At 35.4% G+C, this 60,948-nt stretch overlaps 2 protein-coding genes across 3 annotated transcripts; one reads left to right on the top strand and one right to left on the bottom strand.

Annotated features, from left to right (window-relative positions):
- Positions 1 to 1,199: 1,199 nt before the first annotated feature.
- Positions 1,200 to 31,147, bottom strand: LOC127513623 (neuropeptide FF receptor 2). Its single transcript, XM_051895606.1, has 5 exons — positions 30,976 to 31,147; positions 22,716 to 23,074; positions 10,425 to 10,524; positions 8,144 to 9,050; positions 1,200 to 6,020 (listed from the first exon to the last, which is right to left on the bottom strand). The coding sequence occupies exons 2-5, from the start codon at positions 23,068 to 23,070 to the stop codon at positions 6,003 to 6,005; spliced, it is 1,380 nt and encodes a 459-aa protein (XP_051751566.1). The 5' UTR covers positions 23,071 to 23,074; positions 30,976 to 31,147; the 3' UTR covers positions 1,200 to 6,002.
- Positions 31,148 to 51,492: 20,345 nt separating this feature from the next.
- On the top strand, positions 51,493 to 59,066 carry glipr2 (GLI pathogenesis-related 2). Of its 2 annotated transcripts, none has more exons than XM_051894946.1 (13): positions 51,493 to 51,624; positions 52,896 to 52,922; positions 53,415 to 53,624; positions 54,010 to 54,087; positions 54,169 to 54,351; positions 54,611 to 54,727; positions 55,112 to 55,321; positions 55,516 to 55,593; positions 55,672 to 55,854; positions 56,055 to 56,177; positions 56,823 to 57,041; positions 57,127 to 57,204; positions 57,389 to 59,066. In XM_051894946.1, exons 2-13 carry the CDS (start codon positions 52,916 to 52,918, stop codon positions 57,547 to 57,549), a joined length of 1,647 nt encoding a protein of 548 aa, XP_051750906.1. In that variant the 5' UTR covers positions 51,493 to 51,624; positions 52,896 to 52,915; the 3' UTR covers positions 57,550 to 59,066. The 2 variants fall into 2 exon arrangements, with proteins under 2 accessions (XP_051750906.1, XP_051750905.1); XM_051894945.1 differs by having other exon boundaries at positions 55,109 to 55,321.
- Positions 59,067 to 60,948: the final 1,882 nt, after the last annotated feature.

Below are 60,948 nucleotides of genomic sequence, written 5' to 3'. Positions count from 1 at the left end.
AATTCTGAGTAGTAATGAGAAGCAAAAACATGAACAGTAGCAAGATTCTCTCTTTAAGAATCAGCAGAAGGTTAAGTCTCTCTCTCTTTCTAATTAATAGCACTTACAGTAATCCTCTAATGGAGAACTGGCATGTCTCTCCCTTATCTAAAGAGTTTTAGAGATAATCTAATAATGGAAGATTTGTAGCTCTTTTAAAGTCCTCCCTCAGGAAGCCCTTGTCATAAGTACTGAAGTGCCATCTCTCATTTTTGCTTGCTGCACGGCATTGTCATGGGAAGGCTTAGCATTTAACTCTTCTTCTCTCAAAAACCTCAGTCATGAACTTTGTGAACCTTATACATGAACAAATGTCCTTATTAACAGATATAGGGTGAATACAAAGTACGACATTTTTTTTGTCATTGAGATGAAAGACAAACTGTGTCCCACTTTATCTACCTTATAAGGTGAATCATTTGTTGCATTTCTTATTTGTAAGTTGCTTTGAATAAAAGTGTCTGCTGAATTAATAAATGCAAATGTGATGTAAATGTATAATATGTCATCCATAAACCCTGTGCTCTCAAATTTGGCTTGTCCGTGAAATACAAAAATCTACACCTCCTTGCTTGTGTGAAACAAACTACATGCCACCCACTACCAAAGCAAGAGGACAAAAGGTGGATGTGATGTCAACACAGACAGTTCAAATGAAGCATGTGATTTTGAAATGAATGACAGAATCTGTCTTGCTATTACAGATGGCCATTGGGGGCGTATTGCTTTCTCAGGGTTGTTGTGTTTCTCTAGGGAATCTGAGCAAGTTTTCCAACAATGTTCTGTGTCCTCTCAATGAATAAATTTTGTAAGGTATATGCATATAATTCCAATTCTCTCATTGTTGGTTATTCTCTTCTGGACTTGCCTCAGTTTTTTAACGCTGAATAGGTGCAATTCATGGTCTGTTTATTCGTTGATTTAAATCAGAAAGTTTAGACAGACAATGGCAATCAAGTTCATGTTAAAGGTTGGCACTGCAATCATTTGTATCCCGAACCCTACAAAAAGGAATAAAGGATGCTTGTGAATATTAGGGAAACATGTGAACATATCTTTGTACTGAAAAATCCAGCAAAATGCAGGTGTCGACATTCTGAAATCATGCCACACAAGTAAATTTTATTTCTCAACCAACACAATCAACACATTCAATAGACAAAATTGTATTTATTAGTCAGTTTTATTTAATATATAGGCTACTAAGGCAATACTTACAGTCACATATAGTCTACTATCTATAGTTAAACAGAGATGAGCAGTAATTTTTCTTGTAATGATGCATAAATCTATACAAATCTTCAAAGGTGGAGAAAAAAAACAAAACAAGTCCCTCATTCCATACAATATTTTTGCTGTTTTGAGTGTATAAATATGCAAATGAGTAGTGTTCAGTGAATTGTATAGACCATATTTGTACACACAAACTGTCACACAAGGGAGGACATCTGTTAAACAATTACAAAAATAATTATGCCCACTAAATATTCAAATATGACATCATGCGGTTTCATAGATTTGACATTTCATGTACAAAACACCATTCCAGTGTGCTCAAACATTGATTACATAGCACAAAGTTTACAATTTAATAACACCACCATATAACAGATATGCTTTCATTATCTGGGTTCTGCCCAGATTAAATGTTCACATTCACTGAAACATCTTGAAACAAACGTATATATAACATTGACCTTGTCAGAATGTTTCAAAGGTAAATTCCTACAGCATAGTACTTCTTCTGGAGGTCCCAAAGCCAACTGTCAATAGAAGGTATATCAAAACAATAAACACAGCAGTTTTAGAATAACTTATTACGGGTACAATTGACGCAAATATCTCTGTAGTGTAATTTCCATTATTTCTCCCATTTACTTATGAGTTATAGACTTGTCGTTCAAATTAGCAATGCTTTTAGAGTAACCTGGTGCTGGTATATCCTTAAAGTGATAATGAACTCAAAATTGATCATTTTTATTTTTGTGGAATATTACAGTGTTTTTTTCAATGAATGATGTATCCGTGCACATCACTGTTTTCTTTTTTAATTAACATGTCCTCGTAATCTTTAATCAATATAACTTCCCCTCGCAAAAACATTTCTTCACAATAGGAAAGAAAAGAGGATCGCAACTTCCATTTCATGCCAACTTTAGGTCTATCATTGCCACTTGATGAATGAAAGTAAGCTCCAAAGAGCTGAAACAGGAACATTTCCCATTCAATACAGAAGAAACAGAACTGGTTTCACACTATCAAAGTTGTGCAGATTTGTGCTCTTAAAGATGCTGTGTGCCACACTGTGTGCAGTCAGTGGGCACAAGCCCTTTTCCCCAAACACACAAACAGGGGAAGGTAGGGGACAAAAGGTTTCGTGCACAGTTGCTTTCCCCTGAATGTGTTGGCTGAAGGCACGATGGGAAAGGATTTGTTGACGACACAACTTACTGCTCATTTAAACATGGAACATGATGATTTGTTCTCATCTAAAATGTTTGATTTTCTAAACCTGATATCATGGTTTTATGTGTAAATTAATATTCTTAAACTCTTTGATTTCTGCATGGGATAGGTGATGGATGACATGATGTCTCCCCAGTGGTGCAACGTGATGAGTGACAGGCACCTGACCCAGAGATAGTGGGTTCGAGTCCTGTGTGGTAACTTTATTGGGGCAGTTGTGGCCTGATTTTTTGAGTCGGACTTGTAACCTGAAGGTCAGGGGTTCGAGTCTCAGTACCGGCAGGAAATGTAGGTGGGGGGATTGAATAAACAGCGCTCTCTTCTACTCTCATTACCCACAACTTGAGCAAGGCACCTAACCAGTAATTATTCACCGGGCGCCGCTGCAAAATTGGCTGTGTTCATGGTGTGTGTATGTGTCAATACTCACTGCTGTGTGTGTGCACTTGTATGGGTGAAATGCAGCGCACAAATCCCAGTATGGGACAACATACTTGCCCCATGTCATGTCACTAATCACTAATATTCATAAAAAATCTAAAACACGTCTTTATTAAACTAAAAATGGATGGAAAACACATCTTTGGTAGGAAAATTAACTAACCACCACTTTGGGTGTCTAGTTCTTCATATTTATTTTCATATAAAAGCAACAGAATTTAGATTACATCCAATTTATTAGCAAAAAAGCATATGAGTGTGAATCATGTGATATCTGCCTTTGAAGTAGGTCCACTACAAGAAGTGAGAAATGCAGCGCATCTCAATCGAGACTATTGTCACTTACATTTTGAAAATGCAGAAACATTTCCACCTTTTTCCTGATAAACACCGCCATGACAGATTCTAATTTCTACTCAACTGTTGTCCTATTCCAGTCTTCATATGAACCCATGTTAATACTACGAGCAATTGAATTAATTAAACAAAATAAGCTCAGTTTAATAGCTGCCACAATAGCAGTAATAAACAAAGAATTCCTGATTTGTGCACCAACAAACCTGAAAAGAATATTAGCTTCTGTCACCATATGAATTGCATGTCAATGACTGATGAGAGAAAATGAGCATGGCAGCACTTATGTAAGTAAGGTATATGAGTGCTTGTATAATGTGGACAAAAAGCCTGAACTTCACCGCGATTCTGAACTTTATGATATGTTATCAACATAAATTCGGGCCACTTCATGTCATCTATACCCACTCATTAAACTGTTGAGGCACTGCCAAAAGACAGTCATTGCGACACTGTAAAGTGTCAGCACTATGGAGCCATAAGCTTTTTTTAGTCATTTTAATATGTTACATTTTCTTCTAGGAAAATATGCTAATTTGACCAGAAACACTGGAGAAGGGAAATGTAGAAGTTTTCTGGAATAAGTCAGGCGAGGCTTCAGTGTTCAAAAAAAGGATGATAGAAGTGAAGGTTCTTGATGCTGCGGTGGATGATATACATAGTTTAGGAATCGTGTATAAATGCATTGCATACTTATCAACTCACTCCTTTGATGCTGTTTCCAGGTTCTAAAGAAGAATAAACTGAATGTCAGTGTACAACGTTGTGCGACTGCCAGCGCTAGAGACATTTAACAACTCTGAAATACAGAGAGATAAAATGAGATGTTTTTCTCCCTGTATAATTTTCCTGTCTGCAGTGTTCTGTGGAGTATGTCAAAATAATGTTGTTTATAGGCTACATTGTCCTATAGAATCTGTCTTGTTGAGATGAATATGTTTCAGTGGTAACATTAGCAGTGCCAACATCCAACAAATATACTGTCACATATGTCCACAAAAATAGGGCTTTAAAGACATGATTATGCTGTCACGACACACTGACATGACAAGTAGGCTAACACCCCAAAAGGCTTTTCACTTTTACAAAATTAATGTTGCTCATCATAATGACCATCAACCAGTAACACATTTCAACAAGGTCCTGCTTCTCTCTAACTCTTGTTCTCTGTCTGATGCACATTACGCAACAAGCAGTGGTGATATAATGATAATTATTTCTTTTTGTAATTATTATAATTAAGCATTAGATACCATAACATTTGTTATGTGTATGATTTGCTCTCAGAGACAAAATACACAGCATTTTTAGTCAAATAATAAAACAAAATGCAGCCTAACCTCAATTAGTGACTATTTCCTGAACAGATTGTTCATTGTTTACACATCATTGCAAAGCACAGTAAGATGCAAAATTGCAGCCAAGAGGATATATTACCAAGCTGAAAAGTTTCACGCCATGAAAAAAAATGTTCACAGAAGACTTTGTAGCAGCAATACATTGTGTGCCTCAAGTATATCACTTTGTACTCAACTGCAGGTTTACATTAGAAACACAGACAACAACATTTCCTTTTGGAGTGAGGCCTTTTTTTCCCCTACACATACAAAATAACCAGCGTAGATTCTCATCCGCCAAAAGAGAAACTGTGAAATATGTATAAATGTCAGATGCGATAGCCAGTGACAGTTTGGACACTTGCCATTCCCTCGGGGATGTTTCTTGACTCATTCCACATAAGATTGTTCAAGTTCTCATGGTTTCTGACCGCTAATGCCATATTTTTAAGGCACTGCTCTTGTTCAGCAGCTCATTTACATTGAGTTTTTGAGTCTGAAAAGATCCTCAGGCACTGTCCCCCATGTCAGGACACAAACTGTTGAGTGTTTTTGAAAATAACTGGCAAAATGCCCTTCCTGTTACAGTGAACTATTACAGATATACTAATACAGATTCATAGTTATGATGCTCAGACCTACTACATTCACCCTGTAAACACGCCAGCAAGAAACCTGCAAGTTTTGCTGCTGACATTCATTGAATGTTGGTTAATGACTGAACATATTGAGCAGGCAGTTTTAAAAAAGGTAGTCATTTTCAACTCAAAGAGGAGAAATTGAACAGGCCATTTTAACAAAATGCAGTAATTTTACCATCCAGGTATAGAGATGCAATAGAAATCCCTCTCAAATATCCCCTGTTCAGGTACTTCAGTCAGTTTGAGATGTGGCTTAGAATCAAGACATTTTCCACAGGAATATCCGTATTAGTTATGGCCTTGACATTTGGTGTAATTTTATCTGAACCTCAGGGTGTATTCCTCAGGTTAAACAGGGTGACAAAGCAAACATCCAGGAATGACACTGGGCATAATTTGGCATCCAGTAAGATGTCATTTCATTTCACATCTTATCAAGTCAAAGCTAGGTCCACAAAATGACCTTCTTTGTGTTTATCACACACAATGTCTGAATATTAAACCCTCCAGATCAGACTGCCTTTCTGGCATGATTATTGTCTTAAATTTAAAATTTCATGAGAGAAAAGGCAGAGCACATCTTGCCTACAAGATGAAAGAGATGAAAAGAGATGAAAGACGAACTCATGGTGTCCTCCCAGCAGTAAAACAGTCAGTGAGAAGGGAAAAATCATCTGAGTGCACAGTATCTTTGACCATGGGTTCCATGAAGATCATTAAGCACCTATAAATCATACATTACCTGTGAAGAAAAACAGACAAACAATGGTTACATTCATACCATTTATAAGACCCTGAATTTTCTCACTGAAACCTTCTGTAATAAAAATGGACCATACAGGGTCTATTAGAAAAAATCTGCTGATGCCAGAAGGAGATAGAGGGAGAAAATTGACAATTTAGAGAAGACCATCTGTAAAACTGCCTTGGTTGCCAATAAAAAAAAAAAGATGTTACTAGCATCTGTGCTGTCAGAAATAATGTGCAAGAATTGTACTTTTAGGGTTACAACAGCTTGTCACTGGGCAGTACCCTTAAAGGGACAACTTTGTACCTTATCTACCCCTTAAAGGTTCATTTTAGTAGAGGGGTAATATGTTCCCTTAAAGGGTTAGTTCACCCAAAAAAGAAAATTCTGTCATTTATTACTCACCCTCATGTCGTTCCACACCCGTAAGACCTTCGTTCATCTTCTGAACACAAATCAAGATTTGTTTTGATAAAATCCGATGACTCAGTGAGGCCTGCATTGACGGCAAGATAATTAACACCTTCAAAAAAATAAAATAACGACTTTATTCAACAATATCTAGTGATGGGCGATTTCAAAACACTGCTTCATGAAGCTTCAAAGCTTTACGAATCTTTTGTTTCGAATCAGTGGTTCGGAGTGTGTATCAAACTGTCAAAGTCACGAGAACCATTGAAATTTCGAAACGTTTATGATGTAACAAAGCCTCGTTTACTGAAATCACGTGACTTTGGAAGCTGATACACGCTACGAACCACTGATTCGAAACAAAAGATTCGTAAAGCTTCGAAGCTTCATGAAGTAGTGTTTTGAAATTGCCCATCACTAGATATTGTTGAATAAAGTCATTATTTCGTTTTTTTGGCGCACAAAAAGTATTTTCGTCGCTTCATAACATTAAGGTTGAACCACTGTAGTCACATAACCTGTTTTAAATATGTATTTAGTAACTTTCTGGGCATTTGAAAGTGTTAATTATCTCACTGGCAATGCAGACCTCACTGAGCCATCGGATTTTATCAAAAACATCTTAATTTGTGTTCCGAAAATGAACAAAGGCAAAAACTATAGAAAAACAAAGCCCAAGAGGTGTTTCAAAGATGGCTGCAGAGTGAAATGACTTGTGTTAAAGGGACTTTGACTAAAGTCTTACAGGTGTGGAATGACATGAGGGTGAGTAATTAATGACAGAAATTTCATTTTTGGTTGAACTTACCCTTTAAGGTACTATTATGAAATTGTGAGGCTAAATAAGGTTCAAATTTGTCCCTTTAAGGCTACTGCCACAGTGATGTTGTACAGTTTTTAACCCTAAAGGTACGTTGGACAGCTGTTGTACCCCTAAAGGTAAAATTTTTGCAAATTTTTTTTAGTGTGTGCTGTAATTGTAACTGCTCAAGGATATGCCAGTTTAACAGTGTGGAATTTCAGTATGAAACTAGGGAATTTGCCATGTACAAATCCTGTTGAATATGTCATTTTGTGAGATCAGTATTTCTCATTATTTAACTTAACTATCTAGAGAGAAGCCTTTCACCAAACTTTTACTATATTTAAATATTTTACATATAATATGTAATTCTGTATTTTATATACACTACCATTCAAAAGTTTGTGGTTGGTAAGATTTTTTTATGTTTTTAAAAGAAGTCTCTTACACCAAGGCTGCATTTATTTGATTAAAAATAACACAGTAAGAACAGTAATCTTTTTTTGAAATATTTTTACATTTTAAAATAACTGTTTCTATTTTATTATACTTTAAAATGGCCAAAAATTGATAGCAAAGCTTAATTTTCAGCAGCCATTACTCCAGTCTTCAGTGTCACATGATCCTTCAGAAATCATTCTAATATGTTGATTTGATGCTCAAGAAACATTTCTTATTATTATCAATGTTGAAGCCAATTGTGCTGCTTAATTTTTTTTTTCAGGATTCTTTGATGAATAAAAAAGTTCAAACAAAAAGACACACAATAAAAAAAAAATATATATAATTAGATAACAGCATAAATATAAAGGTATATAATTAAAAAATATATTTATTCTGTTACATTATATCATATTTGGAGTTTAAGGTTTCCAAAACAATATTCTCTAACACACACACACACCTTCTCCAGATCTTCCATGATCAGATCCTGTTCTTTCATGTTCTCCTTGCCTGAAGACTGGCTTCTTTCACCCTTCCCATTGCCCACAGACACCAGCCCTTGGATGAGCCCTTGTCCTTGTCTGGGACCCCCAGCCTCCAGTACAGACTCCTTGGTCATGGGCAAGGTGGCAGGTAATACAGCATTCCCCTGCAGCCGGTGAGAGTAGCTTCTCCTCTTCCCTAAAAGGGCTGAGCAGAGCTGAAGCTTAAAGGCCGCCTTGAAACCCTTACGGAAGTTCTCATTGAAAAACCCATAGACTATGGGATTGACGCTGCTGTTACAGAACGCCAGCCAGTGAGCCAGAGGATAAAAATAGATATTAATGACGCGATGCTGATGCTCACTCAAGCTTGCGTAGTCGCTCAGCATCATGAGAGCCCACAATGGCAACCATGACAGGATGAAGAGCAGGGCCACCACTAGCAACATTTTAATGACCCGCTTCTTTTTCCGAGACACCAGTTGACGACTTTCATATCTGCCATGCTTTCCAGAGCCAGAACCGGAGCCTGAGGTCCCAACTTGGCACACAGCGGCAGGCATTGATGTTTTGAAGAGCGTGATTCCAATCCGAGCATACATAATGACAATGAGAGTCAGAGGTGCCAAATAAATGTTAGCGAAGAGGACTGTGGTGTAAATCTTGCGCATCTCCTGGTTTGGCCAGTTTTCACGGCACCAGTAGAAGGGTTGCGTGGAGTTGCCATCGCTTAGCAAGATTGAGACCCTGTGCTCTTTGGTGACCTGTAGCATTACACCAGATGGACACATGATGGAGATGGCCAGAACCCAGATGATGACAATGATGAGGGTGGAGGTGGAGATAGTGAGCTTCTGTTTGAAGGGATAGACAATGCAGCGGAATCTGACACATTAATATAAAACAAGGAAGAGGAAGGACGTATTAAAAGGAGAAAAGAAAAGAGATGGATGACAGAAAACAGAGCAGAGGTGATCAAGACAGAAACAGAAAATAAGTGTTTCAAGAAAGTGCTTTAAGAATAATGTACAATAAATGAAAAATGTTAAGATAATCATTCCTACATTTATAATAAATCTATTCAATTTAAATTTTACCATTTTAAAATGATCTTTCAGAAGTTTGGGGTCTGTTTGATTTTTATTATATATATAAAAAACTTAAAGGTTTAGTACTTAAAGGATTAGTTCACTTTCAAATGAAAATTACCGCAAGCTTTACTCACTCTCAAGCCATCCTAGGTGTATATGACTTTATTCTTTCTGATGAGCACAGTTGGAAAAATATTAATAAATATCCTGACGCATCCAAGCTTTATAATGGCAGTGAGCGGGATCAACGAGTATGAGCTAAAGAAAGTGTCTCCATCCACATCCATCCATCATAAACATATTCCGCATGGCTCTGGGGGGTTAATAAAGGCCTTCTGAAGCGAAGCGATGTGTTTGTGTAAAAAAAAAAAAAGTTCAAAACGCTTATGCTACGTCATGAAACTTATGAAACAAGCATAACTGACGCGACGCCAGTTCTGTTTTTTTTTCGTAATTTGAATACGGATGGCGGTTTTGGCAGAAGCTAGATATTTTACTTCATAACATGTTAAATATGGATTTTTTTTTTTTTTTTACACAAACGCATCGCTTCGCTTCAGAAGGACTTTATTAACCCCCCGGAGCCGTATGGAGCACACGTTTATGATGGATGGATGTGGATGGAGACACTTTCTTCAGCTCATTCTTGTTGATCCTCGCTCACTGCCATTATAAAGCTCGGATGCGTCAGGATATTTATTAATATTTCTCCAGTTGTGTTCATCAGAAAGAAGAAAGTCACATACACCTCTGGCTTGAGGGTGAGTAAAGCTTGGGCTAATTTTCATTTAAAAGTGAACTAAAAAGAAAACAGTTATTTTATATTGCAATGATATTCCACAGTATTACTGTTTTTACAGTATTTTTGATCAAATAAATGCGTGACGTGTTTCAAAAACATTAAAAAATTCCCCAAACTTTTGAATGATAGTATATATACAGTAGTCAACATTTGAAGTGGATCAAAACCTTTCATCAAAGTTGTCCTAAAACCTTCTTCTTAGGACAACTTAGTTCTTAGGACAACCTTGATTAACTTTTTTGATCCACTTCAAATGTTGACTACTATATATATATATATATATATATATATATATATATAATACTTATCCTGTCAAAAAATTATTCATCAGAAAAATAAAATATTTTGACAACACTTTTTGCCCACCTGTCCACAGCAATGGCCACTAAAGTGAAGACCGAGGCGGATACCGATATTCCCTGCACCATCCCACTCAACTTGCACACCAAACTGCCAAAAGGCCAGCCTGAAGGAGAAAAGTGAAATATGAACAACAGAGCAGAAATGACATTGAATTACATAGCTTAAATACTTCTTAAGAAATCACTAATTTTTCATTTAAAGTGAGCTTTTCATTCTAATTTTTGAGGCTCCACTCCCAAATTGCGGCATCATTGTTCATCTTTCTAGATTTTCTAGAAAGTAAAAATCTTGGGGGCTACAACAAAACAACAGCTAGTTCTTATAAAATGTATTATTTATTTTATTTAATTTTATGTAACATTTTGCTGTCAATCCAAGACTGTCACTGCGGACATACTGTGTTTCTTACTTGTTTTCTTCCTCAGTTTACAATTAATGCAACTTGACAGACAGACTTCACAATCTGAACTTTCTGATCTCTCTTTTTCTCTCTTCCATTCAGTGTTCTCTCCTTATTTACTCTCTTTTTTTCACATACTGACACCACTTTAAACTGGCACTTTTTTGTGTGTGGTGAGTAGTGTTAGCTGAGGGGATTATAGAGAAGACTGAAGAAAAGAACAGAGCCCAATCACTCTGGGAAATGTTGTTTTTGTTCACCTCTTGCAAGAGTAAACCCAGAAGATCCTTTTAAGAGGCTGATTAAATTTGTAGATATTGTGCAGCAGCTGGTCGAGATGTGGGTGTGAATAATGATGTGATAGACAAGGAGCGTTTTAAAAGACAGATGGAGTTAGAAAAAATGGATCTGAAAAACAGAGGAAATAACAGAGAAAAAAATAATTGGGTAGAGATTGTGAGACAGTAAAAGAGGAAGTTATCGAATGAGTGTGGCAAAACAGAGAGTAACGAATGAAAGAATTAATTTGAGAAACAGGAGACAACAAATACATAAACAAAGAATGTCAGGGTTCATTTAAGATTAAAGGTTAATTTTCCTCATTCAAAGAACTGAAAACAGTCCAGATTTAAATGTATCCAACTGCAAATAAAGATGACTGTATTGCTAATTCTTACATCATTCCCGTATATACAAAAACCCTGAACACTGAGTCTATAGAGAATGAACAATGTGGTGGTCTAAGAATAGTAAAAACAGCTAAAAAGGAAGAAGCTCTTCATCTTATTCATGATAACGTGTCACTTCTAATTTTTATAAGGATCCTTCACAAAAGCTTGTGTGAAGGTCCTCGCTGTAGCCTGTGCGATGATGTACTAGATTAAATTAAATATGCAGCGGACACGCAAACCAGGATGTATGGTCGGTTTAGGAGTTAGTGTCTGTTGTAGCATAGGCAATCAGCACTGTGACTGACACAGTAATAAAATCTTTAGAATAAGCTGCAGGACGGAGTTTGCACTAAACTAAACTAAACTAGTTTGGGGAATAAAAAGCATAAGCCCACTACAAATTGGATTTAATTCAGTCCATCATCATGCTAGAGGCTGCAGTGAGGACAGTCTCAATTTATCCGACTCTTTTTTGCAGGTTACATCAAGTCAAGTGACTGACTTTATGAGTGAGTCAATGAATCATTTATTCAACTGATTCATTCAGCAGTGATACATTCAGCAACAAACCAAGTGACTTGCTGTGTCCAAAATTAAACATTTCCCTACAATAAATAGTTATGCGAAAAATAGTACGCCAACAGTATAGTATGTCCAAATACATAGTATTTGAAAAACAACTGGCGAAAAGTACCCGGATGACGTACTACTTCCGCCAAGATTCTGAAGTGTACATTCGATGGGCACTTTACTATCCCATGAGATGATTTATTAATAGCAGTGAATTATTTACTAATCCCATGAGAAGATTTATGAATGGCAGTGAAGCAACATAACTGACACTGGTAGGTCAGTAAAAATATAGTGGATGTAGCACATCCAAATTTCATTCATACTACCCATATTCATACTATACAGAACATACTTTTCAACGGTCATTAAGTAAATTCATGTAGTACATACTCAGACAGTATGCGATTTTGGATGCAGTGACAGTCTTTATGAGTGAGCCTCGTTCAGTTGACACTGACACTGAAGCTGCCTTCTGATCCAAAGGTTCCCTATGCAGTGTTCACTGCCTCTATTCTCTGAGCACAGGATATCTGTTCACTTCACAAAATGCATTCATTCGGAACACCCCAAGGGTGTTTCTAGCTTTACATTACAGGTCCCCCATCAAAAAGTGTCCCCATATTTTTATACTATTTTTTTTATATCGTTATGAATATATAGACATAAATTGTCTTTACCTATAGTGAGTCCTTCACAAACTGCACAAACTGCTTAATTGCGATAAATAGAAGAAAAAAAATGTCAGTTTTGTTTCCTATAATGAATTGTAGGTAGCCTAAATATTCACATCATCCAATGCTCTCTAAAAAAATGCAATGCTTTCTGTTATGACTTGGTTTAGAACTGATTTCGTTGGCAGAGCAAAAATAGACTAACAATACTCTGTAAAAAAAATTGTACGTTACTAAATATTAAGTTCTTGTTAATTGAACTGTTCTGTAAAAGCAGTATCACACTTGCGATCATGCTTGTTGGTGTGAATTTCACCACTTTTGTTTCACTCGCTGTTCAATTATAATAAATAATGTGAACGCAGAATGCCTACACCTAGGCGGTATAGACCAGTGGTTAAACCTGTTCCTGGTGTCTCTTCCAAACAAGCTGATGACCTGAGGTTTGTTTGATTGGCTCTAGGAACAGGGCTGAAATTTGTACTGTTCCAGCTCTCTGAAGTGCTTTGTCTGAAGTCTGCATGAACTTCATTAGATCCATTCGCCTGCAGCCAGAATAGTGTAATCTTGCAATGGTGAAATCCAAGCTAGTCTGTAAACTTGCTAAACAGCTAACTGTCAAAAAAAGATACGATTATTTAATAGATACGAAAAGATTATTTATAATTAACATTTTTAATTATTTGATAGGCCAAAATAATTAGTTTATTATTTGTTTCTTTTATTTCCATATCACTCGAACAGGCATAAAAGCATGATGACTAACAGTCCACAGCTATTCTTTTTGCAGTCGAGGGGCCATTCTGTCCAAGGGAGTTGTAGAGAAGTTATTTAAAGACATCTTTGTGTATGTGTTTTTTTTTTTCTGTTTTTTTTCCCCTTCTATTTACTTAGTAGTGTTGAACTGAGAGTGAAGGTCATTCCTTGGCAAGGAAAAAAATCTATTTACTTGCATCATGAACAAAAGATATGTATGCTGGCGGGGGGGACCTTACAAATATGCATTTGTCCTTGTCTGCTATTACTTGCGACCTCGAAGGCCAGGGTATCCTCTACTCTTAATAAAGCTAAGAAAGAAACAAGATATTTTGTCTGTCTTTGGAGGGTCTCTGTCTTTGCAATGGCCTGATGTGATTCATGATCCAACAAAAGATCTGTTTGAGGTCAGTCATGAAGCTATTTGAGGTGATTACAAACAACAAAATACAAGAAGGTTATTCCAAAGCTTGGGAGCAGCTACAGTACAGCAAAAGCACAGTCACCTCTTATAGTTTCAATCTGGATTTTGGGATAACTAATAATCTTTGGTTGGAAAACCTGAGAAATCTCACTGGATGGTGTTCCATGAAAAGCTTGGAGAAAACACTTTTGGAGAACTGGACTGTGCAAAGAGTCCCCTCTGATTTATTCAAGAGTCGTGGCTGTTGTTGTGCTACTTTGTGCAAGGAAGTGTGGGGGTTTAGAAATAGGCTGGCGTGAAAGACAGTCACCTCGATTGTGTGACCCTTTTCTGTTTTTAACAATGAAAATGCTCAATTCAAGCAAGTGGCTTGAAACATGTTTGCAACTGATTGTTCCAGATTAGTTTAATGGGCTGAATGTAAATGGATTGCCATATATGTAGAGTTAATAGTGTTTGTATCTCCACACATTAGCACCCTTCACACTCTGTCTGCGAGTATCAAAGTTCATCATCAATAAGAGTAACTATAATAGAAATGCACCCTATAGGATCAGGAGCTCTGTGTCTGTCCTTTAGTGCCAAAGTAAACCGCTTAGAGTGTCTTTAAGATGGGTCAGTGCTGACTCTTGATCATCACCCAATCTGTCTTTTTGCGTGAGCTTTCTCAAAGGTTTATATCACAGTTTCAATGTCTGGAATGAAACAAATCGAGAGAGGTGAAAAAGATGACATGACCACAACATTTTATTAAGTTATTGTATTAATATAATAAATCATAATAAATAAAAAATAAATCTAAAAGAATAGTTAATATTTAATTAATTTAGATCACTGAATTATAATATATTGATTTGCAGTTATTAAATGTTATTATTACATCATATGGTTATGCACTGTTATAGATTGCCAGTATACAGTTGCATGAATAGACAGAAAGCAAAATTTATAGTAAAAATAACAAGCAATAAAAAAAACAAGCAATGTTAAACTTTATGTACAGTAGCCTACTTTGCATTATGAACTGAAGATCAAGGAGTACACCTACTGTCACTATCATATGGATTCTGTGTTATGTAAATTTCTTATATACAATGCTGAATAAATTTAAAACATCTGCTTTGTACACAGCATGGACTAGACTGCAGCTTATTTCTACTGTACTCAAGTCAGCCTAAACAATTACGTACAGTACAACTGGAATTTACATGCAATTAAACTCCTTTGTGATGTTGGATTGCCAAATAAATATTTCATATAATCTTTATGTCAATTTGTTATTTGCAAATCATATAAATTACATACTGTGTTTTGGATTCAGAACAATGTTGGTAATGTCCGTAAAACTAGCATTTCACTGGCAATGGTTAGAGCACTGATCTGATGTGTTGCACTGCAGTCACCTTTTTGAGGTCAGCAGGTGCCATTTGCTGAGGACACAAATGGAAAGATTTCAAACCTGGACATATTAAACTTATATTTACAGTGATTAAGCGTGATGCCTTTTGGAATAGTGCCGTTAGGCTGCTGTCAGGGTCTGCTCATTCTGAACTGCACACAATGGTATTGTCACTGAGGTTCTTGGCTCCAGAAATGCCTTGGAGTGTTTGGTGGATTGCATTTACCAACACCCGAGCAGCAGAAAAAATACCAAAGTTGATGCTTGTATCTCCTCTGACCTGTGGTGATGTTTTGATGTGCTGTTGGGATCAGCAGTATATCCTGCTGTAAGGCCCCAATATACTTGGGAATCGAAGAATGAACTGGTGTGACATAATTTTGAACGAAATCATGCCCAGTTGGAGTTTGTTTCGGGAGTTCAGCTCACCAAAGCAATCTTTCCAGAAAAGTTCACTCCAGCTGTACTACTACTGGTCTGTGGCAATTACATAATAGGTAGGTTTAGCTCAGTCCGTCAAGGTCAGATGTGAGTAAAAACACATATTCACAAAAGACCTGCTTATAGTAAAAACTGAAGTGACGTCAGGATGTTCACTAACACTATATCACCACAAAGGTATTTCAAACTTCTTTTTACCCCTAAGTTAAAAACGAAAAAGAACTTTGCTGTGAGTATATCAAGGCCTTAAATACAAAGCTGAGAACACAGAGTCCAATTAAATTTATGGAACCTGTTGTTGGTGTAAGGCACATTGACAAAAAATAAGGAAATCTTCCTGCCATATGTCAACACGTATTCTTACTTAGCCTGGGTTTTGGAGGTGTGAGGTATGGAGTCAATTACATGGAGGTGTTATAGGTGGGGTCGTAAAAGCACCTCTGGTGAGGGTGAAATGTTGGTTGTACATAAAGATTTATGTGTTGTCATTACCAAGGAGTCTTAGAGTTTTCAGATACCCTGGAATAACTAAAAGTGGTTCTTTAGTAGCCCACCTGCTATAGCCTTGTTGGTGGAGACAGAACTGAGGGAGTTCAGTGTTTTAATGAGATTCGCCTCCCTGCCTGTTTGGTAAATAAGCAAAGATCAGCTGTCACCAGGTATCACATAGAAAGTTCCACGGATCGTGTTGCTATGTGACAGCTAAAGGCACCCAGGATAGGAAGCGTGTGCTTGGAACCGTAAGAGAATATTGCTAGTTGGTCAGAGTTCTGGTGACTGATTGTCACTGGGGATTCATACAGCAGCTCCCAAATCAATGACTATTAGTGTTTTGTTGTTAATTTCAGTGTCTGTTTGCAGTATCTTAGGTATTTTAACAATATAAACATGCACATTATCATATTTAAGTACAAGAAACCCATGATGCATCTACATTAGGATACATTTGAAAATGGCATTTTTTGTTTCAGAACTCTCTCTGTAAACGTTAATCAAAAATGGCATTTTGCAGGAATGTAGGGAGATTGCAGGAAGATTGTACAAAGTAATATTTATTTTTAACAACACAATAAAAGCAAATAGCAGAAACATGCCGGCCATAACCATAGATATCACTGGGTAAAATATGAGTCACATAACTAAACATTGTTTGTCATTGTTTTCGAATACCTCCATTTTCACAGTCCACACTATAACATGAAAACAGCATTTTCAAATTTTTTCACAGAGAGCATCTTCAAAAGCTCAGTTTTCGCAGGACAAAAACACTGTCTCAGTGCGGACGGAAGGCCAAAATTTAGAGAAAAAGATTCTACGCGAATCTACATGGCAACTACAATAGATAGCTAAACAAGACATAGATAAGGACAATTAGGGGATAAAAAGGGGGAAACGGGAAACAAAGCAAAACTACAAGTTAAGAGTCCACGTAACAAAACACAGACAAGCGATATGCCATAGAAGATAGGGACAAAACATGTTCTCTCAGAGCAAGTCTGGAAGACATTCAGCTCTGAATAATTTGTGCTTTGAACTCATAGTTCTTTTCAAGCATTTGAAGCTTTGTGATGTACATTTTTAATTGGTGAATGCATTGCATTTTTGGATATATGCACTTCATATGGGACGTTTCTCTTTGGCACATAAAGTTTAAGTTTTGAAATCGGCACATTTATCTGCTGGCTTTGTTGTCTGTTCTCATGGCTATCATTCTTACACTGATAATGCTGTGACAATTAACAACTTTCTGTTTTCCACTATCTGACAACCAGGCATCCTCACTGAATCACTTCATACTTGGCAGGCACAATAACAGCCATCATTTTAAGCTGTATTTAGCAAGAATTGCACTGTTGTTCATTTCAGCCAAGAACCACCCTTTCCAAGACTTTGACATTTCAATTGAACCATCTTATCCACACAAAACGCCAAGAACATTGGCGTCACACTGAACACTAACCTGTCATTTACACCCCTCTTTTTAATAACCACAGTCAGGACATACAGAATAATACTTGGGTGAGCTAAAAAAAAGTAGTAGCATTTCTTTCCTAGCAGGTCGTGTTCCAGATCGCATGCTTTGCCATCTGCTGATCGCAACAGTGTCATATGTGATGCTAATGCACTTTTCTCAGTCGCTCTGTAAAAAGAGCATCTGTTAATATATAAATGTAATAATAAATGTAACTGTCATGTATCTCCTCTTCTGCCATATGCAGGAGAAATGCTTTGAGTAAACACTGATATTCAGTGCAGTCATATAATTGTTGAATGAGGTCTGACAGAATGCTGACAGAATGAATGTACAGTATCTGCTAAAAATTACATTCAACAGTGTTATTAAATTATTAGTGTTAAAGATGAGTTTTAAAGAAGCGTTAGACTCTGCTCAACAGTGCATATGAACTTAACCCTTAATCGTCCCTTAATTGGACTAACGTTTTAGTCAGATAGACCCCAAACATTTACAGAGTGATTGCATAAGGAAATATACATTTTTTATATGATAAACTATATATCATTTTTTTTATTTACTTCGCAACTATACATTTATGCTGTGTTTTTGTGGATATTTTGTAGTTTTTTACCTATTTACTGCACAATTACTTAACCACGCCATTAATTGGCTTATGAAAAATTGATTTTTAATGAAAAAATCACTTTAATGATGAACTTAATTCAATCTAAATTGTATTTGGACATTGCTCTATGTGTTAGGGATAGAATACTCCCATCAACAGGTTTGTGGAAAAACTTTAGGAATTATAGTTAAAGAAAGAAAGTGCAATGACCACATATATCCAATAGAGGTCAATAGAGACTCATTTCATTTTCACTTCATTTTTCTTGATGCTTCATCTTCTCATAACTTTGATATATATTTTTTGAACATGCTTGTTCCATGTTGCCTTTGTGCTCTAGTATTAGTCCTTCATTTATGTATGGAAATTTTTCAGATTTATGCCAGTTTTGATGATTGTATTTGATTTTAATTTCTATAAAAATGTTCTCTGTTGCAGTCACACGCATGTGTTTGTGTGTTTGTTTGTGTGTGTGTGTATGAGAAACAAAGTTCGTTCCACTTTGTGTTTATGGTCTAGGACCAGACCTTTATTTAAATGAAGAAATATTCAGATTTATGCCAGTTTTGTTGATTTTATTTGCTAATTTCTACAAAAATGCCCTCTGTTGCAGTCACACACGTGTTTGTGTGTTTGTTTGTGTGTGTGTGTATGAGATACAAAGTTCGTTCCACTTTGTGTTTATGGTCTAGGACCAGACCTTTATTTAAATGTAGAAATATTCAGATTTATGCCAGTTTTGTTGATTTTATTTGCCAATTTCTACAAAAATGCCCTTTGTTGCAGTCACACACATGTGTTTGTGTGTTTGTTTGTTTGTTTGTGTGTGTGTGTGTGTGTGTGTGTGAGATACAAAGTTCGTTCCACTTTGTGTTTATGGTCTAGGACCAGACCTTTATTTAAATGTAGAAATATTCAGATTTATGCCAGTTTTGTTGATTTTATTTGCCAATTTCTACAAAAATGCCCTTTGTTGCAGTCACACACATGTGTGTGTGTTTGTTTGTTTGTGTGTGTGTGTATGAGATACAAAGTTCGTTCCACTTTGTGTTTATGGTCTAGGACCAGACCTTTATTTAAATATAGAAATATTCAGATTTATGCCAGTTTTGTTGATTTTATTTGCCAATTTCTACAAAAATGCCCTCTGTTGCAGTCACACACATGTGTGTGTGTGTGTGTTTGTTTGTGTGTGTATGAGATACAACGTTCGTTCCACTTTGTGATTATGGTCTAGGACCAGACCTTTATTTAAATGTAGAAATATTGAGATTTATGCCAGTTTTGTTGATTTTATTTGCCAATTTCTACAAAAATGCCCTCTGTTGCAGTCACACACGTGTGTGTGTGTGTGTGTGCGTGTGTGTGTGTGTGTGTGTGTGTGTGTGTGTGTATGAGATAGAAAGTTCGTTCCACTTTGTGTTTATGGTCTAGGACCAGATCTTTATTTAAATGTAGAAATTTTCAGATTTATACTGGATTTATTTATTTTTTTGACAGATGAAATGAAAAAATTTTTTTTTTTTTTTTTTACATTTTCCCATTCATTTTCAATGTGGGGTCTGACCCCAAAGACCTTTAACGGTGTTTTTTTTTTTTTTTTTTTTACGCACCTTTAGAACAACCAAATCTAGTCCAGATTTTTTGTGCATGTTTAGATAGATTATTTAGGAAAAGTCACAGAGTCTCATGCCCCTGAGATGAAGACAACCCTTGTCTTCTATCTCTATGTGCAATATACTTTGCAGCATGAACACATTGATAATTTTCAGAACTTTACAAGTTGTTTTAGTTCTGTCATCTAGAGTTCTTTCTATTGTACAAAAAAACATCAAAGGCTCAGAATCCCTTCGATGTTCCCATTGTTTTAAAAGTAACAAAATTTCAAACTGCTTTGTAAAATCTTTCCTGCTACTGTCTTTGCAGTATTGCAGTATAATTTCTTCAGTTCATTTCTGCATTCAGATGCCTTTCACAATAGATGGTTCTTCCCGTTTACTGATTGGAAGCTTGTTAAGCTCCAGGGGAACACATCTCAGTGGGGAGGATTAGCAAGAAGAGCTGTGATTCATAACAACTCCATGAGGTCCATAGTGATTGTGATTGTAGATTCTCTGATGAATGAGCACACTCGGTAGGCTTCAAAGTATGTAATGATTGCATGGTAACCAGATGAAAGAAATGAGGATGCAGCCAATGAAAAATGTCATTCCTCTCTGAAGAATCCACTGAGCAAAAGGTACTTATTTTAGAAAAAAATCATTGCTCAGCTTAGCAGCCTTTATTGTGATGTAGAAGAACAGACCAATTTCAGGGTGTTCAGGAAGAGCTAGTTCAGTCAGATTCACTTGATTGCCTACAAATTGCCTAAACATTCTTCTATGATTAGTTCTAGGCCTATAATGCCTGTGCATTCATCCTCTTGAAATACTGATAAATTAAATGTGCATCAAATACCTGTATAAGCACCACACAGACACACACACACACACAAAATGTATTAAACAAGACAAGACTATTATATCACACCCATATAAACAATTTCTCAAATGTGGCTGTTTTAGACTGCCTGGTGTTATCATGTTTGTCCCCCGTTCAATGGAAAGTTGACACTTTTTATGTCACCACTGAACATATAAACAGATATTTTGATGCTAGAAACTATACAAGTGGGTGTTTGGCTTAATTTCACCCCTGAGTTAGTTTAGAATCATGCACTGTACAGAAAGGCCTTTTGTAAATAGTTAATTTACAATAGTGTAAATAGTAAATAGTGACTTAAGTGGCTTCAGGAAAACGTTTTAATTGGCTGTTCCTTTGCAAAGCATCATGGGAATGTGCTGTTTTGGTTTTACCCTCTTGTAGAAGTGTAGTGCTGTTGTGAAGTGTATGATGTTTTGTTCTGTGTGTATCTTGGAATAAGGTCTTGTATATTGTAGTGCTTTGCAAACTAGATAAATTAAAATCAATTAAATGTAATTTTCCTTTTTGTATTATACACATACAAGTATTAAAAATTAACCTACATTTTAAAACTGACCTGAGATCAGTTAAACCATTAGACACTAGTTCATGGGTTCACCAGATCAACCTCATCTACACTGTTGATCACAACATTTTTTCTTTTGTCAAATGAACTTCAAAAATGAATGTGGTTCAGATAACATAATATTTTGAGTTTCTATTGATTAAACCAATTGCATTTGTTGTATTAATTCAATTTTTTTATTTCAATGAACTCAAAATTTTAAGGCAACCAGGTAACTTAGCTTTTTAAGTTAAACCAACAATTCTTTTTTTACAGTTTAGCAGCAGTTTCTAAACCAAGGTTCGAAACAATGTAACAAAGCCTTGTTTGCTTAAATCATGTGACTTGGTTAAAATGAAACAAGCTCCAAACCACTGATTCGAAATAAGATAAAATGGTTAGTTCCTGTCCTTGATTCTGATTGGTCAATAGCTGTGTTTTATTCACGATAAAACATGGCTATGACCGCTTCACCTAACGGTTCTGTGTATCACTACACAACACCCTTAGCAAGCACTCTTAGCAATGTAAACTGTATGTTCTTAATTTATATTGTACATTGAAGCTTACTGTATTATGTAGAAGAGTATTGTGAGAAGGAGATCGAGTGAGCGAATTTATTACCTGCATTCAGATTTAGCATTTTCCTTCCGGTAAGTTCTATGTTCATGATAAAAAATCTGTTTAAATGTCCACTGCAATAGCTTGTCCTTTTAACAGTTAAGGGGTTTGCCCATCACTGACAGCGCTAGTCAAAGCATTTGTCAGTTGCGTCTTGTTCTGTGTTCATAACAATTCAGTCTTTTCAATGTAAAAGTCTTCGCTACTGACTGACACATTCATAAAGACAGTCTGTACCGCCAACTAATGGCGTAATAATGTAACTTCTGTTGCTGTTCACGGTCAGGGACTATTTTTTCCGGTGGAAGGAAGGCTTTTAGTGATTTTACTTCATGAAAGTTGCATTGATACATATTTTTTGACTTTAATACTTGTATTGTGTAGTAACCGTTTTATAAAAGCAATAAAGTACTCGAGGATAGTGCTGTATCGTGAATAAGTCACGGCTGAAGGGGTTGCCTAACAACGCCCTTCAGCCGTGACTTATTCACGATACAGCACAGCCTCTCATACCTTATTGCTTTCATATAATTAATTTGAGGTAAGAGGTATTTATGCCTAGATGGTGAACTGTGCAAAATAATATTTACTGTAACTATACATTACAATTATATAACAACAATGATATTTTTTTTGTATGTTTACCCTTTTAATGCAAGTAATATAGTTCAATTTTGTTTGAAAAAACACAGAAAACATTTGATCACAATAGCAAAAAGGGGCCTTACCCGTGATGATGTTGTCCACCAATGTTGTAGGCATGCAAAAGATGCCAACCAACAGGTCACTGATGGCCAGGTTGAGAATGAAGAGATTGGTGACCGTACGCATGTTCTTGCTCCTTAGCACGATAAAGCACACCACTCCATTTCCCACCATGCACACAATAAAGATGAGGAGGTAGGATACAATGAAGATAGCAGACACCAAGGGCTCGTGCAGATAGAAGTCCACATAGGTGATGTTTGGATAATGGTATGGACGAGAGGAGGTACGGTTCACTGAGACGTTGTGGCCATTCTCCACAGGGGAGAAAAATGGAGATGATATAGTGGAGTTGGGGTCCAATAGTTTCATCGCCATCTTTCTGAGGAGAGAGAGAAAGAAAAATTAAAGAACTATTCAGACCAATACTGTATGTGAAACAAAAGGTGATTACTCTGAAAAAGATATATCATCCCTGCTATACTTTTAAAATGTTCAAGTAACTATTAGCATATAATACTGGGACCCTCATATTTTTCACATCATATCGAGAAGAATATTTCCACCACTTCAATATGTTATATTCCCACAAGGCATAATCAAATGTCATTATTTTAACGAGACAAAAGGTGTGCACAAATCCACTCTAATGTTTTATGCACATTGCCGTGCATTAACATGCAGTGTGCTTTAAATATTATAAATTCTATTCCATTCTCTAACCAACTGGTTGTCTGTAGTTGTCTGTGCTTTGTATTGCTAAAATGAGGAGGTTATGAATAATTCAAATTGTAGTCACATCTTGTAAGAAAAAATCCATTATGTGTGATGTCACAGAGTAGTCTGTGCTTGGTTACAATCTTGAATCTATCTGGCAAGCAAGCTCCTTTCCTCTGCATAAAAGCTTAAGGCGAGGTCACGTATGCTGGATAAACAACTGTGACATATAAGATATGACGTATAAAATGCATGAAGAAGATAAGACGCATGGATTACCGACCCTCTTTTATGCAGTCCTCCTAATTTATAGTGTAAAAGCAGTTCAATGGCTCCATTGGTCTTTTATTCTTTACAAACTAGAGTAATTGATGAAAATACTTCCAATGTGAATGTGCTCTTGTTGAGAGATGTGTATGCAGTAAAAAGACATGGGAGAAATGAGGCATAAAAGCTCAAGTTTAAGTAAGGTTAGCATATGACATTACAGATGTTCTTTTTTTAATTATATAGTTATTATGTCAGAAATGAAATGTTGCATTGAATCATGTCAGACAGAGACCTCTAATCATATTTAACAGCAATCTGATGTAGTGTTTCTAAATGGCAGATGGCATGTATAATTCAAGGTTTGATCCACATGAATTTACTGCCATTTTCACATTCACCTTGACTATTCTTTGAGGTGAGAGAACAATGGCTTCTTTATAAAAGACACATACAGCCATATTTGTGGCACAAACCAGCAACTTCAGCAAGGATGAATGAGAAAATTAATTTGAAAGCAGCTTGTATCAGCTAGTTCAGAAAACGAAAGAGAATATGACAGTCTACAAACACTTAAAGCTAAAAATAATTGCTTTTTAATTAAAAATAAAAAAAAAACATATAGAGTGGGAGGAATTTTCAGACAGGCTGCATTCTCATATGAATTACTGTAAGTTGTTCTATAGCTGATTTTTTAATCAAGTTGACTCAAATTGTAGACAATGCTACAAAATTATTTATTTTTTGTATTTTTTTTTTTTAAATGCTCATAAAAATTAGTTAGTCAATAAGCTGCAATAGCCTTGAAGTCTGTCCTTTATAACTTTTGATCAACATTTCATATGTACATATAAATTACCATGCATCAGTTATTTATATTCTGCTTTGACAGAACTTCATCTGCATTGAAAGCCATTTTCACTTTCAGATCACCGCTGTCTTGTCATAAAATTGATGTGATCTATATTGCTGTGAACTCTGAAGGACATGACCTTCCCAAGCATCATATCTCAGCTGATAGTGAGCAGATAAGTTGTAAATTATAACTGGTTTGACACTCTGGATTGTCCACCCCCATTTGTCTTGTTTTTTGAATCAGAGAATGGCTTTTGTGTTGAATGACTGAACAGCAAATGCAAAAAAGGAAAGGGTTAAAAAATAGAAATGCCATGTGAAAGTGTTGTACTAATATTGGCCTGTCATTGCCTTGCACTCATGCTCTGCAAACAAAGCAATGCACTTACATTGATAATACATGGAAATCTTAAATATCAAAACTCATAGCTTTGTATTTTGCAGTTAAAAAGAAAACGTTTGTCTTCAGTTTTCTTTTTTCGTATATGGTGTTAAACTAATTTTACTGTAAAACTACATAAAAAGCACATTAGAAGTCCCTGTGTGACCCTGACACAACATATGATTATATTTTATTTCAATAGTTCTGTTTCTTCTTATTTTTGTTATCAGTAATATTATTGTGTTACATTTGCTGTTATTTATTTAATGATTATTGCATTATTTCAAATTAGGGTGATGCAAAAATGAGTAAACCCCACAACAAAAACTACTACATCTAGTACTTTGTATGGCCTCCATGATTTTTAATGACAGCACCAAGTCTTCTAGGCATGGAATGAACAAGTTGGTGACATTTTGCAACATCTATCTTTTTCCATTCTTCAAGAATGACCTCTTTTAGAGACTGGATGCTGGATGGAGAGTAATGCTCAGCTTGTCTCTTCAGAATTCCCCATAGGTGTTCGATTGGGTTCAGGTCAAGAGCCACTGAATCACTTTCACCCTGTTCTTCTTCAGAAATCCAACAGTGGCCTTAGATGTGTGTTTAGGATCATTGTCATGTTGGAAAAGTGCACGACGACCAAGGGCACGGAGTGATGGTTGCATCTTCTCTTTCAGTATAGAGCAGTACATCTGTGAATTCATGATGCCACCAATGAAATGCAGCACTCATGCAGCCCCACATAAGGACACTGCCACCAGTGTCAGTTTGGCTTTCTACTTCTTTAGATAACTGCAGTGAACTTGCATGCCGATTTTCTTCAACCCTTCTTATCAGAAGACGCTCTTGTCGAGGTGTTAACTTTCGTGGACGACCTGGACATCTCTGTGAGATGGTTGCAGTTCCATCTTTTTTTAATTTTTGTACCACTTTTGCTACAGTATTCTGACTGATAAGTAAAGCTTTGCTGATCTTCTTGTAGCCTTCACCTTTCTGGTATAAAGAAACAATTTTTTTTGTCTTGTGACATTTCTCTTCCACATGGTGCCATTGCTGACAGCATGAAACGGGAAGGGGTTTTAACACTCTTTTATAGTCAACTGTCTGCTGGACACCTGTGTAATGAATAATTAGACTCACATGTGGTTGAATTCTTGTTAAATTGGACATTTGTAGTCTAAAATTTAGCTTTGCTCCAGAGACTTTCAGTGGGGTGTACTCATTTTTGCATCACCCTAATTTGAGTAAAACTGAAAATTTTGTTCTCTAAGTTATATTATTAACCTAACTTTCATGTTATAAGTTAAACAGATGTTATATAAAACTTAGCCTTGTCAACATTTTGGAAATTGTTTTTGTGTTCATTGAGATATTGTTTAAAATATTACTTTTCAAAGGGGGTGTACTCATTTACACTGAGCACTGTATGTCCCTTATATTATTATAAAACATACAGGCACCAACATGCTATCCCGTAATACCTGAAACATTGTCACCATACTTTATACAGTGAATTTCTGACAACCACAGCTGCCATTTTTAATGTAAATTTAACAAGATATTTTCTCTCTATATTGAAAAGGGCATATAAATCATTAGCACAGAATGTAGCTGAAACAGAAAGCAGTGAGGTGCTAATGAAATTTAATGGCAGCAGTTTTAGTCATAATCATAGAATATCTAAATGCAGTATTTGAATAAAGCAGCATTACCCACACCAGCCTGCTTTGGGTTTTATTATCTGGATTAGTATTTAATTCTCTTTACACAACTTTTCCTTCCACAAGGTTTAGTTACAGTGAAAGTTTTGTTTTTGAAAAACAAAGCCAGGAACACGAACCATGATTTGCATTGATATATTACAAAATCTATTTAATCCTGCTCTCTCAGGATTATGAATCAATACTGAAGGTGTATATGTGTGCTGCAGTGGAGTCCCTCAAGCTTTCGGCTTCCAGTCAGGAGTTCACATCCACTTAATAACTCATCCATTAAGCATGAAGACTCGCACTGCAGAGATAGACAAGAGACGAGATCTGACAAGATAATTATTCTTTCGTCAATTTGCAAAACAGCTGCACACAGCTATAGCTTGGTATTTTGAGCATTAGTACCTAAAAATCTCTGCGCTGAGTTTAAGGCCGATGTCAATGGAGACAGCCTAGCATCTATGATGAATTGTAGATAAGAAGGCTGTTGGTGCCAATGTAGAAGTAATTCTTCTGCTGAGCAGTGCTGAGATAAAGTGCTTAAAAAAAGAGATAAACGGTGCTTCATTTTTTAGTTGTATACATCTGTCCCTGCTGACTTTGTCAATGCTTGCTAGCACTACAAACAAACAAAAAAGGGTTAGTTCACCCAAAAATGTAAATTCTGTCATTAATTACTCACCCTCATGTCGTTCCACACCCGTAAGACCTTTGTTCATCTTCGGAATGCTAATTAGGTTATTTTTGATAAAAACCGATGGCTCAGTGAGGTCTGCATTGCCAGCAAAATAATTAACACTTTCAGATGCCCAAAAAGCTACTAAAGACATATTAACAGTTCATGTGACTACAGTGGTTCAACCTTAATGTTATGAAGCGACAGGAGTACTTTTTGTGTGCCAAAAAACAAAATAAGGACTTTATTCAACAATATCTATGGGTGATTTCAAAACACTGCTTCATGAAGCTTCGAAGCTTTACGAATCTTTTGTTTCGAATCAGTGGTTCAGAGCGTATATCAAACTGCCAAAGTCACATCCCCAGGTGTTAACCATTGAAATTTCGAAACACTTATGGAGTAACGAAGCCTTGTTTACTGAAATCACGTGACTTTCACGCTCCGAACCACTGATTCAAAACAAAAGATTCGTAAAGCTTCGAAGCTTCATGAAGCAGTGTTTTGAGATCACCCATTACTAGATATTGTTGATAGTCATTTTTTTTTTTTTTTTGGCACACAAAAAGTATTCTCGTCACTTCATAACATTAAGGTTGAACCACTGTAGTCACATGAACTGTTTAAAATATGTCTTTATAGCTTTCTGGGCATCTGAAAGTGTTAATTATCTGGCAATGCATGCCTCACTGAGCCATCGGATTTTATCAAAAATGTCTTAATTTGTGTTCCGAAGATTAACGAAGGTCTTACGGTGTGGAACAACATGAGGGTGAGTAATTAATGACAGAATTTTCATTTTTGGTTGAACTAACCCTTTAGCCATCTGGTGGCTGTAGTTGAAATATCATATTATTTAAATTTTAAAAGTGTTTGTTTTCCAGTAGATGGCAGCAATCTTCCACAACTAAACTATGGCACATAGTCCATGTTATCTCCAAAAATTAAAGTTCGAAATGCGGATCTTTTTTTAAAGTGAATTTTGCATAAAAAGTTGTTCTTTTATAAAAGTCTATTTAAAAAAACAAAAATCCCCACAAATGTAGAGTAAAAACATTAATAAAATTAGTTATATTACATTTGTTTAAAAAAAAAAAATTAAGTTATGTTACAAAATCATATTTTACTGTCAAACATCCTGACTGTGCACTCTAAACTAACAGCACATAAGATGAGCTGAGCTTTATACTGTCACTTGTTTATTTCTTATGCTACCGCAACACCATAAAAAACATGGGAATAGGAAATGCTAAGCTGTTATTATCCTACTACCTTTTTTAATAACCAGTTATCAGTTGAATCTCTGAAAAATTTATCACCTTGTGTGAAAAGCTTTCAAAGAATAAATACATTTTTGTATTTATGTGTGTGTGCGTGTGTGTGTATGTGTGTGTGTGTGTGTACATTCACCTTTAACTTCAGACCAAAATATACTTTCATCTTTGTATAGGTTAAATATGTGATGGGCGGTTACTTTCAATAAGCCACCTTCTATTTTATTATATCTCCCACTTTAAATCTGCAACTATATGAGAGAAAAAATGTTCAGAGACTGAACATAATCCAGTCTGCCACATCTTGTGGGAAGGGCAACAGTTAGTTATAGCTAAACAAATTATTTGTATATTTGTGGTGCTATACTTTGCGTGTCTTTGCTAAAGGCAGATCAAATGGTCTTGTGGACTCGGCTGAACTGTGTTGTTTAATAATGACGTAGCCATCTGTACATGCTGTGCCTCCTCTGGAGTGTGAACTATGAAAATCCAACTAGCTTTCTCAGAGCCCCCCATCCAAAACAGCAGCAATTTCACCCCAACTGCCCATGCACTGTTAAATCAAATGATTGAACCCCTACTCATCTTTGTTATATAACTCTACAGTAACAGTAAAAACACACAGAATTTCACAATTTATCTTACAGAAAGGTTTGTCATTGTCTGTATAATCAGGTAACCAAATCAATTCCCCTCTCTCACAACTGAGCATCTATTACATAATATGAAGACTGTTGCATTTTTAAGGGTTTCATTTTTTTCTTGATTTTCCAAACATTTCCTCTCCAATCAGAATAACCCTATTTTCTGCCATGTTATAAATAGGATAAGGGTTGACATGCTTATTTCATACATTCAATGGCATGACAAACAAATAGGTATTGATTACTGTTTAATACAACATATTATCAACATGCTATCAGAATTTTTGTTGTGACTCATGTGGAAATTAAAGGCAGTCACAATGCTAGAAAACGGTTGTCAATCTTTTTCATAACCCTGTGAAAATAACTGTATTTAGCATTCCAAACAGCACTGACAAGCAAGCCTTCGAACAAGTATCATTCAGCAGCACAATAGGATGATGTCACTTTTTTGAATGAGAAGGAACTTTTATAAGTCCTACAGATGCCACTCATTGACTAAAGTTAAAGGGATAGTTCACAAGAGAAGATATTTTGAAGAATGTGGGTAACCAAACAGCTGATGGGCCCCTTTGACTTCCATATAGCATTTTTTTCCATACTATGGAAGTCAATGGGGCCCATCAACTGTTTGGTTACCCATATTTTTCAAAATATCTTCTCTTGTGTTCAGCAGAAGAAAGAAATTCATACAGGATTGGAACAACTTGGTGAGTAAATGATGACAGAATTTTCATTTTTAGGTGAACTATCCCTTTAAATGAAGACGTTGGGAATCTTTTTCCAGTTTTAACATTGTAAACAACCTTGAAACAAGATACTGCCTCCACAGTACAAATGTTATGAAATAATGATTTCATAAAGATTAAATAGCTAGCCTATAGTGAAAATCACACATTCAGATCAATGATCCAGAATTATAGACTGCAGTTTACCACACCCTAAAAGTTGGGCACATGGTAGGTTAGACGAAGGCAAATTTAGCAAATGATGCACTCAAAAGAGCTGACTAAAAGTGCATATATTGCCTTTATAATCATTTGATTGACTGACTGACTGACTGACTGACTGATTGATTGATTGATTGATTGATTTGATCTGTATTTATGCATACATAAATAGCCTACATACTACTGTATTTATGTACCCCTATGTGTACCTCTCTGACTTGACACATCACACTGAGATGTGCTGTCCTCTGCTGGCATGAGGATCAATGACCACATGCCGAATGTTAAGGCGAACGCGATGGTGTTACAGTTCAGATTAAGGTACGAACTTAAAATCTAAATAAATGTGGGTTGGGTTTACCTGACTAATTTGATCAGGAGCGCACTTCAAAGAGATGAAACTGACGTACCCTAACTAGACGCATGGCAAGATGAAGCGCCAGGAGCAGCTACTGCAAGTATGGAAATTACATTAACGATTACAGCAATAAATGATAATCTTATCTAATCTAAATGATTCTGATAATCTAAATGATTCATTTTTTTAATAGTGCTAAGTGTTTAGCAAAGCTAAATGAGAAAAGCATAGCCTATTAAAAAGAAAAATATAAAACTTGATAGCCTAGGCTATTATCGGTATTTAAAATAGCTAATTCAGTCAATATGATTTTATATTAAAATCCACATAGCCTAAAGTAAAACTAATAAATGCAAATTAATGTGAAACAGAGCCAATTCCAAACATGTCACGTGATCTTCAAAAACAACATTTTCCTAGCCGCAAACAATATATAAAAATGTCTCACCTTTTGTGAGATAAACGCTTCCACTCTTGATTCAGAAGAAACTCTCTGCTTTCTTTGAGGGGAAATTAACTCAAAGCGAGGAAAGATCCAAAAACAAATCAAAAGATTTTGTTTCTGAGTAAAGTTGTGCTGTTTACTCGCTGCGCTGGTTAGTAAACTGCTGCTACTGCACGCGCTGCGCTCATACTATTAAAACCTGATGGAGAGATTCCCGCCCTGCTGCTGCTGCTGCTGAGAGGAAGAGAGGAGGAGAAACAAACTACACACGGGCTGCGATCTCCCTGAAGAGAATAAAGATGCCACATTAGCCTTTTTAGCTACTCTAAATAGAAAAATTAGGCATACATGTATTCTATTCTTTACAGTTCTCGTGCAACCCATGTTAATGGAAGCTGCTTTGATTTCAGTTATCACCATGGCAATTTTAATAGATATCCAAAGCTTTCTTCATGAAAAGACCAACAGATTCCAACCAATTATTCCCATATCTTCATTAGATTATGAAGTGTTTTAGCACCATCTCAAAAATCGAGTTTCATGATGATATAGTTGTCATATCAATATAGATATTCAATTGATGTTTTCTGACATACCAGAGTCAAAGAGCTAACTATGTGGGATAAGGTTACACAAATTTTCTGCATGATTCACTGTTATTTTTGCCATAAGGTGCCTTTAGGTGTTTTGAGGAAGTTCAAGCACATTGATAAGAACTAGTCTAAATAATTTAAATAAACCAATGCTCTTACTACATTTGCATTTGTCTCTGTTGATAAGGTCACCTGTTCTACTCCTTACTATCCCACTCAGCAGACGAAAATTTAGACCTGGTGTATGTCAGATTATATTTATTTATCCTATAAGCCCATGCAAAGCTTTAAATTCTAATTTCAACATCTTGCCTCCAAGCAAGCAATCTTTTCCCAGATTTCTCAATACTTTCACAGAGAGAGGTTGAAAATTAAGAGTGTAAAGTACAAACTCAATTAATTAAGTATCTTTTATATTATGAATACTGTAGCATCATGTACCAGGAACAGCTGGAGTCTGTTATTCTCTGAGAGTGATATGTTTGATGCAGGAGCTAGTCTGTGGCCATGGGAAGGCTAAGCCCTGCCCAGCCTTACACATGCTCTGCCTACATTTGCAACTATTGTGACAAATCACTTTTTGGCACAGCTACGGTGGTTAAGAACAGAAGATTTAACAACCTGAGCAGTTACATCTACAAAATCAACTTGAGCACAGCCTGGATCAATATCAAGAAAGCTTGTAACTAAGTGGCACCTATATGCCTCTATAACTATCTTCATCAGGAATTCATTGGGCCTCCAGAGGGCAAAACTAGAGACCAACTTTTAAAAAAACTGCAAAGATGACCCTATGCTCAAACATCGTTCAAGACAATGCTATCTTCACCTCTTATGTACCCTTCTGCTGGCCAAATGAGGAAATCTTAGCTCTTTAACATTCCAGCGCCAACCATAGAAATATAAACATCTATGAACACAGTTAATATTTCACACAGCAACTTGAGGCAACATGTGTGGATGAAGAGGCATATACACTGTAAATAAAATAAATTGTAAAAAAAAATGGTCAGTGACTGTCAGCTACGGCTGCCAAACAAAAACCTTAAAATCAAAGTAAAATATTCTAATTTAAATAAAGTGTAAAAAACTTTAACAGAAATCTTCATTAAAATTTTTCTACAGAAAAACACTGTTATTTTACAGGTATTCCCTGAATTATTACAATAAAACATCTTCACTGCAAAACATAATCTAAAAAAAAAAAACAGTCAAATGACTTTCAGCAAAGGCTGCCAACCAAAGTCTGTAAAATAAATGTAAAATATCTTAATTAAATAAAGTGCAAAACACTTTTACAGAAAACAAAACACATTCACTGCAAAATGTGAATCTCTTGTATTTAACCAGAAAGAGCACACATAAATGAATGAATTAATGTAACTATATGTTACAGCCTCTGAAATAAAACAACATGCAAAATAACACTGATGTTTTCCGGCTCATCCTGGACTAAAGCACAGGCTCTGCTCTTCAGCACAATGGTGACCCACAAAACACATGATATAGAAACCCTTTAAATCCCAATAGAATATTAAACACTATCAGATCTCTCAAGATCTCAGCATCTTCACTTATTACAATACATACTTTATTTATTTCATACTAAAGTTCTTATTGAGAATTAACAGAGGTTTAGATGTTGATGTTTTATTGAATAAAATAATAAAGTTTGAAGTCACCATTCTGGAGGTCAGTGCTTGCTTTAGTTGGGCTCTGAAAACTCAGATCAGATGATGTTGGTCACTTTTTAAGTGATGGTATAGTCATCAGAAAGTGGTCTGATTCACTGATAACAGAGTCTGGTCTTTGACTATATTGTTTAATGTTAGTTGTAATTTAACATGTTAATACTATTCAAGTGCTGTGATACTATAAACAATTTTATTAAATCATTATGCAGAAAATGTGTTGTCAAGGTCATGCAGACTCAAACAGACATCAAGAATCAGCGTATGAGTCTCAACAACGGTGACAATATAAAAAAAAAAAAAAAAAATCAGATAAACTCTGAACTTCACAAAACAAGCTACTAAAGTCACAAAAAGCTTTGTTGATTGTCACCATTGTTAAGATTCATATGTTGATTACTGATGTCACAAAAAAAAAAAAAAAAACACAACATGGCTGAAAACATTTTCTGCACAATGACTTAAAAATCAGAATACCAGATTATGTATAAATCATACAAAATTAACAGCTAATATACTCAGAAATTTGAAACTATGTGATATCAGTGAATCAGACCACTTCATGACAACAATAAGCAGCCAAAATCATCTGATCAGAGTCTCTCCTACACTTTTTGCTATAACAAACATGCATTAGAAACACAGAGTCAAAGCAATCAGAGAAAAACTAACATGAAAAAGTCAAGGGTCAAGAGCCCAACTAAAGCAAACGCTCACCTCCATAATGGTGACATCAAACTTTTTTATTCAACAAAACATCAACATCTAAATCTTTGTTAATTCTCAATAAGAACCTTTGTATAAAAGAAATAAATGTTCTGTTTAATGTTCTGTTACCGCCAGTCATTTGAATCAAATCAGGAAATACCTGTAAAATAACAGTGTTTTTTAAAATGTAAAGAAAATTTATGTTAAAATTTTTTGCACTTTATTTAAATTAGGATATTTTTCTTTAATTTTATGGTTTTTGTTTGGCAGCTACTGCTGCCAGTCATTGACCGTTTTTTTTTTTTTTTTAGGATTTTTTTAAAGTGAAGGTATTTGATCGTACTAATTCAGGAAATACCTGTAAAATAACAGTGTTTTTCGGTTTATTTAAATTAGGATATTTTACTTTAATTCTTCAGGGTTTTTTGGCTTCCATTCATTTGACCGTTTTATCATTTAACTGTTTTGTTACTGTTTAATTACTGATTATTTTTGTAATTTTACATACATTTGTTTGTAATTTAAGAAAACAGAAAAAATACTGTATAAAAAATACAGTAAATTTTCTGTAAAAAAAATATGTGAATTACTGTAATTTTTCATTAACGTCATAATACTTAAAATAACAGCAGAGTTGTTAATTTACATACACTGTAATTTTACAGTGTTTTGAGAATAATTTCAAATAAAAGAAAATGACTGTAAAAAAAAAATCACAGTTATTTTCCGTAAAATTAGGATTTTTTTTTACAGTGTACTATACCAGACTGCAGAGGTGGCTGACATTGGCAAATTGTACCAGTCACTGGAAATGGCAGATTGTGCAGAGACCCCTGAGACAATCCGGCATCTAATAACAGGATTGTGGATACACACAGTACTTTTGAATTAATGACAGCATGCATTGGAGCCGGCATACACATTGAATTAATATTATCTTCTGGATATTACATATGTGCAGACTATGCACAGCATGTATAGTGCATACTAATTTCCTGTCAAATAGAAAATCAGTATGCAGCCAATAGTGCCAAGATAGTATACTATTTCAAACATAGCCTGAACTCCTGCCCAAAGAATTTAACCCAAACCATCAAATATGTTATATATATGAATGGTAATTATGAAGAGTGAGGAAATATGTATTGTACAAATCTTAAAAATGAAATGAACTAAGAATGCCATAAATGGAACCAGCGAAGATGGAAGGAGAAACAGTGGTTTAGAAAAAGGTATTCATTTGATTATATGCATATATAGGAAAGGCATAATGATCAGCTGCAGAATTAATTTGAGAAACAATGTTTTTAAGCTGTCTTGGTGATTCGTGCTTTGGCCATGAAAACTTTGAAAATCTCACTATTAAATTTAAATGGGAGAAATGCAATTAAGTAGACAAAGCTTTTAGCATCCCATTGTAAAAGAGTACAGACATTGCTGTTGCACAAGAAACACAGAAAACTCTTTCATATCAATGTAGAGTAAAGCTCTCACAACTGTAATGAAGGGAAAGTGATGACTATGTTTTTCCGAAGGCTTTTCTGCTGTATAAGTCAGAGTTAATAGAAGGATGTTAAAGTCACAGAAAATATGAAAATGTTCCAGTGGTGTTTGTTTAGTCTGTGATTCAAAAGCTCAGATGCTTTTGTTGATTGTAGACATGATTTATTCAGTAATATTATGAAATCTGAATCTGTCCCCAAACAAAGACGAAGCTGCAGAATGAATAAACAGAATAGGTAGATTTATCAAACCCTCTACACATGACATAACATTAACGCAGAACACAGAACTGAGAAAACCGAAGGCTAAAAATACACGGAGGAAATGATCAACAGAACAAAAACAGGTGTGTAACTAATCAAAAACCATGACGACTAATGAAGAACTAGAAACCAGGCAAAACAGAGACAGGGAAAGCCATGAATAGAAACTAAACAGAACAAGACAATGAAACTGAACATGACATGACTGTGACAGAATCAGAATGAGATTTGTCTAATAATAACAGAAATCACTTACTGCTTAGAGAAGGATAGGACTCCCAAATATCAACTTTCATATCATCTTTAGAGGAAGCCATATATTTTTAGTTTAGGGTCCAATTCTCACTACTAAGTTGCTTAATAGCATGCATATTACTAGGATATTGGCTGTTTATTAGTACTTATAACTGCCTTACTCTGCATGACCACTTATCCCTTAATCCTACCCAATACCTAAACTTAGCAACTACATTACTAACTCTTAATAAGAAGTAATAAGGAGTTTATTGGGGCAAAAGTCATAGTTAATAGTTAGTCAATAGTGCATGAGAATTGGATCTAAAGTGTGACCATGTTTCTATGTTTAAAGACTCATTTGTACTAAAAGCACGTGTGATAGCTTGTTATATTTTTTTCCAGAATTAATTGCCTTTTATTGTCATTATATTAAAGACAAAACAAATTATTAAAATATTATGTAGAATTTTTTATTTTCCATTAAGTTGAGATCACATCTATTTTTCACCCACAAGAGTAATGTTTGATATTAATTAAATTAAAACGAGGCTGTCGCAAGACAATATAACTACTTGATTTCCAACCATTGTTTGCACTTTATTGTTGACAGCCATAATTACCTGTTGGTTCCCTATCTAAATTCATCCATTAAAAAAGGAAACAAAGAAACTGTTTATCAGTGGTTGGTCACCATTATAGAAAAGTGCATTTATCAGATCAGAATTTATGTAAAATGAATGTACATAATGGCTGGTGTATTATGCTTGCCTTTAGTCAGGAGAAAAGCGCTGCCATTTAGCCGAAAATCTAACCCTCACAAGCTCTTGATCTGGACATCATTGTGTGAGTTGTTCTCTATCTTCCAGCACTAGTTGGACACAAAGTTATCTTTTCAAAAGACAAGACAGAACACTATGTGCTCTTAGACAAGTGAGTATCTGCTCTGTTGCATCTTTAGAAAGAAAAATAGGTTCTTGGGCATAATTGTTTAAACTGAAAAAAAAAAAAAAAAAAAAACATCATAAAAAAGGTTAAATTGGTTAAATGCTTTCTTCAAAATGGTTAAAAATAATACCTCTTGCCAAATTGCCAATTGAAAAGCAAAGCATATTTTTTTTCCAGTAGTAATAAAACAAATTCTCATTCACTGGAATTTGTCTAAAGTCTGAAAACAGTTTAAAACTTTGGACACACTTCAAATTAGCAGGTTTATAGGTTTTCACCTTCTCTGTAACCGCTCACCTATTTCACAATTCTGAACAATCCAGTTAAAGCCCCAGATATCAGGGACAATTAATGTAAGAAGTGAAACACAGCCACATTAATAGAACATTGAGAAGAACTTTTTAACAATTCTTGACCGAAGTGACACAAGAATAGCAGTGTTCAGTGCAGAGTCAAAGCAAGACACAGTGTATTTCTGTACCATGAAGGCAAGGGCTGTAATTATTTACAGCAGTGCTACAGCACAAGGACCTATAGAAGGCATTATTTGTACAGGGGCAATTCTATAGACCCTTTTAGGGGGCTTCACTCTTAATAAAGAAAAACTTTAGAAAAACTGAATTTTTAAACTAAAAGGATTATTGTAGATTGTGGCATTACATAAACAAGCAGTCATGAACAGAAATGAATTGGGACACAAGCAGTGATGGACAGCACTCAGTCATAGCACTCATTTAAACTGCTTTTTAGAGTGTAACAGAAACATCATGTGTAGTGAGTGAGTGTGTGCGTGCGTGCGTGTGTGCGTGCGTGCGTGCGTGTGTACACCGTTTGTACAGGGAACAAGGAATCAGGTAGTCTCGTATTTGGCTCACAAGTAACCCATTACTGCAATACTGTGGAATACTGCAGTAGAGTAAGTACACAACCCTAGCCTATACACCCTAGTATGTGTAAATGATAATCCTTGGCTATGTATGCATTACATGATTTTAATGCACAACGTGGAGGCATGTATAATCTCAAAGGGGGCTAAGTCCCCCTAAGATTGAAATTGGTCTGAATTACTGAATTGGGAGCATGCCCATCACAATACAAGGATATATAAGCAGCTGCTGTTCTACTGTCAGTTATGTTTAGTTTCATTGTGTTTTTTGTTCATGTGTTGTGGTTTCTTGTATCCTTTTTAATTTATCGCTCTCCTTAACTTTGTTAATTTCCTTGGTTTCTCATGAGTTAATGATTACATTCACCTATCGTCTAATTAGTTCCCTTGTTATGTATAAGTAATCCCTGTTTTGTTCAGTTCTTTGTTGGTGATTGTTAACATTATGTATGGAAAGAATTTATGTTTCTCCTGGGATTCTACTATGTATTTCTCTTATGGATTAAAGAGGATTTAGACTGAATTCTGGTGTTCTTCATGTTGGTTTACTACCACACATTACACCTACAACTATTGACATTTCCAGCATCTACCAAACCAGCACCACTTTTACTTCTATAATACCTCTATTATAAATGAATAGACTTCCATTAATTAAGTAGTCTAGGGGCGAACTATTATGCACAACAAACCAAAAGGTGTTTACCTGTTTACCATATCCCTCAGAAGGATGATTGAAGGATGAAACTTACATATTTCTCATTTAATTTCAGATTTTGAAAATAAATGCAGTTAGGCTGCATTTTAAAAAAATAAAGAAATAAACCTGGCTTCACACTAATGCTCTAAGCCAATGGGGATCAGAAAAACTGTTGACAGTTAGTGTATCAAATCTACATCTGAAAGAGCAAGATTTTCTGGCACATGTTCTGAAAAAGCTATTGCCTCAAGAGCAGTGTACTGCAATGGTGATGTTTAATGAAGCAGTCTTGCACATCACATATTGCCACTCAATTAGAGTCTTAGTGTGTCCAAACGCCCACAGGCTTGTTACAGTGATATGTGTTTAATGAATCACGTGTGTAGAAGAACATAATGTATGGACTGATTAAGAGTACTTCAAAACCACCATATTCCTTTTCTGATGTTTATTTCTTCAACATAGGAAAAAATATCACTGAAATGTGCACAATTTCTTTCGGGTTTTGCGTCCTAAATAAAATGAAAAATGGACTTAGGAAAATAATTTAATCACATTACACCTGCACCTAAGTGAATAAATAAGTATTATTATTAACTATTAAAAAAAAAAAAAAAAAAAAATAGATGGATCAACTTGATCCAAATTTAAATTTTTTTGGATCAAATTCTAATAGATAGATAGCTAGCTACAGATAAAATTAATAATACATTATCTCTAAGTAAAGGCAAAAAGCAACACAGCTTAGAACATATAGAATGTTCCTTTTGATGACTGATGTTCACTAAACCTGTATGTGTATTATTTTGAGACAGATGCTCGAAAGAGAACTAAAACAGCACGAGGGAGAATTCAATGCTGTTTGAAAGTTTATTTTGAGGTTTATTAAAGATGCATGATAGCAGAATATAACATTGTGGAAAAGAGCCTAGCAAACAAACAATATTCAAAGAGGAAGGACACTCGCATAAAAATGATCTACCAATTGCAAGTCTACACTCAATAACAAAGGCACTGTGCAAATGTGATTCTGAACACTCTGCCAGTCAATTAGATCTGTAGATCTTCAATCTATATATACATATTTATATAAAAAATAAAAATAAAAAAAAACAGCATTTCTTCAAAAGGCCACATGCTTGTCATCATCATCAGAGGAAAATATATTCACACAGTACAGTTATATGGAGAGAAACAAAATTATTAATTAACCACTGCTTTGATGGGAAGCAGATGGTATTATAGTCTAAACAAAGCAGAAGAAGCTGGAGGATAAAGAGTTGTAGACAATTCCCATTTGATGATATATGGATTTGTGGCATCAGATCTGAAAGTTCATAGGCTGGAGGACATATCTGTGCATGATAGACACATTTAAACAACTATAGCTACAAATGGTGCAATATAACTGTTTTGGGAACTGTGTACACTTGTGTATTTCTAATGTGCACAAAAGTCTGAAGAAGGAGCACCTGGTGGTCCTGGACCCCCACTGGCTTAAGAGACCTTATTTAAGAACAAAGAAATAGGGGAACCCACACTAGCTACGTTTACATGGACACCTTTTGTTTCAATCAAAATGAATTCATTCTGATTGATAATCCTTGTCTGCACCTGACAGGAGTGAAAATACATTTCTTCATTGATTTATATTGTTCATATAGTGAGTTAACTTAATTATCCCCTACCTCCTACCTTTTTTTACAGAACAGCCATGTTTGTTCATACATGGCTGATACCTTTATAAGTAATGTTAGCAGTAGTAAATGAATACATTTAAATTAACATCCTACTGCCCCAAAATAGTGTTGAGTTTACTCCTGTATTAGGGTTTAAAGGGTTAGTTCCCCAAAAAATGTCAATAATCACTCACTCATGTCGTTCCACACCCCGTAAGACCTTCATTCATCTTCAGTACACAAATTAAGATATTTTTGATAAAATTATGGTTCGGAGCGTGTATCAAACTATCAAAGTCACATGATTTCAGTAAACAAAAGAATAATAGTAGTTAATAGTCTCTTATTGGCCTGTTTAACTGAGCCAATAAGAGACTATTAACTACTATAATTCTTTTTAATTATAGGGCTACTAATGTCTACTGAAATCACGTGACTTTGGCAGTTTGATACACGCACACAACCACTGATTTGAAACAAAAGATTTGTAAAGCTTCAAAGCTTCATGAAGCAGTGTTTTGAAATCACAAATCAATAGATATTGTTGAATAAAGTCACTATTTTGTTTTTCTGGCGCACAAAAAGTATTCTCGCCACTCCATACCATTAAGGTTGAACCACTGTTGTCACATGAACTGTTTTAAATATGTCTTTAGTAGCTTTCTGGGCACTGAAAGTGTAAATTAACTTGCTGGCAATGGAGGCATCACTGAGCCATCGGATTTTATCAAAAATATCTTAATTTGTGTTCCGAAGATAAATGAAGGTCTTACGGGTGTGGAACGACATGAGGGTGAGTAATTAATGACAGAATTTTCCTTTTTGTTTGAACTAACCCTTTAAGAAATGGAGTGTAACTTACTCCATTAAGTGTAACTTATTATTTTGCTATTGAATTAATTCACAGAGATTTTAATATTTATACTTAACAAAAGAAACTGATACAGACATTATATTAAAGATATTTATGCTCACATAGAGTATTAAAGGTCCTGTCTGTAAATAATTATTCTTTAAATAAGATTATGGAAGGGTTTAATTGGTAATGCAGTATTTCAAACACCTTGGAAGAACTACATTAACAGCAGAATGATATGCATCAGAAAACACCTCATGTCGTTGTATTCAGAAATGCAGCAGTCAGTCTTCTGTCTTCACAATACTATGATCAAAACACTATTCGTTGCTGCATCATAATAATGATGAAAACAGCATAAAATACACTTGACAAAATGCACTTTAAGTATATATGGGTGTTTCTTACATAGCTTCTTTGTAGTCTCCTTTTGTTACAAATTGATTCTATTTGGCGGTTGGATCAACAGTGTTGCTATCTATTTTGAAATAGACTATCAATACATTTTATCAATACAATTTATGTCAGATCTCCTGCAGATAGAAAAGATGTTTAGAATCAGCAACTTTTACATACTGCAGCTTTATGAAGAATTATCTGTGGGACATAACCAAATTAACTTTCCCAAAAGTGTACACCATGCAGGTTTTTTTTAGATGAGATGGGAGATCTGGTTGGTAGAATTCTGTAAAAGAGCTCTGAAAATATTCCATTCAGCAGCAGCAGTTATAGAAGATCAGTACTCTGCTGAGCACCACAATATAGACTACGTATCCATACACCATCCCTTAAAGGAACAAAAAGAAAGAAGTTACACACTGCTCATATAAATTAGGCTTTTATTTCTTGATAAAAAAAATTCAATGGCCCGTGTTTTGTCATATTACGTACACTTTGGCAGGTTTAAGAAACTGAACAAGGTATTATAAGAAGTATTGACTATATTGGTGTAAATGTTTTAGTGGTAATAGCCTGGCTGACTGAGGGTAACAAAGCCCATGGAGACATCACCATAAAGGCTTGTTGAATTTTGGTGTAACATAAGAATTTGCACACAGACCTTTAATATGATTAGACATTTATGTAACATCTATGAAGATTCACAGTATCCAATTTGAAGCAATAAATTTGTTTTCATTTGAAGCCGAGACGTACGAGGCATTTAGGCAGTGCCTTGAAGAAAAAGGATACCTGCAGCTAATTGACACTAGAAAGTCAAGGGTCCTTCTTAAATTATAGTTATATCTGAACCTTCTGGCTAGTTTTTGGAAAACTCTGGTCAATGCCACACTGTTTTGATAAGATGTGCTATATAAGTAGTGCCCAATTATTCTGCAGACTACTAGTTGCTTCCTCAATTATTTTCAGTACAAACTTTTCTGTCCTGTACCTGTGCTTGGACCTGTGGAGCCTCTCATCTTGGATAACAGCTGATGCAGAGCTCCATAGAAGACAATTTTCATCTGAATCAACTAGGGCTGGGTATTGACACAATTTTCATGATTCGATTCGATTACTATTCACATGCTTTCGATTATGATTTCTATTTGATATCGATTATTTTGGATGTAGTATTTCAGTTACAGTACATGGCAAATTTTCTAGAGGAAAAAAAATCTCTCAACTAATGCTGTTGTAAACTACACATGTAAGTCATGTTGGCACTACTATAATAATATTGAAGGTTAAATTAACTTATTTATATACAAACATTTAAATTACACTTAATTATGTTTTTATTATAAATAAAGTCTAGAATTACATAATCATATTTCTACTCCAATTCGGGTTTTTTTTTAAAATATAAACATTTAAATCGTGGCTGTCATAACTAATTTATTCAAACATGCATTAAATATTGAAGAACATTAAAAATTATAATGAATAGGCTATGTAATGGTGCATAGCTATATTTATCAGAATGCTGCTCTCTAGAGTTCACTTTTCTAGCTGACTAATGAGTTTATGGTCACTGAATATGTTTTTCTGAGGTAAATGTGACGTTACGTGACATTGTTTACAAGCTGTTTTATTGACGTCTTTCCAAGGTTGAAACACTGATTGAGCTATTACACGAGACAATATACGGATTTCGGTAAGTTGTACTGTATATTTTAACATCCCTTCAGATGTTTAGTCATGTTTATTTCGCGCTGTAACTGGTATTAAAGTGGAGAGGATGTTTACATGCGCTCCGTGCTGCCGCTTCTCCTTAACTGAGGCGCTAAAGCGATCTGTCACGTCACATTAAACAGCGCCAAAACGGTATTTATTTTTTTGAATCTCATAATAAGATGGACGTCATTTGAAATCTGAGACTTTGCTTCATATCAAAAGTAACAAAGCACAAAAATTATTGCAATTATTGGATGTGAGGCGCTACATGTTCTGCTCATTCATCAACTGAAAACAGACTAGACTAATCGATTCTTGGGATTTAAGAATCGATATCGGTTCGTAAAAATGAGAATCGATTAAAATCGAGAAATCGATATTTTTTACCCAGCCCTAGAATCAGCTATATGTGTACTTATTTTCCTTTGCTAACAACATTTAAAGTAAAATTAGCTTTGAGTAAACAAAACCTGACATTTGCAGCATAATAGTGTATTTTTAGAAATAATGAGAGCGCACACCATGATTATGGGTCTGGCACCTTGATTCAAATTACACTTTATAATGGCAATAACAACCATATAATTATGAGCAAAGAACCATAATTACAGCACAGGATCTCAAGAAGAAGAGGAAGTTTGGCTGTTAGTTTATCATTGTAATTAAGATTCGTAGTGTACTACAACGCATCCTCCTTACTCACAAAATCTATTTTAAAATCTTTGTCCTAATCTTTAACTCCCTTAATGGTAAACATTACTGTAAAACACAGCCACCTATTATTCATTCATATCTACAGGACAGAACATTCTCTGTTAATTTTGCAAATGCTTCATCCTCTGTAGTCCCCTTTAAATATGGTCTCCCTCAAGGCTCTATTTTAGGTCCCACACTGTTTTCTTTGTGCATGTGTCCTTTGGGTTCCATTTGTCATCCCTATGATATTTCCTAACCTGTATACAGATGACACACAGATTTATCTACCTCTCAAAGTTGGGAACGAGCAGTCTCTGAAATCCTTGTTGGATTGTTTGAATGAGCTTAAAGTTTGGCTGTCTAAAAACTTTCTCCAACGTAACTAAAGAAAGTCTGAAATTATAATATTTGGTCCTCCAAAATTCAAAGAGAAGATAGCCAGTACTCTTATGTTTAACTATAACTGTGAAGCACTTTGGCCAACAACGTTGTTATCAAATGTGCTATATAAATAAATAAAAAGTTGAAGTATTACTATAATAAATTGATGGCAATAACAAAACGAAAATACAGGACAAAAATGTGTTTGAAAAGAATACTAATGCTCAATACATAACTAAATGTATTAATAATAATAGCCACAATAAACAATACTTCCACTAAGTATACTGTGATAGGGAGGATATATAGCCTACACGTGGCACCTTAATATAGCTAAAATTCAATTGACATACAGTCACAGATGTACAAGTTTCAACCATCACTGTAAAATGGTATTAAAAACTGTTTAAAGTTGCCTTAATCCCATTTCTTCATTCGTTGATATGTGAAATATGGTCTCTTTTAGATAAACTGGGCTTATGTGGCTCCATTTGTAGTCTATTGACAGCAAGGAATAGTTCTTGAATGAAATTAAGCATATGTTAAATGGTAAACATGTCATTGTTTTTCTTCTTTTAGTAATAATGAATTAAATTATTTACAAAATTGGTAAGTGTTTTTTTTTATTAAATAAACCCATGATCAATGACACTGAAAAACAGTAAATGTATTATTTGAGTCTCTGCTCAAAACAATAACAAACAAGTTTCAGACATTTATTTTGTCCATGTCTATGGAATTTTTTGTTGTAACTGTTCTGACAAAAGTCAACATTGTTAGCATATTCTGTGGCTCTAGAGTGATTTAGACTTACATGACATTGATGGCTCGGGGTGATTGGGTTAAAAAAAAAAAAACACTCTCCATAACAGTTCTCGTGAGTAAGGATTGCATTCAGGGGGGTCCTGCATCAATTAATCTACTGCAAGAAAAAGCTGTCACTGAGGTGTTACCCTTTCAAAAAGTACACATCTGCACCTTATTTGACCCTAAAGGGTGCATATTAGTACCTTTTAAAGGGTACTGCCCCAGTGACATCTTTTATAAAAAAAAAAATTCTGAGAGTATACAATTACTTCAGGGTATTAGCTTCCCAGGGATAAGCATATAGATAAAGCAACAGTCCAGATAAAAAAATAAAATAAATAAATAAATAAATAAATAAATAAAAACACTATTAAGTCATGTGTACTTTAGATTGCTTATCTACACAGATTCATCAGTTGTAGTCAAAAAAAAAAAAAAAAAGTCAAAATCAGGAGTTTCATTACAACTTTGTCAGATTCGTCAACACACACTCATGTAAGTTTCATTTTCATTTCACTCGACAAATCACTCTTTTGGTTCCTTTGAACAGAGAAATTAAAATGTCACACCTTTCATGTAAGCAGCTGAAAAGCATGTCAAGTGGAAAATTAATGTAGATTAAATAGATTAAAACAGTATGGATCTGTTCATTATGCCCAAAAAATCTGTAGGTTTATGCCTTATACCCTGTTCATTAGATTGCTGTTTAAAGCTTTTACACAAGGATTTTCATGAATATTACATTTTTATGGTCTACATGGACCAAATTAGTGGTTGAGCTACCTATTAACAAAAAGGTTATATCTCTTTTACACCTGTCAGCACATAGACAAGGGACTCTGAGGTAAGTGGTACAAATAACAGCAGGTTTATTAAACAACAGTGGAGACAACACAGGAGAGAGGACAGTCCAGGTAAGCAGGCAGGGAGTGGGAAAGTCTTGTGTGGCTTATCTGAGACTGATGGTGTCTGTATGTGTTCCAGGGGATCCAGAGGGAGCTGAGGAGCGTGGAGACAGCGGAGAACTAGGGCGTATCACAGGAACAACAGGTAAGTATTCAGCAGGTAAGTGGGTCAGGCAAACACAACACAGTAAGGTAGACGTTGACGAGACCAGACCAGGGAGTGCAGGAGAAGATATTTATAGTGAGTACAGGTAATGATGTGCAGGTGCAGGGAATCCATGTAATGAGGAGAAGATGAGCTGACTGGGTGCAGGTGTGGATGCTGGGAAATGGATTTCAGGGACAGTGAGACAGATAGTGACCGTGACATATACTAATGTATATTAAAATGACTACAGGAAAGAAAGTCTAAAATGAAAGAAAGAAAGTCTGTTTTATAAACCTCATACACTGTATTAACAACGTATCAGAATGATCTTTAATATTAGGTTCAGCAATATCTACTTGTAATAAGGGGTTTCAGCAAGTGTTAATACAGTGTGCCAGCATTTAGTGCTAATTGGACTGATTTAAATGACTTGGCCTGTCGGGTTACTGCATGGTCATTTTTTTCTGTCTCACATCAAAATTATTACAGCAAAAGAATGGAAAATTTGAAAGTTTCCTCTCATTAGCAGTTACTATATGACCCCTGAAGTGACATTCGGCAGTCATTAGTGTGTATGTGTGTGTGTGAAGTTCAGGTACACCCTACATTGTGAGGACATTTTGTCCCCATAATATAGGGTGAATGGCCATATCCAAAATCCTTGTCCTTGTGGAGACATTTTTTGGTTAGGGGAGAGAATATACAATTCGTACAGTATAAAATTCATTGTCTATTGAAAGTCCCAATAAAGCATGGAAACCCAAATATGTGTGTGTGTGTGTGCGTGTGTGTGATGTATGAGGACACAAATTTGTATAATGACATGGGTATTACACTGGTATTACAATGTAAACATGAAATATGAGGACATTTCATGAGTCCTCATATTTAAAATAGCTTTAAAAACATAATACAATGTTTTATTAAAAATGTAAAAATGCAGAATGTTTTCTGTGATGGGTAGGTTTAGGGGTAGAGGTAGTGTAGGGGAACAGAATATACAGTTTGTACAGTATAAAAACCACTACGCCTATGGAATGTCCTCACCAAGATAGCAAAACAAACCTGTGTGTGTGTGTCTGTGTATGATGTGTGCGTGAGTGTGAGAGAGAGAGAGAGCGAGAGAGCGAGAGAGAGACATCAAGGAGGTTCAAGACGACATAATGAAGGTACAAGAAGGCCCAGTAGAATAATGGACTTGCAACTAATTATTTGGAAGAAATGATAAATTTGAGGTCTGCCTTCAAAAGCATTGAATTAGCTTCTATTTGATGGTAATACTATTCTTCATCGATAACCTAAGAACACCTAGTTGACAAACAGCTAAATTATTACTCACTTCCCCAGAGAGTATTTGGACACTTTTGACAATTTCTTTGCATTAGATACAGAATATTGACAACAAACAAATGATGCTAGACCGTTTCTCAGAACTAACTTCTAAATTTTAACCAATTGGTCTCAGGTTATTTTTAGTGGATGATGCTCAAGTTGACACGGGTGTCCTAGCAGAATAATCACAGGTAGCTATAGTTCATCACATTAACTATAAAAGAACATGCAAATGTGTTGTACTAATTAAACGTTTCAAAATGAAGCCTCAAGAAGGTGCAAAACTGTTTAGAGGTCAGATGAAAACGGTCTCCTGTTGAGACGTTTCATACAGCAACATGTCTGTTCTGCCCACTAGTGGTCACATTGCCATAATACAGTAGGATGTATGTAGATGTTACATAATATTCTTAATATGAAATATTTAAGTTTTTATTTTTATGTATTAATTTATATATATATATATATATATATATATATATATATATATATATATATATATATATATATCACTTTTTTTGTCCACTTTAGACATTCTACTAACTATAAGTAAATTTGCAACTCCAGTGCCCTCCACTAATATTGAAACCCTTGGTAAATATGAGCAAAGGCGGCTGTGAAAATAAATCTACATTGTTTATCCTTTTGATCTTTCATTCAAAAAATTCACAAAATTCTAATCTTTCATTGAAGTAAAACAATTTGATGTGGGGGGAAATTTCATTATGAAATAAATGTTTTTCTCTAGTTCACGTTGTCCACAATTATTGGCACCCAATTATTGCAATGTTCTTTTCACAAGATAACAGTTTCTTCTATAGAGTCTTCTTCTATAAAGCCTGATCTCTCCAGATCCTTCAGATTCCCAGCTCCATGTTGGTGCTTCTCCTCTTCAGTTTACTCCACTCATTTTCTTTAGGGTTCAGGTCAGGGAACTGGGACGGCCATGGCAGAAGCTTCATTTTGTGCTCAGTGACCCATTTTTGTGTTGATTTTGATGTTTGTTTTGGATCATTGTCCTGATGGAAGATCCAACCATGGCCCATTGTAAGATTTCTAGCAGAAGCGGTCAAGTTTTGATTTTTTATCTGTTGGTGTTTGATAGAATCCATGATACCATGTATATGAACAAGATGTCCAGGACCTCCAGCAGAAAAATAGGCCCACAACATTAAAGATCCAGCAGTATATTTAACTGTGAGCACGGGGTACTTTTTATCCGTTTGCACCAAACCCATCTTTGGCCACTTAAACTCTCCTCCTCACCGTACATTAGGACGATTTAGACACAGGTCCTCTTCCAGGCAGATTTGTAACATCTTTAGTTAATTGGAAATTCTTAATTATTGTCTTGATGGTGGAAATGGGGATTTTCAGTGCTTTAGCTATTTTCTTACAGCCACTTTCTATGTGAAGCTCAACAATCTTTTGCTGCACATCAGAACTATATTCTTGTGATGAATGATTAAGGAAATTTGGCATTTGTGTTTCCTCATATTTATATTTCATGCTCCTAGTCACCCTGCTGTGCTAAAAAAAAAAAAAAAAAAATGTAAATATGAATGGGAATATACTTCAGAGATATTTTACTCCTAAGAATTTCTAGGGGTGGCAATAATTATGGCCAGCATGCATTGGAGAAAATATTTATTTCATAATGTGAGTTTATGAAAGGTTGAGAAAGGTTAGAATTTTGTGATTTTTTTTATTTTATTTTTTTTATTTTTTTTTTTATTAAAGCAGATAAACAAAGCAGATTTATTTTCACAGCCACCTTTGCTCATATTTACCAAGGGTGCCAATATTATTGGACAGCACTGTACATGTCAACTACCAGTCATTGGAGTATTAGTAGACTGTCTGCATAATATCTGCTAACACTTTATATTGATGCTCCCCCAACAGACATTCTACTGATTATAAGTAACTTTGCAACTTCATGTCAACTTATTCTACTAACCCTAACCTAACAGTACTAATACTGTAATGAGAGTTAGTTAACATGTAGTTGAAAATTAATGAGAGTAAAAAAAATTACTAAATTCACTCTTTTTGAATACCACCAGTGCTTAATTTGGGCCGGTATGCACCAGAAAGCAGTATATATTTTAATCTGTAGTGTACCCTCACTTTTTCTTGCGTATGGTGTTGTGCCGAATTCTGACCCCCACCAGATTATTACCCCCCTAGTCCCTAGTATAGGTAGGTTTAGGATTAGGTGTGGGGGTGGGGTCAGGATTAGGCAACCAGTTATCAGCCTCAACGAGGTGGGTAATAATTTGGCAGGGAGTTCTTTTATAAGCTGTACAAACTGAACAGACTAATTATCTGCACAATATGACTGCCCAGAGCGCTAGTTCAGTCCATTAAACTTCTTACTTCTCACTTCAATGAAAACGCATGATGCGTACCTTAAAGCTTAACAGACAGCTATAGAAGTATGTAAACATGTTTAAATATGTTTTAGTATTGTGTCTACAAGAGACTTTCTTTGCTTGTAGTCCTAATTTTTTGTTTGTTTGTTTGGTTTTTCTTTCTTTTTTTATCTTTTTTTTTCTTTCTTTCTTTAATGAGCTTTTCAACTTACTGGACAACAGGTCAAGATCAGGTCAACCTAGGTCAACCTAGGCCAGATTCAAACCTGATTCAATGCCAACAGCTCTTACTGTGCAAAAGGTGTGGAAACTCCTTAAAGATACTTGGAACAACCTATTTGTGAGATATAAATAGATGAAGGTTATAAATAACCACCCTTAAACAAATGTTTTGGTGAAGCATCTAATGTGCTCAAGAAGACTTTAACATAGTACTGTATGTTATGAGCACATGCACCACCCACTGCATTACATACATACAGTTGAAGTCATAAGTTTACATACACCTTGTAGAATCTGCAAAATGTTGATTATTTTCCAGGTAACAACACATAGTATTCAGAATCAAGTGTACGTAAAGTTTTGAACGGGGTCATATTTATAAATTCAGCTATTTTTGTTTGTTTTTGTTTTGTTTTGTTTTTGTCTTGTGGACTATATGTAAACATCTTTTATGTAAAATATCTTATTTATGACAGTACTAAATCAAAAATAACATGCATTTTATATGATCCCTATTATTTTGTTAAAATAATTAACATTTTGCAGATTCTACAAGGTGTATAACCTTATGATTTCAACTGAAAGGTTTGTGGAAATGTATTCATATAGTACCTAGTATATCATAGTTCTTTTTATGGTACATGATTCATGATTTCCATCCATCAATCCATTCTCCAAACTACATGTACTATTATTGTATGTAAGGCTGCTGGGATGCTAGAGCCTTTCCCAGTGTCTCAGGCCAAAGGCAAGGGAGGGAACACTTTGAATGGAAGGCCAGTCCATCACAGGGCTGATTTCTGATTTTGTTGTGCACAAAATTACCTGTATCTGAAATAACTACTCATTGTGGGTGACAAACGGAACAAAATAAGTCAGTGGAATCAACCGCAAATAGAGAGGAAGTGCTATCGCAACATGCAAGAGCAAGGACAACTCTGAAACAGAGAAGATAGCAGGAGTGAACATGAACTAAAGATATGAAATTTCACATGATTGAACAAGCCAGAGCTGTGTACTCCCATTTCCTAATAGCATTAAAATTAGTTTATGATGAGTGTGTGTGTGTGTGTGTGTGTGTGTGTGTGTGTGTGTGTTTGTGTGTACTTGTTTAACCTATATTGTGAGGACAAAATTTCCCCACAAACATAGTAAAACCTCAAATACTTGACATTATGGGGACATTTGGTCAGATCCCACAAGGAAAACAGCTTAGAAATCACACTAAAACGATGTTTGAATAAAAATGTAAAAATGCAGAAAGTTTCCTGTGAGAGTTATGTTTAGGGGTAGGGTTAAGGTTAGGGAATTAAAAAAAAATGTCATTAGCTCAGTATAAACCCATTACGTCTATGGAGAGTCTATATAATGATATAAAAACAAGTTTGCGTGCACGTGTGTGTGTATTTCAAAGGCAATTAAACCTGAAAATATGGGTCTGTGTGTACAGAAGTGCTCTTTCCTGGTCTAGGGGGCGTTTCATCACTTGACAGATATAAAGTACGTAGGTTTCACCACTAGTCAGCAAGACAGAGAGAAGGAGAGAAAGAGAGGAAATAGACAGCGTTTAAAGAAAGACAAATTCTTGCCTTGGGGAGACTACAGGACAGGTACATTTTTTAAGACTATCTGCGTTATCTGTCAATGTGATTACCGTTAGACAGTAAAAATAACCAATGTATAATCCATTTTCAAATAATCACAGATAAGACATTATTTTTTCTTTAAATGCATGCATCAAATAGTGTACTGCCTGATGCTTTAGTCACAGTAGAGGAAAAAGATCTTGCAGTATCAGGCATTTTGGTCTTAAACACCAATTGTGTTTGTCGCAGTATTGCACTTTATTCAGTCTATGCAAATTCACTATAATGATGTCCTATCAAACCTGTTTCACTCTAATAAACAAGCTACACCTAGGACAAATAGTAAGACAGACAAATACAAACATGCTCATTGCTTAAGGCTGTTGTTATGTTGTGGTTTTCAGTTACATTTAATTTTAATGCTGTTTGACTATATGCAAATTACAACCCATATCGTATTCTGCAGTTGAGTAGCTGTCCTGCAAGAAGTGTAATGTCCAAGTGTGTCACAAGAATAACCAGTCTTGCGACAGTAACATTTTTGCTCTTTCACAGAGTGACTGAGCAGCACCATGGCAGTTTCCTGTCACATGTACACAAGCACACACATGGACACCTACTCGCAAAAAAACAGAAATGAAACTTGTTAAATTCAGTCAAATGGAAAAACAAACTGGTCCACATTCCTGACTGTCTCTTAGGGTAACAGAGTGCATACAATGACTTGGTTCTTTTGACATCAAACACAAAATGTTAGTTTAATTGTTTTAACACCAACAGAAGTGTATTATGAAATAGGTTAAAAGTATGAATGTGTCTGCCATTATGTATGACAAGCAAGAGCTTTAGCTTTAGTCTGAGCACTTTACTTGCTGACACAGTTGTCAATGCAAGCACTTCTTATTCAAAGTCTACAAGAGTTACTTTTCAAGAAAATATCAATCTCAATTTAAAAAAACAAAGAAACATTCAAAGCAAATCAATCTAAATGTAAATTAATATTACAGAAATCGAATATCGGCGCTCTTGTGATTACTAAATCATTATGAGAATGTGATGTTTCTTGGTTGTTGCTGTTCTTTTTTTTTTTTTTAATACATTTTAATTAAACTATCTATGAGGAGTCTAACTCAACATTGTTGCAAAGTGAACAGAGTAGACTTCTATTTACTCCATGTATTTAATTAGATTTAAATACATACCATTTCTATCTCTCATACCCACACGCAGTGGGAGTGGTTCAGATATTTTGTTGTCTGTGGTGTAACTGCTGTGTTCATGTGTTTGTTTTGCAGTCTCGCACATAGCTTTATGAATGGCAGGTGAGTCTAAGACAACTTTTTTCAATTTTCCAATTATAACTCTGTTTTTGTTTCGCTCTCTCCTTATTAATTAATTAATAAGTTTGCTTATTTATTAAACATTTTAGTAGCATTTATCCAGTTTTAACTTAAGTATTAGTTTTAACATTTACCCCTGGTTTCACAGACAAGGCTTAAGACTAGTCCCAGAGTAAAATGCATGTTTGACCAGGTTTAACTGAAAGCAACTTGCACGGACATATCTTAAAATATGCCAATGCCATTGTTTTGTCTCAAGATGCATACCAGTTTTTTTCTAAGGCACGTTTATAAAAGCTACTTAAACACCCTATTTGAACTAAGATATAATCCTGGCTTAATCTAAGCCCTGTCTGTGAAACCGGGCCTTAGTTTATCCAAACTCATCAAACAATTGAAATAAACTTTTATACAATGTATCACTTAATTTGATTACGTTTAAGCACATCATTAAACTGCGCTCTTCTCTACCAGGCAGCAGTTTTGAGTCCGAGTTCCTACAGGTTCACAATGCTTACCGCAGCCAGCACGGAGCCCCGCCCCTCACCGTAAACAAAAGCCTGTGCCGCTCCGCACAGGCATGGGCGGAGCATCTGCTGTCAATCAATACTCTCAAACACAGCAACAAGGACTACGGAGAAAATCTTTATTATGCTTGGAGTTCAGCTACCAAAAAACTCACAGGTCAGCTTTCTGCTCTCAAAACCAGTCAATGAAAATCAAATTCTTTTAAGAAGATAATCAAACTTTCCATAATTGCTACCAGTCTTTTTGACCAGGGCTGTGTTTCTCAAAAGCATCGTGAGCTGTCACTTGTCAGCCCGGGACAGTCATCCAGTCAGACCACTCTTGGTCAAAGTGGAGTGCACTATAATTACATGCCATAGTAGGCATTTTGCAGTTGTCAAAACTTTGTAGCTTCATTACAAGACACTAAACTGGAGATATATAAAGCATTTGTTTTGTCATTAGTATTACACAATGAGAACCAATCCGGTGTTTTGACATAGGCCTATTGCATGTGGAAAAAATTACATACAATTACCTTTTTTTCCTCTGCTTTCTACAGGACGTGAGGCAGTGGAAAGCTGGTACAATGAAATTAAAGACTACAGCTTCAGTAAGCCGGGATTCTCCTCCAAAACAGGTGAATCCATCCGCAAACACACTGGGTGGTTAAATTTGCATTAGTCTCTTTTACAACACTGACTCCTGGTGGTTTCTCCAGGTCACTTCACACAGGTGGTTTGGAAGGACACAAAGGAGTTGGGAGTTGGACTGGCTACTGATGGGAAAACAACTTTTGTAGTGGGTCAGTACCTTCCAGCAGGAAACATCACAAATGTGGGTTATTTTGAAAGAAATGTCCTACCGGCAGGCTCCAAAGTAGACTCAAAGCCCACTGGTACAAGTGAGTACACTTTCTAGTGAATGGTTATTTCACAGCATCCAAGTGATGATATATATATATATATATATATATATATCTCCAAGTGAAGACAATTTTGTTTCGTATTTTTTCTATATCCTTAATATTACATTTTATAAATAATAATAATTATATTTTATTATTAAATTATTAATAAAATGTTACAGAGCACTTCAAGTATTAGATATAGTTGATGTTCATTACAGTAAAGTAAAGATTTGATATATCTGGCAACATTTAGCTGACAAAGTGGGACCAATGCATGGTGTATCAAACAGAGTACCCTCAGTTCCTTGCAGTACTGAAATATCACCATCAGGAGGCAGAGGGGATCTTCATGTGCCAACCACCTCAAAGGGTAAGTTAAGTGTGGTATAGGTAAAGTACCTCAAAATCAATACAGTTGGTTTCATCTAGATGTTGTATAATGATGAATAAAGGGCCATTAAATGTATTTTAAATTGTGCAGCTTTTCTTCTCAGCACTTTGCTGATGGTGTCTTCTTTGCACAAATGCCTTTTGGTGTATTTATCTGTCTAGCCATGATGCAAATGAAATGTGATAGTCCACTCTTTGTACTGTTGTTTTGTTTCTGAAACAGAGCATGTGCACCGCAATACATTTGAAAAAAAAAAAAAAAAAGACTTTGAAATGTTAGAATGAAAAATTGTATTTATCCTTTCAGTCAGCATGGGATGTGCCGTCTGCACATCAAATAACTCTTTATGTTTGTCTGTAGCAGACAGCAGCTTTGAGGCCGAGTTCCTACAGGCTCACAATGCATACCGCAAACATCATGGAGCCCCGCCCCTCACCATAAACAAAAATCTGTGCCGCTCCTCACAGGAGTGGGCCAAACACCTGCTGTCGATCAGGACCCTCAAGCATAGTAATGGAGATTATGGAGAAAATGTATATTATGCTTGGAGCTCAGCTAACAAAAATCTTACAGGTCAGAGTTTAGTAGCTACTTTGTCTGTAACATTTGCTAATGGAAACTTTTTAGTCAGGCATCTTAGATGTAAAGTCTTTACGTAAAATTGGAGCTTGGGTTATTTGTTTTGAAGCAAACATTATTTCATTACCGGTTGTGTCTCATGAACTAATTTGCACGTTTTCAAAATCGCATGTTTGTAATTTCTACAGGACGTGAGGCAGTGGAAAGCTGGTACAGTGAGATTAAAGACTACAACTTCAGCAGGCCTGGATTCTCCTCCAAAACAGGTGAATCCATCTGTAAACATTCTTGGGTGGTTAGATGTTTGCTCTGGTCTCTGTTCTGACATCTGGTGGTTTCTCCAGGTCACTTCACACAGGTGGTGTGGAAGGACACAAAGGAGTTGGGAGTTGGACTGGCCACTGATGGGAACACAACTTTTGTGGTGGGTCAGTACCTCCCAGCAGGAAACATCAGCAATGCTGGATATTTTGAAAGAAATGTCCTACCGGCAGGTTCCAAAGTAGACTTCAAATCCACCCCATCTGGTGAGTCTGATATGCCTACATGTGCAGAGATATAATACTCCATATACTTTTTTGATTATTGTACAAAGTAGATGTAGATTGAAAGTGTAACTATGTACAATTTGTATTATATATATATATATATATATATATATATATATTAAAAAGTCTTATTGTATAAAATTCACAGAAAGTTTTAAACATATTTATTTGGTGTTCAGCTGACAGAGTTGGACAAGCACTTGGTGCTCTCAGCATCAAGTCAAACCAATTGCCGTCATCATCTCACAGTTCTGTACCAGCACCATGTAAGAGTCAGTCTCCACAGAGCAGCAGTTCAGAAGGTAAGCAATGAGAACATGAATGCCTCAAAAATTACTATGGAGGCCCATTTTCTGCCACATCAGAAAATAAAGCATGCTTTGATAAATCACAGTTGTGACATAAAATTCAAAATTATGCCAAAAAGTGGAAATTATGAGAAGTCATTATGAGATTTGTTTTAACATTTTATCTTATAATTTCAATTTATGTCATAATTATGATGTACCAAGCCGAAGTTACGTTTTTTTCTGTCCCTTATGTAGCAGAAATGGACTATTAATACAATGTTTATTTTTTAGGAGGTTTTGCATCTATTTGACATCAGCTGAATAAATGCGTAATAAATGCTTCCTTTCAGTTAAAGTCTTTGCCAACATGTCCTTACTCAAAAACTATTAGTTGTTTTAATGATTAGTTATCAGTAATTGGTCATTAGTTTGAGAATAGCAGCTCCCACAAAGACTGCTTTGTGGAACACTTGCAATTAAAACATGAAGACACACAGTCAGGTCCATTTTTTTTTTTACAGCACCATTTGATGTATAAGCATGTGCACAGACTTATTTGAAATCATGTAAAAAGTGATGTTAAAAAGACCAAAGCCTTAGTTTCGATTCAAAAGTCTCTTAAGTCTATTAACAGCTCTTTCTTTTCCTGTGATGAAGGTGAGATCCTGTCACAGTTTCGCCAGTCTCTGTTTGAAGCTCAAAATGATTACCGACGGCAACACGGGGCACGGCCTCTCTCGCTGTGCCCCGTCCTCAGTAAAGAGGCTCAGGATTGGGCAGCACATCTGATTAGCATTAACGCCCTGAAGAACAGCGGCAAAGGTCATGGAGAGACTATGTCTTACAAATGGACATCCAGCATGGTGCCTCCAACAGGTAAACTGGTTATTCCCCCAAATGGGTCTGTTTAAGAACTATAGCACACCAGTTAATAGAAAAACTCATATTTTTTTAACTGTAGGAAAAGAGGTTGCTGAATCATGGTACAAGGAAAATGTAAAGTACAACTTTGCAACCCCTGGCTTTCAGAATGGAACTGGTAGGCTATTCATTTTGCACTCATATCAGCTGAAGAGTTTAATTGGTTAAAGCTGAAAAATAAAATAGCAAATATTGATTCAATATGTATATGTTAGTGTTAAATTACGTATGTCAATGACAATATAAATCACAAACCATAATTGTATATTTACACCAGAAAAAAACCTTTCATATGTGCACAGGTAACTTCACCCAGATGATCTGGAGGTCTACAGAGCAGGTTGGGGTCGGCCTGGCATCAGATGGAAAGGGCAAATTCATCACTGTGGCCTTTTACAAACCTTCTGGCAACATTACCAATCCTGGCTACTTCCAGGATAATGTCAAACCTGCTGGGAAGTGATTTGCTGAAGAAGAAACGTTAAGAAGGTTTTATCCATTTTACCAATGAACAGAAATAATAATAATAATCATAATTGAAAAAAAAAAAATAGAATGTGGGAATTTATCCAAGTTCATATGTAACCAGAAAGTCATCAGAATTGCATGTACAAAAACATCAGTTCACAATTGTCAGCTGCACCTGACAAAATGATTAGTTCACTTTAAAATGAAAATTACCCCAAGATTTACTCACCCTCAAGCCATCTTAGGTGTATATGACTTTCTTCTTTCTGATGAACACAATCAGAGTTAAATTAATAAATATCCTAATAAATATCCATCCAAGCTTTATAATGGCAGTGAACGGGACCAACGAGTTTGAAGCTAGATATTTTACTTTATAATTTGTTAAATATGGATATTTTTCTTTTTTACGAACGCATCGCTTTGCTTCAGAAGGACTTTATTAACCCCCGTGTGCAGTATGTTTATAATGGATGGATGCACTTTCTTGAGCTTCAAACGTGTTGGTCCCCTTCACTGCCATTATAAATCTTGGACATGTCAGGATATTTATTAATATAAGAAAAAAGTCATGTACACCTAGGATGGCTTGAGGGTGAGTAAATCTTGGGGTAATTTTCATTTTAAAGTGAACTAATCCTTTAATGGTTCTAGTTTATATGTATATAATTTCTCATTCTTTGCTGAGGTGGTATGCACTCCTTCACTGTAATAAGAGATAGTGTTATTGAATGATACAAGAATTTTTAAATGGGAAATTACTTATAATGTATAGAAAGATGGTATTAATCCTACTTTTTTAAAAATCATTAAATGAATGCAAATGTTCTGTCCATGTAGTTATTTATCTTAAATGCTGTCTATGGTGTGAATGATAATCATGACCTCTATACCAGTGACAAAAATATTTTTATAAACAAAAATGTAATATTATATATTTTTATATCTTAAACTTCAGCTTTCGTCCAATATATAATGCTACTGAAAAGAGTCTTTTACCTATTCTCCAAACACATTTACATAAATTGCATTCTCATACACAAATCATTTACATTTTGCATCTAGATGTGAGCACTTTTCTTGCACAGCCCCAGAGAGCTTGGGTGGGAATGCAAAACTGAATTGTCAAGGTGTCATGTTGCATGAACATCTCATCACATTGTGTTGCTGAAGACACGTGAGATGCTCTTATCTTCATTTATAGATGCCCTCCTTCATGAATAACATAAAGGTCAAACATTTGTCTGATAAACTGAAACCTATATACCTTTACTATGGTTGAGGTTTTGTTTAAATACAGCACATGTTGGCCAAAGCGAAAATAATAAAACTACCTTATCAATAATATAATAAGCCTTTAGGATAAAAGTATGATTTTAAAACTAATATAAGAATATTGCAATGCAAAACAGGAGTATGCAAAAGAGTGTCAAGTGACCAACATTATGTAAGGCTGCCATTGAGGATTTATTCAGGTCCATGCATTTGTTAATAAAATTTGACTTGAATGTGTTTTTGGGTCTGTCCTTACTGCAATAGAACAAGAATGTAAACATATACTAATCTAAATTTCTATAAATACTTAAGTTTTTCTTTTCCTTCTTAGTGTCTTTCAGAGAGGCACCTACGACAACACAACAAGATGTTTTTTTTTTTTTTTGCTTTCTAATTACATAACATATACATACTATTTACGTGTATACACGTTCAATAGTCTACAAAGAGAAAAATTTGCTTTGTTTTGAGTTTCCTTGGCCATGAATATACAGTACATACAGTTGCCCCTGTGTCACTGAATGAGGCTTCAGTGGGGAGAGTTTCTATAGCATTACTGCTGCTGTTTCTATAGAGCTGTTTTTGTTGTGCTGGAGGGGAAAGTCTTCCAGCCAGGTTATCTTTCCTCCTAGGGATCACCAGCAACAGCAAGGAAATGAAAACAGGGTCAAGCCTTGCCAAAATAACATGTAAACCTGAGTGTCTGGTACATAAGACTAAAAAATATTTTTCTATTGTGTCTAGTCAACTTAAACTAAACTAAAGAAGGTAAAATCACAGTGTTTCAGGTCTAAAAGCTGCAGGGAGATATTCACCCTGATGTCCCACTTTGCCTATTCAAAGTTATTTCCAGGCTTTTTTGTTCAGTTTAAAAAGAGGTGTGTGTGTGTGTGTGTGTGTGTGTGTGTGTGTGTGTGTGTGTGTGTGTGTGTGCAAGGCAGCTGCTGCAGTGTTGTTACACAATGAATGTTAATCAATAATGCAGTGCATAGTTTTGCCTTACACCTCTGCTCACACACACACACACACACACACACACACACACACACACACACACACACAGACACACAGACAACCTCTCAAGTTCAGACTTTCCCAATCCCTGAGGGAGTACCTCAATCACATTAGTGTCCTAGTTTCGAAGAGCTTTACTGCATATTGAGCATACATGCATTAATATCAAATAATAACTACTAATATCTTGGAAACCTACACTACCATTCACAATTTTGAGGGCCAGTAAGGCCCTATTTTAATATATTTTAAAATGTAATTTATTCCTGTGATGGCAAATCCATATATATATATGTATATATGTATATACACACAGATGCCTCATTAGCGGCTGTATCTATGGCCCGCTATACATAAGCCGTCCACCATATTGGAACAGTCAAAGGCGGTGAACATTCGAGAGCAAGTTGACTGAGCGTCTGCAACCATAGTTAGATGCATGTATGAATATATGAAATTCTATATCTGCAATAGACCAGAAGATGATTTTGCTAAACACAATACAAGGCGAAGGTATCAGCTAACACAACATTAAAAAGTTACCAAAATAAAAGTAAACACATTAAAAAGTACCATAGTAAAAACCTGTAATACTGAGTTACACATAACTCAATTTAATATTGAGCTACACATAACACATTTTATATAGGCTACATATAAAAACACAAACCAACACATTCTCACCTGGGAAAGGTCATGCAATTTCTTCGGGAATTTAAATATCGGCGGTTTCACAACCAGAAGTGTTGTGGCATCATTGATTTCTGTGAGTGATGACACTCCAAGATGGCGGGCACACTGATGTGAGTGGTCGAATGTTGCATCTACGTATACTTACCTAAGGGCAAAGCTGAATTTTCAGCAGCCATTTTCCAAAATTCAGTGTCACATGATCCTTCAGAAATCATTATAATATGGTAATTTGGTCCTCAAGAAACATTTTGTATTATTACAGCTGAAACAGTTTTGCTGCTTATATTTTTGTTAAAACCTGTTTTTCATGATTCTTTGATAAATCAAGAGTTCAAAAGAACAGTATTTCAAATATAAATCTCTTGTTACAGTCTGTCACTACTGAACAGTTTAATGCATCCTTGCTTAATAA

This window comes from Ctenopharyngodon idella, chromosome 5 (assembly GCF_019924925.1).
Source record: "Ctenopharyngodon idella isolate HZGC_01 chromosome 5, HZGC01, whole genome shotgun sequence".
Lineage (NCBI taxonomy): Eukaryota > Metazoa > Chordata > Actinopteri > Cypriniformes > Xenocyprididae > Ctenopharyngodon > Ctenopharyngodon idella.
The sequence above is the reverse complement of the archived record's forward strand: the minus strand, read 5'-3'. Positions and strand labels throughout refer to the sequence as shown.

Excerpts from the sequence above, each read along its gene's own strand:
- LOC127513623 (XM_051895606.1), bottom strand. The coding sequence starts at position 23,070 with ATGGCGATGAAACTATTGGACCCCAACTCCACTATATCATCTCCATTT. Across the intron at positions 10,525-22,715 it reads GGTGGACAACATCATCACGG|GCTGGCCTTTTGGCAGTTTG; the intron begins GTAAGGCCCCTT and ends TTTCTCCTTCAG. Across the intron at positions 9,051-10,424 it reads GTGGCCATTGCTGTGGACAG|ATTCCGCTGCATTGTCTATC; the intron begins GTGGGCAAAAAG and ends TTAATGTGTCAG.
- glipr2 (XM_051894945.1), top strand. Across the intron at positions 53,625-54,009 it reads AGCTACCAAAAAACTCACAG|GACGTGAGGCAGTGGAAAGC; the intron begins GTCAGCTTTCTG and ends TGCTTTCTACAG. Across the intron at positions 55,322-55,515 it reads AGCTAACAAAAATCTTACAG|GACGTGAGGCAGTGGAAAGC; the intron begins GTCAGAGTTTAG and ends TAATTTCTACAG.